Raw genomic sequence first — 72,089 nt, 5'->3', positions numbered from 1 at the left:
ATGTCATAGAAGTCATGTAGGAGGTAGGAAGATCAAGTCTTCCATTTAGGCACCTCTATGTGTTCACCACTACACTTGATGTAAAAAAAACAACCAAGGAGGGTCATGAACATACAATGAAGAATAAGAAATTTACACACTAACTAAGAGAAATCATCAAATCATGTGAGGATTGTATGTTTGGACAACCCAAGTTGTTCCATAATCACTCATGTATCAAAGACAAAGTTTGACATGACTTGTGGGTTAAAAACCCTAAACAAAACACCAAGTTTATGAGGTTTAATCCTCTGATTTTAAATGTCTCATCCTTGTTTTTAAGCTTAACCAACCATGGGATAAGTTGTAAGCATTAGGACATAGGTATGAGATGTGTTAGACACAAGTTGCATAGGTTTAAACAAGTTTTTGATGAACATAAAAACAAACAGAAAGTTTATGGACTATTTCGGGGCATTTCCAGGTCTGATTTCTCCAAGGAGAAGTGTAGGAATCGAACCCCATGATTATACAAGCAAATAGGAAAAAGAATCGAGTGAATCGGATAAGAATTGAGTGAGTTATGCTCATTTTCGTGAAGGGGTGTCAATCTACTCGAACCCTTGCTTTCAGCTACGGTTTGGTGGATGTTTTGTGAGTTTTTAGGGTTGCAAAAGTGGTAGGGAGGCTGGTTATAAATGGTATTTATAGGGGGAAGGATTAGGGTTTCAATGGGTTGGGCTTTGGAAGTGTTTAGAAGGGGTTACACCTTGAAACTAGCCCACAAAACCCAACTATATGGGGCTGAATTTTGCTGAATTGGGCTGTCATATTTCTTTATTTTTTTTATTTTTTAAAACATTATAATGAGTAATTTTGTTAATTAAGTTGTGTAATAATATGCAACAATGTTTCCCCTAACTTGTAACAAGGTGAAATATGAAATAAAACATGATTTAACTAGGTAAAAAGTGTAATGTACAAGTTTTATTTACGAAGCAAGTTCCGTATTTTACAACGATTACGATGAAAGAATGGTTATAAGAACACAAGATTTCCAAAGATAGAATTTCACGTAAGGTTTCTAAATGTAGGATGTTTGAAAACGCAGGGCGTTACAGTCTCCCCTCCTTTAGGAAATTTCGTCCCGAAATTTATTCAAGAGGAAGGCTTGAAAGAGTTTTTGGCATAAAGGTGATCATTAAGAATTGAAACTTGGGAAGTTTGAAAGTTTTGAAAAGTACCAAATTTTGGAGAACGTCAAGGTAGATTTGCAAGGGGAAGTTTTTAAGGATAGTATAAAAAAATCATACTTTCGTAAAACCTGTTTATTGAGAGGAACGAAAAGGTTTGTTACTTTAAATAAAGCAATAGAGGTATACTAAGTATAGTTTCACAAGAATCAAGAATAGGGAGGCTATTTTATAGGTAACGAGGTAAGTTAGGACTCAAATGTTTAAACAAGCTGGATTGCGAACGAGTTTTGTATAAAATAATACGAGTATAGAATGAACGAATGACTCTTAAAGAGTACAAGTATGTGAATAGCATAAGTGTTGGATAGATGAACGTAGTGTGTTAAGGATGAAGTCTCGTCATGAATAATCGGATATAATGCGTTTGTGAGTTGCGTGAAGTTGTATTAGGTCCAAAAGGTCTGCAACACACGGAATTTCTCATGGCACGTTTTACGAAAGTTTGGTAACATGGTGAAAACACTTATATATAGGAAGTACCAGCGGCGTATCCACCATGTTTTAACCACATTACGTCCGTTTCGTTACTTGGGGTCATGTTACGTTCCGTGTCTTACCATACACAGTAGTACACTCTATGGTTCTCATACGCCTATCACTATAATCCCGTGTGCACCCGCGATTACACTGATTGTCGCATGATCCACATAGCTTGTACTAGTTATGTATGAATCAAGGTATACATGAATTTGAAAATAAGAATGTGTACGTAGAAGAATGTCGTATGTAAGCATGTTTATGTTTAAGCATGTATGGGACCCACGTAAGCGAATCCCTCGGATTACGCTCGCGTATAGGTACGAATGTACGAATCATGAGTAAGGATGAAAGTATGAGCATAAGTTTAAGTATGAATACGCATGTATGTATGAGCATAAAAATAAAACGTGTAAGTAGTATGTGTACAAGCAGAAGCGTAAAACGTATAAGTAGTATGTGTATGAGTACAAGCATAAAACGTATGAACATAGGTGTAGGTATGAAAAATAAATATTGCGTAACGTTGAGACATTGTAGAGAAAAAAAAGGTTAAGTATGTAGATACGAACGATATAAATGATGTTATCGCGAGATATCGACTAAAATGTGTATGATGATGTGCATGTATAGTTGTTTAAACAAAATGTTGAGTTTGTCGAATCAAAATTAGATTGAGCTTGGTTTGAAAGGTAGAATATAGTTTGTATATGTAAAGGAACATAAAGTACTCATTGGTCATGCTTAACGTATTTTGTAATGATTGAAATGCTACTTTTGTTTAGAAAAAAGGAGTTCACGTATGTTGAAAATTGTCGGTCCCCATGAAGTCTTCTAGCCCACGTGTTTTGAAATTTGGATGACGAGTTAAGCGTTGTAGAGAAGGTTTTTTTTTTATAACGGGTTTGTTTCATTTGCATCAAAACATGAAAATTTTGGACTTTGAAAGTTCTGTGAAAACGTCGACCCTTAGAAAAGAAATTTAGTAAAAGAACTTAGTGATTGTTTAAAAATAATTTTAACAAAGGATTTATTGATGTTGGAAAGAGTATTTGGTAAACGGTCATATAACATCTATGAGGTCTTATAAGTAATTGAGAAAGGTTAGTTTGATTTCGATTAAGAGTGGAAGTCTCTAGTATGATGATATAATGTGAACGTGTTTCAGTTAATAAATCAGATGTGAAGTTCATGGGCAAGAGATTCATTAGACCGATTAAATTGATAGGTAGCATTTCGTAAGGTTTGGAAATTCGTGTAGTAAAACGGTAAAGACATGATTAAGAATCTCGTGTATATGATTTGAGTGAAAATGGATGGTAGAATAAGAAGTACGTTTGATAAACAATGTATTTTGAAATCGGTATAAGTAGGTATTTTGAATAATGATAAATGATTTAGGTATAAAACATGATCGGGTTTGCATAATAAAATATTTTGAAAGATAAGTTTTGGGTAACGGTCACCTAAGTAAGGGAATCACCCCTAACTCGTTGGTGAAGTCGTTTTAAGGGAAGAGGGGTGGAGTCAATCGTCAAGGTAAGGAAGTCACTCCAATCTCGATGATACATCTCCACTAGTTGTTACAAGGAATATGAATTTAAATTATATGAAAATCATGCGTATATAAGTGCATCGAAAAGGTTCGATATGTTGTGCGTGTGAAAAGAGAAATCAAAGGTAAACTCGAGGTTGAAAGATTGCATCGTATAAAATGAACAATAGAAACACATGTTTGACCAAAGTTTGGAGTGTTCCAAAACGGAACTTTGACTAACCAAAGTGGTCGAAAAGTCTTTTGAATTTGAGGAGCATGTTTTGGCCTAATAGGTAAAATACTCTCGCCGACAAGTCGGTTAACGGTATTTACCCTTCCGGTTACTACATGTCCCAAATCAATCGAAATTTCGAGACTTGGCGGGATTTATGAAAAAAATGCCAAGGAGTGGAACTAGTCGACAAGGTGCGGGTTTCACCCCTAACTTGACGATTTCGTATCCTAAGTGTGGTTGGTACTCGTTGGGTCAAAATTTAATTTCGACGTGTTGACGAGGGTCCACTAGAACTTGAAATTTGAGATTTACCATTAAGATGTGGATTTCATGTTGATGCAGATTTTGTGTCCGATGCTTGTCGAATAGATTAGTTTTATTTTATGCTGAATTTGTAATAGTTAGTGAAACGGTCAAACGAACGTGTATAGACCCGCTCGTTTGAAGTGGTCAAACGAGAGGGTTGTTGGTTTGACTGTGTGTGTGTGTTGCTAGACAAAGTTGCTGTGTTGTTATTGGTGTCGAAGGATAAGGCATCGAAGGATTATGAATATCCTTCGATGAGCTCGAAAGATACCCATCGAAGGATGGACCTCGAAGGATATCATTCGAGGTATGTGTGTATCTTTCGAAGACTGTCTGATCGAAGGATGATGTTTCGACCAGTCAGTCTGATCCTTCGACCTGCAGCCTGTGTTTTGGTATAAATACCAACACTTTGTCATTTGCAACATAAGAGTGAGAGCACAAGTGTGTGCAAGAGAGTGTGAGGAGGTCTGGGACCTCACCGGGAGAAATCACCACTTGGTTTCTCCCCGGATGTATACTTCTTTGGTATTAGTTCGGTTGTCATGTAACCGGGCCGACTTGTAATGTTTACTACCGGATTAATACAAAGTTTGTTTGTTATCATCTCTCTTATCTCTTCCATCTTTGAACATAAACATAAAATCACAGTTTCGGTCCCGAAACCTGGACCTACAATTGGTATCAGAGCCATGGTGCCCGATTTAGTAAAACTAACCGTTTACTAAGTCACATGTGCTCTAGATCTGTGATTTTTGTGGGTTTTTGTTCAAGATGTAAAAAGGTGAAAATGAGAAAAACCCAGATCTGGACCCGGAAATCCAGATCTGTGCTAAACCGGGTGTTGGGTTTTATGTTTTTCTCCTAAATCTTCAAGTTTCCATCATCAAAAACTGTATACAAAGTGTTTTCGTCAGATCTGCAGATGAACAGTCCTCCGTGTTCTTGATGTTCTTGACAGCTTCAAATTTCGAAAGATGCTGTTTGTCCATCGAAAGATTGAGCAGCTTTCGAAGGATCAAACAAAATTCAAAGTTCAAATTTTCATGCTTCGAAATTTGCGAAAGTTGGTCACCTACCACATCAACTTTTCACCAACCTGTCGTACTTTCTGTCCTTGTGTCAGAACCATCGAAAGATAACTTTCGATCTCGAAAGATCATCCTTCGATCAAGTAGATTCGAAAGATGAACAGGAGTGCTCGAAAGATCATCAGTTCTTCGAAGGATCAAAAAGACTTCGAAGGATCAACTCTGAAGTGTACGAAGGATCAGCCATGTCCAACTTCGAAAGGTGTTCGAAAGATCTGTGACATGTGCTCGAAAGATGCTCGAAAGATCTGTGACATGTGCTCGAAAGATGCTCGAAAGATATGTGACATGCGCTCGAAAGACTTACGAAAGATCATCTTTCGAAGCTGTCTTGGTGTTTATCTTTCATTTGATGCAGATGTTTCGAAGGATCCAGATGTTGTGGAATTTTATGAGCTCAGACAGTGTGTTGGGGTTAATCATTTAATTCACTTGGAGTCGGGTCGGGTGTTCGCAAGGATTATTCAAACCGGGCTTCAAAGTTTCAACATCAAAATTCGTACGGGCTTTGGGAACACGCGGGGTGATGCAGCATGATGAACACAAGAGATGATGAAAACTTGATGTTTGAAAAATTGTGGGGTAGTCACGGTTACCAATGCAATGGGAAAAATGGTAACGTGACTATTATGGGCCAAACACAACAGTTCCGCTTGGTGGAGGGAATTGGTGAATATTTGACGACAGTTTCTTTGAAGTGGAAAGAATCTGTTAAGGTTTAGAGATTTTGCCAAAGAAATGGGGGATAAAAATTTTCATTTGTTGAATTTCTTCGGTAAAATTCTAAACGCAATCACAGGTGGTAGAGTTTGTGATTTTCTGGTGTTACAAACGGTTCTGCGTGGAATGTTTTGCACAGACGCTTGAAGATCAAGACTTGATGCAGTTGTTTATGAATGGAACCTTTATCATATGCCGGTTGGAGTATTGGAAGATCAGCGGAAGATCGGTCAATTGATCCTTTTGAGGAAATTGCACAACACTCAACACGGATACGCGTACTTTGAGGGGGAAATCTTATACAATGAGCATCAGGATACTACTTACCTGGATCATCGGTCAAGGGGGAATTTGTCTACACAGAGAAGATGAATACTTGGCTGAAGATTGATTGCAATTGCATTTTCAGCATTCGACAGCAACGGACAAGGGGGAATTTGTTGATGCAGATTTTGTGTCCGATGCTTGTCGAATAGATTAGTTTTATTTTATGCTGAATTTGTAATAGTTAGTGAAACGGTCAAACGAACGTGTATAGACCCGCTCGTTTGAAGTGGTCAAACGAGAGGGTTGTTGGTTTGACTGTGTGTGTGTGTTGCTAGACAAAGTTGCTGTGTTGTTATTGGTGTCGAAGGATAAGGCATCGAAGGATTATGAATATCCTTCGATGAGATCGAAAGATACCCATCGAAGGATGGACCTCGAAGGATATCATTCGAGGTATGTGTGTATCTTTCGAAGACTGTCTGATCGAAGGATGATGTTTCGACCAGTCAGTCTGATCCTTCGACCTGCAGCCTGTGTTTTGGTATAAATACCAACACTTTGTCATTTGCAACATAAGAGTGAGAGCACAAGTGTGTGCAAGAGAGTGTGAGGAGGTCTGGGACCTCACCGGGAGAAATCACCACTTGGTTTCTCCCCGGATGTATACTTCTTTGGTATTAGTTCGGTTGTCATGTAACCGGGCCGACTTGTAATGTTTACTACCGGATTAATACAAAGTTTGTTTGTTATCATCTCTCTTATCTCTTCCATCTTTGAACATAAACATAAAATCACAGTTTCGGTCCCGAAACCTGGACCTACATTTCACTCCTAGCTTAATCGCGATATCTCGTGTAAAAAAAAAAGAATAGGTAGATTGAGAGTCGTTCACCAAATTGTGGGTTTCACGCCTATTTTGGTGAATTCGTCTCATTTGTACAATATGAGTGTTGTCGGATTTAGAATAATCGAGTAAAATGCATGAGGGAAGTGTATGTCGAAGGAGATACACAAACAAGTATAAACACATAAGAAAGCATATCAAGGATGATACTTAAATAATGAAATAAAACAAGTATTAACACATAGAGAAATATGTCAAGAATAACACATAAAGAATCGAACAACGAAACAAGTGTTAACACATAATAATACAAGCATTAATGCGTAAGAATAACATGTCGAATATTACACATGAGTAACATACATGTTTAAAAGAGCATAAATAAGTAACAAATAAAGTATCATGTAGTAGTCCAAGCAAAGCATACGAATAAGGTTCTAAAACTATAGACTAGGCTAAAGCATTCGTACTTTTCCTAATTCCCTATAGTTATGGCTCTGATACCAATCTGTCACACCCCAACCAATGGCGGAAACATCGGGATGAGACGAAGTGTGAAGATTGCTAGAGACATCATAACGCTATTTGTGACAATATTTAGAAAATCCAAATTTCATTTCATTTCATAACTTCAAATAGTCAACATTACAAGAAATTCAAATACGACAAGTTTAACAAAACAACATGATAACATAACAAAATTTTGATACAACATTTTAAACCCTAACGTCTATATGTGTATCTAGGCATCAACGCTATCTCTTTTCTTAGCATCGTCCTCATCAACCTGTAACATGTTTAAAATAATTCAATGCAAAAGCAAAGGCGAGTATACAAGTTTGATACGTACATAGCAAAAGATAAGTTTGAACAATTCCTCATAGCAAGCATGTGATTCAAGATAAACATTTAAACATGGCATGTGTCTAACATATCAAACCAAGAAAACGCAACTTGCTCATGACATAACCAAAGTTTCAGTAGAGGCGGGTCGTTAATCCTATAGCGCTACATATGTCAAGGTTTGGCTCGTACGAAGTTAATGATAAGTTCAACACATAAGAATCACCCAAATTTAAAGTATCAAGCCATCACATATACAAGCATTGTTATAGGAATGTTCGTGTGTTTAGACAAAAGTTCATGTGTAAGTTTCAATAGGTAAACATGTTACACCCCAAAAGTGGTAAAAGTAAAAGGGGAAAAGTACGAGTATACTCACAAAGTTTGCATATGTTTCCCGATTATCCAATTGTTGACGAGTAGAGATTTAGAGTCCGAATGTATAAGGGTTAAGGTTCAAGTATGTTTAGAGTCGAGATTCGGTGTTTAAAACAACATAAAAATAAGATATGAGAATAACATGGAAAATAATCATTTAGTACATATGATGCTTGTTCTTGACACTAGGAAACTCGAAGGAGTTTAGATGTTTTCATGGAACAAGGTTCCATTAGAATCGTGACAAGTTATCATAGTCTAGGATGATGTAATCTAGTACCCCCGACATATGAACACTAGTTCATCATCAAAGATTCGATTATTCGAATAATATATTTAGGTTATATAATATATGTCCAATAGTTCAAGCATGAGGTAGAAGATTAAAATCTTCATTTTGGTACCTCTAAATGTCATAGAAGTCATGTAGGAGGTAGGAAGATCAAGTCTTCCATTTAGGCACCTCTATGTGTTCACCACTACACTTGATGTAAAAAAAACAACCAAGGAGGGTCATGAACATACAATGAAGAATAAGAAATTTACACACTAACTAAGAGAAATCATCAAATCATGTGAGGATTGTATGTTTGGACAACCCAAGTTGTTCCATAATCACTCATGTATCAAAGACAAAGTTTGACATGACTTGTGGGTTAAAAACCCTAAACAAAACACCAAGTTTATGAGGTTTAATCCTCTGATTTTAAATGTCTCATCCTTGTTTTTAAGCTTAACCAACCATGGGATAAGTTGTAAGCATTAGGACATAGGTATGAGATGTGTTAGACACAAGTTGCATAGGTTTAAACAAGTTTTTGATGAACATAAAAACAAACAGAAAGTTTATGGACTATTTCGGGGCATTTCCAGGTCTGATTTCTCCAAGGAGAAGTGTAGGAATCGAACCCCATGATTATACAAGCAAATAGGAAAAAGAATCGAGTGAATCGGATAAGAATTGAGTGAGTTATGCTCATTTTCGTGAAGGGGTGTCAATCTACTCGAACCCTTGCTTTCAGCTACGGTTTGGTGGATGTTTTGTGAGTTTTTAGGGTTGCAAAAGTGGTAGGGAGGCTGGTTATAAATGGTATTTATAGGGGGAAGGATTAGGGTTTCAATGGGTTGGGCTTTGGAAGTGTTTAGAAGGGGTTACACCTTGAAACTAGCCCACAAAACCCAACTATATGGGGCTGAATTTTGCTGAATTGGGCTGTCATATTTCTTTATTTTTTTTATTTTTTAAAACATTATAATGAGTAATTTTGTTAATTAAGTTGTGTAATAATATGCAACAATGTTTCCCCTAACTTGTAACAAGGTGAAATATGAAATAAAACATGATTTAACTAGGTAAAAAGTGTAATGTACAAGTTTTATTTACGAAGCAAGTTCCGTATTTTACAACGATTACGATGAAAGAATGGTTATAAGAACACAAGATTTCCAAAGATAGAATTTCACGTAAGGTTTCTAAATGTAGGATGTTTGAAAACGCAGGGCGTTACAGTCTCCCCTCCTTTAGGAAATTTCGTCCCGAAATTTATTCAAGAGGAAGGCTTGAAAGAGTTTTTGGCATAAAGGTGATCATTAAGAATTGAAACTTGGGAAGTTTGAAAGTTTTGAAAAGTACCAAATTTTGGAGAACGTCAAGGTAGATTTGCAAGGGGAAGTTTTTAAGGATAGTATAAAAAAATCATACTTTCGTAAAACCTGTTTATTGAGAGGAACGAAAAGGTTTGTTACTTTAAATAAAGCAATAGAGGTATACTAAGTATAGTTTCACAAGAATCAAGAATAGGGAGGCTATTTTATAGGTAACGAGGTAAGTTAGGACTCAAATGTTTAAACAAGCTGGATTGCGAACGAGTTTTGTATAAAATAATACGAGTATAGAATGAACGAATGACTCTTAAAGAGTACAAGTATGTGAATAGCATAAGTGTTGGATAGATGAACGTAGTGTGTTAAGGATGAAGTCTCGTCATGAATAATCGGATATAATGCGTTTGTGAGTTGCGTGAAGTTGTATTAGGTCCAAAAGGTCTGCAACACACGGAATTTCTCATGGCACGTTTTTACGAAAGTTTGGTAACATGGTGAAAACACTTATATATAGGAAGTACCAGCGGCGTATCCACCATGTTTTAACCACATTACGTCCGTTTCGTTACTTGGGGTCATGTTACGTTCCGTGTCTTACCATACACAGTAGTACACTCTATGGTTCTCATACGCCTATCACTATAATCCCGTGTGCACCCGCGATTACACTGATTGTCGCATGATCCACATAGCTTGTACTAGTTATGTATGAATCAAGGTATACATGAATTTGAAAATAAGAATGTGTACGTAGAAGAATGTCGTATGTAAGCATGTTTATGTTTAAGCATGTATGGGACCCACGTAAGCGAATCCCTCGGATTACGCTCGCGTATAGGTACGAATGTACGAATCATGAGTAAGGATGAAAGTATGAGCATAAGTTTAAGTATGAATACGCATGTATGTATGAGCATAAAAATAAAACGTGTAAGTAGTATGTGTACAAGCAGAAGCGTAAAACGTATAAGTAGTATGTGTATGAGTACAAGCATAAAACGTATGAACATAGGTGTAGGTATGAAAAATAAATATTGCGTAACGTTGAGACATTGTAGAGAAAAAAAAGGTTAAGTATGTAGATACGAACGATATAAATGATGTTATCGCGAGATATCGACTAAAATGTGTATGATGATGTGCATGTATAGTTGTTTAAACAAAATGTTGAGTTTGTCGAATCAAAATTAGATTGAGCTTGGTTTGAAAGGTAGAATATAGTTTGTATATGTAAAGGAACATAAAGTACTCATTGGTCATGCTTAACGTATTTTGTAATGATTGAAATGCTACTTTTGTTTAGAAAAAAGGAGTTCACGTATGTTGAAAATTGTCGGTCCCCATGAAGTCTTCTAGCCCACGTGTTTTGAAATTTGGATGACGAGTTAAGCGTTGTAGAGAAGGTTTTTTTTTTATAACGGGTTTGTTTCATTTGCATCAAAACATGAAAATTTTGGACTTTGAAAGTTCTGTGAAAACGTCGACCCTTAGAAAAGAAATTTAGTAAAAGAACTTAGTGATTGTTTAAAAATAATTTTAACAAAGGATTTATTGATGTTGGAAAGAGTATTTGGTAAACGGTCATATAACATCTATGAGGTCTTATAAGTAATTGAGAAAGGTTAGTTTGATTTCGATTAAGAGTGGAAGTCTCTAGTATGATGATATAATGTGAACGTGTTTCAGTTAATAAATCAGATGTGAAGTTCATGGGCAAGAGATTCATTAGACCGATTAAATTGATAGGTAGCATTTCGTAAGGTTTGGAAATTCGTGTAGTAAAACGGTAAAGACATGATTAAGAATCTCGTGTATATGATTTGAGTGAAAATGGATGGTAGAATAAGAAGTACGTTTGATAAACAATGTATTTTGAAATCGGTATAAGTAGGTATTTTGAATAATGATAAATGATTTAGGTATAAAACATGATCGGGTTTGCATAATAAAATATTTTGAAAGATAAGTTTTGGGTAACGGTCACCTAAGTAAGGGAATCACCCCTAACTCGTTGGTGAAGTCGTTTTAAGGGAAGAGGGGTGGAGTCAATCGTCAAGGTAAGGAAGTCACTCCAATCTCGATGATACATCTCCACTAGTTGTTACAAGGAATATGAATTTAAATTATATGAAAATCATGCGTATATAAGTGCATCGAAAAGGTTCGATATGTTGTGCGTGTGAAAAGAGAAATCAAAGGTAAACTCGAGGTTGAAAGATTGCATCGTATAAAATGAACAATAGAAACACATGTTTGACCAAAGTTTGGAGTGTTCCAAAACGGAACTTTGACTAACCAAAGTGGTCGAAAAGTCTTTTGAATTTGAGGAGCATGTTTTGGCCTAATAGGTAAAATACTCTCGCCGACAAGTCGGTTAACGGTATTTACCCTTCCGGTTACTACATGTCCCAAATCAATCGAAATTTCGAGACTTGGCGGGATTTATGAAAAAAATGCCAAGGAGTGGAACTAGTCGACAAGGTGCGGGTTTCACCCCTAACTTGACGATTTCGTATCCTAAGTGTGGTTGGTACTCGTTGGGTCAAAATTTAATTTCGACGTGTTGACGAGGGTCCACTAGAACTTGAAATTTGAGATTTACCATTAAGATGTGGATTTCATGTTGATGCAGATTTTGTGTCCGATGCTTGTCGAATAGATTAGTTTTATTTTATGCTGAATTTGTAATAGTTAGTGAAACGGTCAAACGAACGTGTATAGACCCGCTCGTTTGAAGTGGTCAAACGAGAGGGTTGTTGGTTTGACTGTGTGTGTGTGTTGCTAGACAAAGTTGCTGTGTTGTTATTGGTGTCGAAGGATAAGGCATCGAAGGATTATGAATATCCTTCGATGAGCTCGAAAGATACCCATCGAAGGATGGACCTCGAAGGATATCATTCGAGGTATGTGTGTATCTTTCGAAGACTGTCTGATCGAAGGATGATGTTTCGACCAGTCAGTCTGATCCTTCGACCTGCAGCCTGTGTTTTGGTATAAATACCAACACTTTGTCATTTGCAACATAAGAGTGAGAGCACAAGTGTGTGCAAGAGAGTGTGAGGAGGTCTGGGACCTCACCGGGAGAAATCACCACTTGGTTTCTCCCCGGATGTATACTTCTTTGGTATTAGTTCGGTTGTCATGTAACCGGGCCGACTTGTAATGTTTACTACCGGATTAATACAAAGTTTGTTTGTTATCATCTCTCTTATCTCTTCCATCTTTGAACATAAACATAAAATCACAGTTTCGGTCCCGAAACCTGGACCTACAATTGGTATCAGAGCCATGGTGCCCGATTTAGTAAAACTAACCGTTTACTAAGTCACATGTGCTCTAGATCTGTGATTTTTGTGGGTTTTTGTTCAAGATGTAAAAAGGTGAAAATGAGAAAAACCCAGATCTGGACCCGGAAATCCAGATCTGTGCTAAACCGGGTGTTGGGTTTTATGTTTTTCTCCTAAATCTTCAAGTTTCCATCATCAAAAACTGTATACAAAGTGTTTTCGTCAGATCTGCAGATGAACAGTCCTCCGTGTTCTTGATGTTCTTGACAGCTTCAAATTTCGAAAGATGCTGTTTGTCCATCGAAAGATTGAGCAGCTTTCGAAGGATCAAACAAAATTCAAAGTTCAAATTTTCATGCTTCGAAATTTGCGAAAGTTGGTCACCTACCACATCAACTTTTCACCAACCTGTCGTACTTTCTGTCCTTGTGTCAGAACCATCGAAAGATAACTTTCGATCTCGAAAGATCATCCTTCGATCAAGTAGATTCGAAAGATGAACAGGAGTGCTCGAAAGATCATCAGTTCTTCGAAGGATCAAAAAGACTTCGAAGGATCAACTCTGAAGTGTACGAAGGATCAGCCATGTCCAACTTCGAAAGGTGTTCGAAAGATCTGTGACATGTGCTCGAAAGATGCTCGAAAGATCTGTGACATGTGCTCGAAAGATGCTCGAAAGATATGTGACATGCGCTCGAAAGACTTACGAAAGATCATCTTTCGAAGCTGTCTTGGTGTTTATCTTTCATTTGATGCAGATGTTTCGAAGGATCCAGATGTTGTGGAATTTTATGAGCTCAGACAGTGTGTTGGGGTTAATCATTTAATTCACTTGGAGTCGGGTCGGGTGTTCGCAAGGATTATTCAAACCGGGCTTCAAAGTTTCAACATCAAAATTCGTACGGGCTTTGGGAACACGCGGGGTGATGCAGCATGATGAACACAAGAGATGATGAAAACTTGATGTTTGAAAAATTGTGGGGTAGTCACGGTTACCAATGCAATGGGAAAAATGGTAACGTGACTATTATGGGCCAAACACAACAGTTCCGCTTGGTGGAGGGAATTGGTGAATATTTGACGACAGTTTCTTTGAAGTGGAAAGAATCTGTTAAGGTTTAGAGATTTTGCCAAAGAAATGGGGGGATAAAAATTTTCATTTGTTGAATTTCTTCGGTAAAATTCTAAACGCAATCACAGGTGGTAGAGTTTGTGATTTTCTGGTGTTACAAACGGTTCTGCGTGGAATGTTTTGCACAGACGCTTGAAGATCAAGACTTGATGCAGTTGTTTATGAATGGAACCTTTATCATATGCCGGTTGGAGTATTGGAAGATCAGCGGAAGATCGGTCAATTGATCCTTTTGAGGAAATTGCACAACACTCAACACGGATACGCGTACTTTGAGGGGGAAATCTTATACAATGAGCATCAGGATACTACTTACCTGGATCATCGGTCAAGGGGGAATTTGTCTACACAGAGAAGATGAATACTTGGCTGAAGATTGATTGCAATTGCATTTTCAGCATTCGACAGCAACGGACAAGGGGGAATTTGTTGATGCAGATTTTGTGTCCGATGCTTGTCGAATAGATTAGTTTTATTTTATGCTGAATTTGTAATAGTTAGTGAAACGGTCAAACGAACGTGTATAGACCCGCTCGTTTGAAGTGGTCAAACGAGAGGGTTGTTGGTTTGACTGTGTGTGTGTGTTGCTAGACAAAGTTGCTGTGTTGTTATTGGTGTCGAAGGATAAGGCATCGAAGGATTATGAATATCCTTCGATGAGATCGAAAGATACCCATCGAAGGATGGACCTCGAAGGATATCATTCGAGGTATGTGTGTATCTTTCGAAGACTGTCTGATCGAAGGATGATGTTTCGACCAGTCAGTCTGATCCTTCGACCTGCAGCCTGTGTTTTGGTATAAATACCAACACTTTGTCATTTGCAACATAAGAGTGAGAGCACAAGTGTGTGCAAGAGAGTGTGAGGAGGTCTGGGACCTCACCGGGAGAAATCACCACTTGGTTTCTCCCCGGATGTATACTTCTTTGGTATTAGTTCGGTTGTCATGTAACCGGGCCGACTTGTAATGTTTACTACCGGATTAATACAAAGTTTGTTTGTTATCATCTCTCTTATCTCTTCCATCTTTGAACATAAACATAAAATCACAGTTTCGGTCCCGAAACCTGGACCTACATTTCACTCCTAGCTTAATCGCGATATCTCGTGTAAAAAAAAAAGAATAGGTAGATTGAGAGTCGTTCACCAAATTGTGGGTTTCACGCCTATTTTGGTGAATTCGTCTCATTTGTACAATATGAGTGTTGTCGGATTTAGAATAATCGAGTAAAATGCATGAGGGAAGTGTATGTCGAAGGAGATACACAAACAAGTATAAACACATAAGAAAGCATATCAAGGATGATACTTAAATAATGAAATAAAACAAGTATTAACACATAGAGAAATATGTCAAGAATAACACATAAAGAATCGAACAACGAAACAAGTGTTAACACATAATAATACAAGCATTAATGCGTAAGAATAACATGTCGAATATTACACATGAGTAACATACATGTTTAAAAGAGCATAAATAAGTAACAAATAAAGTATCATGTAGTAGTCCAAGCAAAGCATACGAATAAGGTTCTAAAACTATAGACTAGGCTAAAGCATTCGTACTTTTCCTAATTCCCTATAGTTATGGCTCTGATACCAATCTGTCACACCCCAACCAATGGCGGAAACATCGGGATGAGACGAAGTGTGAAGATTGCTAGAGACATCATAACGCTATTTGTGACAATATTTAGAAAATCCAAATTTCATTTCATTTCATAACTTCAAATAGTCAACATTACAAGAAATTCAAATACGACAAGTTTAACAAAACAACATGATAACATAACAAAATTTTGATACAACATTTTAAACCCTAACGTCTATATGTGTATCTAGGCATCAACGCTATCTCTTTTCTTAGCATCGTCCTCATCAACCTGTAACATGTTTAAAATAATTCAATGCAAAAGCAAAGGCGAGTATACAAGTTTGATACGTACATAGCAAAAGATAAGTTTGAACAATTCCTCATAGCAAGCATGTGATTCAAGATAAACATTTAAACATGGCATGTGTCTAACATATCAAACCAAGAAAACGCAACTTGCTCATGACATAACCAAAGTTTCAGTAGAGGCGGGTCGTTAATCCTATAGCGCTACATATGTCAAGGTTTGGCTCGTACGAAGTTAATGATAAGTTCAACACATAAGAATCACCCAAATTTAAAGTATCAAGCCATCACATATACAAGCATTGTTATAGGAATGTTCGTGTGTTTAGACAAAAGTTCATGTGTAAGTTTCAATAGGTAAACATGTTACACCCCAAAAGTGGTAAAAGTAAAAGGGGAAAAGTACGAGTATACTCACAAAGTTTGCATATGTTTCCCGATTATCCAATTGTTGACGAGTAGAGATTTAGAGTCCGAATGTATAAGGGTTAAGGTTCAAGTATGTTTAGAGTCGAGATTCGGTGTTTAAAACAACATAAAAATAAGATATGAGAATAACATGGAAAATAATCATTTAGTACATATGATGCTTGTTCTTGACACTAGGAAACTCGAAGGAGTTTAGATGTTTTCATGGAACAAGGTTCCATTAGAATCGTGACAAGTTATCATAGTCTAGGATGATGTAATCTAGTACCCCGACATATGAACACTAGTTCATCATCAAAGATTCGATTATTCGAATAATATATTTAGGTTATATAATATATGTCCAATAGTTCAAGCATGAGGTAGAAGATTAAAATCTTCATTTTGGTACCTCTAAATGTCATAGAAGTCATGTAGGAGGTAGGAAGATCAAGTCTTCCATTTAGGCACCTCTATGTGTTCACCACTACACTTGATGTAAAAAAAACAACCAAGGAGGGTCATGAACATACAATGAAGAATAAGAAATTTACACACTAACTAAGAGAAATCATCAAATCATGTGAGGATTGTATGTTTGGACAACCCAAGTTGTTCCATAATCACTCATGTATCAAAGACAAAGTTTGACATGACTTGTGGGTTAAAAACCCTAAACAAAACACCAAGTTTATGAGGTTTAATCCTCTGATTTTAAATGTCTCATCCTTGTTTTTAAGCTTAACCAACCATGGGATAAGTTGTAAGCATTAGGACATAGGTATGAGATGTGTTAGACACAAGTTGCATAGGTTTAAACAAGTTTTTGATGAACATAAAAACAAACAGAAAGTTTATGGACTATTTCGGGGCATTTCCAGGTCTGATTTCTCCAAGGAGAAGTGTAGGAATCGAACCCCATGATTATACAAGCAAATAGGAAAAAGAATCGAGTGAATCGGATAAGAATTGAGTGAGTTATGCTCATTTTCGTGAAGGGGTGTCAATCTACTCGAACCCTTGCTTTCAGCTACGGTTTGGTGGATGTTTTGTGAGTTTTTAGGGTTGCAAAAGTGGTAGGGAGGCTGGTTATAAATGGTATTTATAGGGGGAAGGATTAGGGTTTCAATGGGTTGGGCTTTGGAAGTGTTTAGAAGGGGTTACACCTTGAAACTAGCCCACAAAACCCAACTATATGGGGCTGAATTTTGCTGAATTGGGCTGTCATATTTCTTTATTTTTTTTATTTTTTAAAACATTATAATGAGTAATTTTGTTAATTAAGTTGTGTAATAATATGCAACAATGTTTCCCCTAACTTGTAACAAGGTGAAATATGAAATAAAACATGATTTAACTAGGTAAAAAGTGTAATGTACAAGTTTTATTTACGAAGCAAGTTCCGTATTTTACAACGATTACGATGAAAGAATGGTTATAAGAACACAAGATTTCCAAAGATAGAATTTCACGTAAGGTTTCTAAATGTAGGATGTTTGAAAACGCAGGGCGTTACAGTCTCCCCTCCTTTAGGAAATTTCGTCCCGAAATTTATTCAAGAGGAAGGCTTGAAAGAGTTTTTGGCATAAAGGTGATCATTAAGAATTGAAACTTGGGAAGTTTGAAAGTTTTGAAAAGTACCAAATTTTGGAGAACGTCAAGGTAGATTTGCAAGGGGAAGTTTTTAAGGATAGTATAAAAAAATCATACTTTCGTAAAACCTGTTTATTGAGAGGAACGAAAAGGTTTGTTACTTTAAATAAAGCAATAGAGGTATACTAAGTATAGTTTCACAAGAATCAAGAATAGGGAGGCTATTTTATAGGTAACGAGGTAAGTTAGGACTCAAATGTTTAAACAAGCTGGATTGCGAACGAGTTTTGTATAAAATAATACGAGTATAGAATGAACGAATGACTCTTAAAGAGTACAAGTATGTGAATAGCATAAGTGTTGGATAGATGAACGTAGTGTGTTAAGGATGAAGTCTCGTCATGAATAATCGGATATAATGCGTTTGTGAGTTGCGTGAAGTTGTATTAGGTCCAAAAGGTCTGCAACACACGGAATTTCTCATGGCACGTTTTACGAAAGTTTGGTAACATGGTGAAAACACTTATATATAGGAAGTACCAGCGGCGTATCCACCATGTTTTAACCACATTACGTCCGTTTCGTTACTTGGGGTCATGTTACGTTCCGTGTCTTACCATACACAGTAGTACACTCTATGGTTCTCATACGCCTATCACTATAATCCCGTGTGCACCCGCGATTACACTGATTGTCGCATGATCCACATAGCTTGTACTAGTTATGTATGAATCAAGGTATACATGAATTTGAAAATAAGAATGTGTACGTAGAAGAATGTCGTATGTAAGCATGTTTATGTTTAAGCATGTATGGGACCCACGTAAGCGAATCCCTCGGATTACGCTCGCGTATAGGTACGAATGTACGAATCATGAGTAAGGATGAAAGTATGAGCATAAGTTTAAGTATGAATACGCATGTATGTATGAGCATAAAAATAAAACGTGTAAGTAGTATGTGTACAAGCAGAAGCGTAAAACGTATAAGTAGTATGTGTATGAGTACAAGCATAAAACGTATGAACATAGGTGTAGGTATGAAAAATAAATATTGCGTAACGTTGAGACATTGTAGAGAAAAAAAAGGTTAAGTATGTAGATACGAACGATATAAATGATGTTATCGCGAGATATCGACTAAAATGTGTATGATGATGTGCATGTATAGTTGTTTAAACAAAATGTTGAGTTTGTCGAATCAAAATTAGATTGAGCTTGGTTTGAAAGGTAGAATATAGTTTGTATATGTAAAGGAACATAAAGTACTCATTGGTCATGCTTAACGTATTTTGTAATGATTGAAATGCTACTTTTGTTTAGAAAAAAGGAGTTCACGTATGTTGAAAATTGTCGGTCCCCATGAAGTCTTCTAGCCCACGTGTTTTGAAATTTGGATGACGAGTTAAGCGTTGTAGAGAAGGTTTTTTTTTTATAACGGGTTTGTTTCATTTGCATCAAAACATGAAAATTTTGGACTTTGAAAGTTCTGTGAAAACGTCGACCCTTAGAAAAGAAATTTAGTAAAAGAACTTAGTGATTGTTTAAAAATAATTTTAACAAAGGATTTATTGATGTTGGAAAGAGTATTTGGTAAACGGTCATATAACATCTATGAGGTCTTATAAGTAATTGAGAAAGGTTAGTTTGATTTCGATTAAGAGTGGAAGTCTCTAGTATGATGATATAATGTGAACGTGTTTCAGTTAATAAATCAGATGTGAAGTTCATGGGCAAGAGATTCATTAGACCGATTAAATTGATAGGTAGCATTTCGTAAGGTTTGGAAATTCGTGTAGTAAAACGGTAAAGACATGATTAAGAATCTCGTGTATATGATTTGAGTGAAAATGGATGGTAGAATAAGAAGTACGTTTGATAAACAATGTATTTTGAAATCGGTATAAGTAGGTATTTTGAATAATGATAAATGATTTAGGTATAAAACATGATCGGGTTTGCATAATAAAATATTTTGAAAGATAAGTTTTGGGTAACGGTCACCTAAGTAAGGGAATCACCCCTAACTCGTTGGTGAAGTCGTTTTAAGGGAAGAGGGGTGGAGTCAATCGTCAAGGTAAGGAAGTCACTCCAATCTCGATGATACATCTCCACTAGTTGTTACAAGGAATATGAATTTAAATTATATGAAAATCATGCGTATATAAGTGCATCGAAAAGGTTCGATATGTTGTGCGTGTGAAAAGAGAAATCAAAGGTAAACTCGAGGTTGAAAGATTGCATCGTATAAAATGAACAATAGAAACACATGTTTGACCAAAGTTTGGAGTGTTCCAAAACGGAACTTTGACTAACCAAAGTGGTCGAAAAGTCTTTTGAATTTGAGGAGCATGTTTTGGCCTAATAGGTAAAATACTCTCGCCGACAAGTCGGTTAACGGTATTTACCCTTCCGGTTACTACATGTCCCAAATCAATCGAAATTTCGAGACTTGGCGGGATTTATGAAAAAAATGCCAAGGAGTGGAACTAGTCGACAAGGTGCGGGTTTCACCCCTAACTTGACGATTTCGTATCCTAAGTGTGGTTGGTACTCGTTGGGTCAAAATTTAATTTCGACGTGTTGACGAGGGTCCACTAGAACTTGAAATTTGAGATTTACCATTAAGATGTGGATTTCATGTTGATGCAGATTTTGTGTCCGATGCTTGTCGAATAGATTAGTTTTATTTTATGCTGAATTTGTAATAGTTAGTGAAACGGTCAAACGAACGTGTATAGACCCGCTCGTTTGAAGTGGTCAAACGAGAGGGTTGTTGGTTTGACTGTGTGTGTGTGTTGCTAGACAAAGTTGCTGTGTTGTTATTGGTGTCGAAGGATAAGGCATCGAAGGATTATGAATATCCTTCGATGAGCTCGAAAGATACCCATCGAAGGATGGACCTCGAAGGATATCATTCGAGGTATGTGTGTATCTTTCGAAGACTGTCTGATCGAAGGATGATGTTTCGACCAGTCAGTCTGATCCTTCGACCTGCAGCCTGTGTTTTGGTATAAATACCAACACTTTGTCATTTGCAACATAAGAGTGAGAGCACAAGTGTGTGCAAGAGAGTGTGAGGAGGTCTGGGACCTCACCGGGAGAAATCACCACTTGGTTTCTCCCCGGATGTATACTTCTTTGGTATTAGTTCGGTTGTCATGTAACCGGGCCGACTTGTAATGTTTACTACCGGATTAATACAAAGTTTGTTTGTTATCATCTCTCTTATCTCTTCCATCTTTGAACATAAACATAAAATCACAGTTTCGGTCCCGAAACCTGGACCTACAATTGGTATCAGAGCCATGGTGCCCGATTTAGTAAAACTAACCGTTTACTAAGTCACATGTGCTCTAGATCTGTGATTTTTGTGGGTTTTTGTTCAAGATGTAAAAAGGTGAAAATGAGAAAAACCCAGATCTGGACCCGGAAATCCAGATCTGTGCTAAACCGGGTGTTGGGTTTTATGTTTTTCTCCTAAATCTTCAAGTTTCCATCATCAAAAACTGTATACAAAGTGTTTTCGTCAGATCTGCAGATGAACAGTCCTCCGTGTTCTTGATGTTCTTGACAGCTTCAAATTTCGAAAGATGCTGTTTGTCCATCGAAAGATTGAGCAGCTTTCGAAGGATCAAACAAAATTCAAAGTTCAAATTTTCATGCTTCGAAATTTGCGAAAGTTGGTCACCTACCACATCAACTTTTCACCAACCTGTCGTACTTTCTGTCCTTGTGTCAGAACCATCGAAAGATAACTTTCGATCTCGAAAGATCATCCTTCGATCAAGTAGATTCGAAAGATGAACAGGAGTGCTCGAAAGATCATCAGTTCTTCGAAGGATCAAAAAGACTTCGAAGGATCAACTCTGAAGTGTACGAAGGATCAGCCATGTCCAACTTCGAAAGGTGTTCGAAAGATCTGTGACATGTGCTCGAAAGATGCTCGAAAGATCTGTGACATGTGCTCGAAAGATGCTCGAAAGATATGTGACATGCGCTCGAAAGACTTACGAAAGATCATCTTTCGAAGCTGTCTTGGTGTTTATCTTTCATTTGATGCAGATGTTTCGAAGGATCCAGATGTTGTGGAATTTTATGAGCTCAGACAGTGTGTTGGGGTTAATCATTTAATTCACTTGGAGTCGGGTCGGGTGTTCGCAAGGATTATTCAAACCGGGCTTCAAAGTTTCAACATCAAAATTCGTACGGGCTTTGGGAACACGCGGGGTGATGCAGCATGATGAACACAAGAGATGATGAAAACTTGATGTTTGAAAAATTGTGGGGTAGTCACGGTTACCAATGCAATGGGAAAAATGGTAACGTGACTATTATGGGCCAAACACAACAGTTCCGCTTGGTGGAGGGAATTGGTGAATATTTGACGACAGTTTCTTTGAAGTGGAAAGAATCTGTTAAGGTTTAGAGATTTTGCCAAAGAAATGGGGGGATAAAAATTTTCATTTGTTGAATTTCTTCGGTAAAATTCTAAACGCAATCACAGGTGGTAGAGTTTGTGATTTTCTGGTGTTACAAACGGTTCTGCGTGGAATGTTTTGCACAGACGCTTGAAGATCAAGACTTGATGCAGTTGTTTATGAATGGAACCTTTATCATATGCCGGTTGGAGTATTGGAAGATCAGCGGAAGATCGGTCAATTGATCCTTTTGAGGAAATTGCACAACACTCAACACGGATACGCGTACTTTGAGGGGGAAATCTTATACAATGAGCATCAGGATACTACTTACCTGGATCATCGGTCAAGGGGGAATTTGTCTACACAGAGAAGATGAATACTTGGCTGAAGATTGATTGCAATTGCATTTTCAGCATTCGACAGCAACGGACAAGGGGGAATTTGTTGATGCAGATTTTGTGTCCGATGCTTGTCGAATAGATTAGTTTTATTTTATGCTGAATTTGTAATAGTTAGTGAAACGGTCAAACGAACGTGTATAGACCCGCTCGTTTGAAGTGGTCAAACGAGAGGGTTGTTGGTTTGACTGTGTGTGTGTGTTGCTAGACAAAGTTGCTGTGTTGTTATTGGTGTCGAAGGATAAGGCATCGAAGGATTATGAATATCCTTCGATGAGATCGAAAGATACCCATCGAAGGATGGACCTCGAAGGATATCATTCGAGGTATGTGTGTATCTTTCGAAGACTGTCTGATCGAAGGATGATGTTTCGACCAGTCAGTCTGATCCTTCGACCTGCAGCCTGTGTTTTGGTATAAATACCAACACTTTGTCATTTGCAACATAAGAGTGAGAGCACAAGTGTGTGCAAGAGAGTGTGAGGAGGTCTGGGACCTCACCGGGAGAAATCACCACTTGGTTTCTCCCCGGATGTATACTTCTTTGGTATTAGTTCGGTTGTCATGTAACCGGGCCGACTTGTAATGTTTACTACCGGATTAATACAAAGTTTGTTTGTTATCATCTCTCTTATCTCTTCCATCTTTGAACATAAACATAAAATCACAGTTTCGGTCCCGAAACCTGGACCTACATTTCACTCCTAGCTTAATCGCGATATCTCGTGTAAAAAAAAAAGAATAGGTAGATTGAGAGTCGTTCACCAAATTGTGGGTTTCACGCCTATTTTGGTGAATTCGTCTCATTTGTACAATATGAGTGTTGTCGGATTTAGAATAATCGAGTAAAATGCATGAGGGAAGTGTATGTCGAAGGAGATACACAAACAAGTATAAACACATAAGAAAGCATATCAAGGATGATACTTAAATAATGAAATAAAACAAGTATTAACACATAGAGAAATATGTCAAGAATAACACATAAAGAATCGAACAACGAAACAAGTGTTAACACATAATAATACAAGCATTAATGCGTAAGAATAACATGTCGAATATTACACATGAGTAACATACATGTTTAAAAGAGCATAAATAAGTAACAAATAAAGTATCATGTAGTAGTCCAAGCAAAGCATACGAATAAGGTTCTAAAACTATAGACTAGGCTAAAGCATTCGTACTTTTCCTAATTCCCTATAGTTATGGCTCTGATACCAATCTGTCACACCCCAACCAATGGCGGAAACATCGGGATGAGACGAAGTGTGAAGATTGCTAGAGACATCATAACGCTATTTGTGACAATATTTAGAAAATCCAAATTTCATTTCATTTCATAACTTCAAATAGTCAACATTACAAGAAATTCAAATACGACAAGTTTAACAAAACAACATGATAACATAACAAAATTTTGATACAACATTTTAAACCCTAACGTCTATATGTGTATCTAGGCATCAACGCTATCTCTTTTCTTAGCATCGTCCTCATCAACCTGTAACATGTTTAAAATAATTCAATGCAAAAGCAAAGGCGAGTATACAAGTTTGATACGTACATAGCAAAAGATAAGTTTGAACAATTCCTCATAGCAAGCATGTGATTCAAGATAAACATTTAAACATGGCATGTGTCTAACATATCAAACCAAGAAAACGCAACTTGCTCATGACATAACCAAAGTTTCAGTAGAGGCGGGTCGTTAATCCTATAGCGCTACATATGTCAAGGTTTGGCTCGTACGAAGTTAATGATAAGTTCAACACATAAGAATCACCCAAATTTAAAGTATCAAGCCATCACATATACAAGCATTGTTATAGGAATGTTCGTGTGTTTAGACAAAAGTTCATGTGTAAGTTTCAATAGGTAAACATGTTACACCCCAAAAGTGGTAAAAGTAAAAGGGGAAAAGTACGAGTATACTCACAAAGTTTGCATATGTTTCCCGATTATCCAATTGTTGACGAGTAGAGATTTAGAGTCCGAATGTATAAGGGTTAAGGTTCAAGTATGTTTAGAGTCGAGATTCGGTGTTTAAAACAACATAAAAATAAGATATGAGAATAACATGGAAAATAATCATTTAGTACATATGATGCTTGTTCTTGACACTAGGAAACTCGAAGGAGTTTAGATGTTTTCATGGAACAAGGTTCCATTAGAATCGTGACAAGTTATCATAGTCTAGGATGATGTAATCTAGTACCCCGACATATGAACACTAGTTCATCATCAAAGATTCGATTATTCGAATAATATATTTAGGTTATATAATATATGTCCAATAGTTCAAGCATGAGGTAGAAGATTAAAATCTTCATTTTGGTACCTCTAAATGTCATAGAAGTCATCTAGGAGGTAGGAAGATCAAGTCTTCCATTTAGGCACCTCTATGTGTTCACCACTACACTTGATGTAAAAAAAACAACCAAGGAGGGTCATGAACATACAATGAAGAATAAGAAATATACACACTAACTAAGAGAAATCATCAAATCATGTGAGGATTGTATGTTTGGACAACCTAAGTTGTTCCATAATCACTCATGTATCAAAGACAAAGTTTGACATGACTTGTGGGTTAAAAACCCTAAACAAAACACCAAGTTTATGAGGTTTAATCCTCTGATTTTAAATGTCTCATCCTTGTTTTTAAGCTTAACCAACCATGGGATAAGTCGTAAGCATTAGGACATAGGTATGAGATGTGTTAGACACAAGTTGCATAGGTTTAAACAAGTTTTTGATGAACATAAAAACAAACAGAAAGTTTATGGACTATTTCGGGGCATTTCCAGGTCTGATTTCTCCAAGGAGAAGTCTAGGAATCGAACCCCATGATTATACAAGCAAGTAGGAAAAAGAATCGAGTGAATCGGATAAGAATTGAGTGAGTTATGCTCATTTTCGTGAAGGGGTGTCAATCTATTCGAACCCTTGCTTTCAGCTACGGTTTGGTGGATGTTTTGTGAGTTTTTAGGGTTGCAAAAGTGGTAGGGAGGCTGGTTATAAGTGGTATTTATAGGGGGAAGGATTAGGGCTTCAATGGGTTGGGCTTTGGAAGTGTTTAGAAGGGGTTACACCTTGAAACTAGCCCACAAAACCCAACTATATGGGGCTGAATTTTGCTGAATTGGGCTGCCATATTTCTTTATTTTTTTATTTTTTAAAACATTATAATGAGTAATTTTGTTAATTAAGTTGTGTAATAATATGCAACAATGTTTCCCCTAACTTGTAACAAGGTGAAATATGAAATAAAACATGATTTAACTAGGTAAAAAGTGTAATGTACAAGTTTTATTTACGAAGCAAGTTCCGTATTTTACAACGATTACGATGAAAGAATAGTTATAAGAACACAAGATTTCCAAAGATAGAATTTCACATAAGGTTTCTAAATGTAGGATGTTTGAAAACGCAGGGCGTTACACATAATAATGTACGTTTACATAAAATAAAGTGCATTGTTACACTTTTTTAGATTATTGTAAAAATAAAGTGTGTTGTTACATGCAACTTTTTTCTAGATATGTTTTTTTTTTTGTTTTTTGTTCAAGAAGATGAATGTTTTTAATTTCTTGATTTATCAATTTTTGTGTAAAATTTGGTCAAGAAAAAATGCATGTTACATTTTTCCGTGTCACATAAATAATGTACGTTTATATAAAATAAAGTGCATTGTTACACTTTTTTAGATTATTGTAAAAATAAAGTGTGTTGTTATATGCAACTTTTTTCTGGATATGTTGTTTTTTTTTATTCAAGAAGATGAATGTTTTTAATTTCTTGATTTATCAATTTTTTTGTGTAAAATTTGTTCAAGAAAAAATGCATGTTACATTTGTCCGTGTCACATAAATAATGTACGTTTACATAAAATAAAGTGCATTGTTACACTTTTTTAGATTATTGTAAAAATAAAGTGTGTTGTTACATTTTTTTTATGTTACAATATGACAATCAGTTTCAGAGTTAAAAAAATCATACATGTGTAACATGTTTTTATGTTTTGATTAATCTTCCATTTTTGTCTTTTTTTTTTACAGTTCAAGTGGATGCCTGTTTATAAGGTGGGTCGACCAACCCATGTGCCCTTGATTTGCTATGATTATTCCGGGACTATTGTGAACTATTAACAGGCTACAAGTTAAGGTTATAGCTCGTGAAGATGAAATTAGAAAGAAGAAAACCATTACTTGATTTATGATTTTCGTTGTTGTAACTTCCACAATGTTTGTTTGTACTCTTGGATTGATTTCAAAGTTTTTATATTTAATGTGTAACTTTCCTTTGGCCCACTTCCTTCACGTTTTACAAAGTACATTGGACCTGCAAATTATATAACACAATGCAACATCATTCGTAGCATTTAATTCAAAAGTATAAGACAAAAACATAAAAAAATGAAATAAAAACAATCTAAAAATCATCAGAGAAAAAGAGAGAATACATAAAATAATGAAAGAAAAGTACATGTGAGTTTCTAGAAAATTAATGAGTGACATAAATTTACTGCACTTTCTTTGTTCCAATATTACCCTTCATCACATGAAATACATTAAAAAATTGAGATAAAATACACAAAAGCAACTGATGGGGCAAAAGTGAATCCTAACCATCCATCAAGTATGATCAATGGTTGTTATTGGGTTTTCAGGGTTTATTCAACTCAAGTGGGTTTTCAATTTATTCTCGCCCTATATATATATATATATATATATATATATATATATATATATATATATATATATATATATATATATATATAGGATAAAGATCCGTTAGGAACCACCCTTTATTGCGAGAATCGCGAGAACCAATGTAAACACATGGCAAATTTGTAATTAAGTGACATTTAATAAAAAAACACGCGCTCCTCTTATTTCAGCCCCTGTTCACCATCGTCATTCACAATCTAGGGTTTCATCAGAGATCTTGCATCCATCGACTACGACGATCTTACAGCGACGACTGATATCCAAAGAATAGCATAATCTTCAATTGAGTTTTCCTGTTTCTATCTTTCGCCAATCCTCACACATTTCTTCAATCGGTTTTGGATTTATATGATATCATTCAAACGTAGGAATACCTAATTTTCATCCGATTTTGGATTCTGCTTCGATTATCTTCATTATTCACTGATTTGTTCGGTTTTCTTCATAATCTGCAGGTTTTAGTTTTCGAATCCAATTTAGATGTTTATGCTATGATTTCAATTTATGATTTGCCCTTGATTCGAATCTCGTTTTGAAAGATTATTTGGTTGTTCTGGAATCGAAACAAGTTGCAATGACAGGACGATGGCTGCTGTAAGTAATTCAATTTTACATATAGCATACTCCAGCAGGTTTTATTCTATTCGAATCCCAAATAAATTAGGCATTCTTGTTTGGTGTTTGGTGGTAGTTGCAGGTCAGAAGTGATGGTGAATTTTTAGCCAAGTGGTATCTTCTCAGGTAAAAGGTTCATATATAAATCTTTAATTGGTCAATAGATGGTATTTTATATCCATTTTATGTAAATTGTGACTCGTTCAATGATATACTCCTTTGCAGCATGTTCACAATTGTTTTATGATGTAAAATATGATTACTCAATATTATATGCACATGTGCATTGTGTCAATTTCATCATGTTTTATGTTGTACATTATGGTTACTCAATATTATATGCACATGTGCATTGTGTCAATTGCATCATGTTTTATGTTGTACATTATGGTTACTCAATATTATATGCACATATATTATCTCCACTTTGGGGTTTCGGTAGTTCACCAGCACTAGCTCATGGTCTTCTCACTCGGCCGAGAGGCATTAACGGCAGTTCACGGCGGCGGAGAGCCGTGCACGGTGGTTTTCATGGCATATAGATATTCGTGTTCATGTACTTCATGGCGGTTGCAGTCAGCACGATGTTTACAGTTGCATATGGCGTCTTCGTGTCGATCCTCGTTTATCCGATGAACCTCCTCATATATTATCTGAATATCATCATCATACAACATCTGATGCCGACTTTGGTGGTACATCTGTTGTCAATCCCGTTGATAGTCACAGAATTATGTCTAAAACTGTTGAAAGTCGACATACCCTTCATAGGTTTGAAATTCAGACTCTTGACTCTATGTCTACATCATTTTGACAGCACCTACAAATACAAATCATCAAGAGTTACAATTCATTTGATTTGTGACTAAAGGTATTATGTTGACTGTAAATGATGTTTATACTTTTGTAAATGATATTGTAATAAATGATGTGCACATGTGCATTATATTGACTGTAAATGATGTTGTATTAAATTATATGCACATGTGCATCATGTTGATTGTAAATGATATTGTATTAACTTATATGCACATGTGCATTATGTTGAAAATTATACCATGTCGTTGATGTATGGATTCTGTTTATGTATGGATTCTGAACAGGTGTCTTATGGATGACTATCCAATTATGTACAGAATGGCATTAAACAAAGGGTCTTGGGTGGCGGACAACTACAAAAAAATGGAAGAACAAGCCGACAACCGGGGAGGCATGGTAGAGTTTATGCATCTTATGGCGTGCTGAGAAACACCAGAGTGAAGACGGGTCAAGATGGGTGGGGTTGGCACTGATGTTGATGCTGAATTCCCTACTCTAAATAGGATGTTTAATCTCTAGGAGGACATTGTGATGATGTACAACACTTATGATACAACAACTGGATTTTCCACACGCAACTACTTATATATTGGTTATCACTTGTTTTTTGTTTACATTCATTGTTTATACTTATTGTTTATCTACTTAACGGTGTAATATTCATGTCCATTTAACATAAATTACCAATATGTCCACTGTTTCAACACATGCACATGTGCATTACCCAACGCGTGCATTTTCAACATTGAAACCGTAGCATCTAAACTTGTTGATTTGTTGTTTCTAATGTCATTATGTTTTAAGTGCATGTACTCCATTTTCAATCCACCTATTATACATTGCAACATATACATTATGCACATGTGCATTGCCACCATATACTATGTCAAACAACATTAAACATTACTACCTTTACGTTATGCACATGTGCATTGCCAACATAATTTATGCCACATTATATCACATCAATATGTGTCTGGGTATTTCCAACATATATTATACCATACACCATACAACATTGTAAACTACATATCCTATACCAAACACCATCATGAAAATTAAAGATAAGCGAAAGAAGGCCGCACGTTTATGCAACAAATGTAACAAATATGTTTTCGGCCATGATTCACGCAACTGCGAAAAAATCAAGGCTGCCAAACTTGCTGCACGAGCAGATAAACGTGCTGTTGCTATTGCTGCTGTACTACCTGCTCCGTCTGAATCCGGTTCTGATGATGTTGATCCTGATGACACCGATGAGTATTCTGATGAGAATTCTTCTTCTGATGATGATAATCTTGATGATACCCCTGAAGTCCCTACATATGTGCAAGAACCCGAGCAAACTCTTAGACGTTCGACCAGACGTCGTAAATCAACCAACCCGACTCGTGATTCTTGATTGATCTATTACCTATTACAACTTATTATCGAACTTAACTACTTATGACTATCAATATTTGTTTTGATTATGTTTCTTAATGGACTATTTATGCGTTTTTTAATATATTCATCATTGGCATCATCCTAATTTGTTATCAATTATGTATTACATGTAATTATTTGTGATTTTATTATTACCCACTTAACATAATGTAATTTTATTACTACCCATTTAACTTACAATATTAATATTAATGCCTAACTTATAATATGCACATGTGCATACATATCGACCAGTTGTATCTAATAGTTGAATCATCTTGTTTATTGAAATACCATTGTTTATTATTATACATGTTACTAATATTAATATAAAACCGTTTGTTATGCCTTACATATAACTATACCCATTTGTAATACCTTACATACTACAATGTACGTTATATAACTTTATGCACATGTGCATACCCATCATTTAATTTATTAACCAACATAATATAACATATTTTAACAATCGTGTACATCTATAACACATTATATATTACTAACACACATTTAATCATTACTAACATTCATTACCAAGCATCTTGTTAGTTTAACCATTTTAATGCACATGTGCATAAACAGCAACAACCAATACGAACTCCAAACATCGATTACTATATCAGCTAAAATACCAACTGATTATTATATCAACTACTATACCAGCTGTTGTCAACCAAAAGTATTAGTGTCATAATAGACCACTTCCAACCACATTAAACCAAAACTATAAACGACATCATAACAAAGTACCATCTTAAGTGTTAAAACAAACAAAACAAAACAAAGTACTAGTTTCATTAACATAAATCACCAACAAAACAGAAATACTATATGTTCCTAAAGTTAATAACCTGCTGTGTTAACTCATACCCTCAAACTTATCCTCATTCTTCCATTTGTCAAGCATATTCCAGCATTTTTCTTGTTTCATCGCCTCTTTGTCTAACGTTTTCCGCATATTTTCATCTCTCAAACCACGTGTTTTCTCTTTTGCAAGTTCCATGACAGTTTCCTTGTACATGTTTGCCTCTGATAATAACAGTTTTGTTGATATCTTCATCCTCAAGTTTTTCAGTTGCATGTCTTGAATATCTTTCCGCGTACTAAAACCGCTTTCAAACTTGACATCGCTCCATTTGTACATCTCCACGTGTCGCATAGCGAACACACCGCAATCGTTGAAATTATCACTCGTTGCCCATTCCAATTTTTTATGTTTAACCTATGTGCAAACACATTAATACATGTATGAAATGTTTGTACACACTAATGCACATGTGCATTTTGAATATTGATTAAAAATTCAAAATAACACATACCATCAACAACATTGTCATCTTTATCACCAACTTTAGATGTTGATAACCTTCTGTTCTTTACCATGCGCACCTCACCAACACCTTTGTTTGGTGTTTCCACCTGTTTCCGTTCATTATTCCTCACCTTCATGTCCTTTTTTACAACTTTTTTCACATCTGCATTCATAAACTCAATATGTTTATACAAATTATATTAATACAAAACAACATTAATGTAATGATGCACATGTGCATGAAATAACTTTTAATTAATGAACATCCAAAATATTAATTACTACAATGATGACCTTTCGTCCCTCGACTTTAATACCAATATCTATGTTAAACCGCATACGTAACAATGATGACCCCTTTTGTTTACCATGCATATAATTTTCCGTTGTGACTGCGTCTTACAATGATGACCCTTCGTCCCTCGACTTTAATACCAATATAACTTTTTTCATTTTCTTTTCCAACTTTCTTTCCATTGCAATTCTGCAATGAACGTGTGCATATACGTTAAATACCTTAATAACCTAGGATGACAAATTATGCGCATGCGCATAGTAACATATGTTGTCAGTTTATGCACATGTGCATATATGTATATATCACACATCAATATCTTGTTGCCACATTCTAACATAAAATACATTTGTGCATAACTATTCACATGTTATTACAAAATATGCACACGTGCATATTAAATTAATATGATAATCTTTGCACATGTTCATAACTATATATCACACAAACTTACCTTAATAACATATTCTGTTAAACATCTGATGTAAACATATGCATATGTGCATGACAATATTTCTCATAATACACACCAAAGTTTGAATTAACAAATTATATGTAATATAAAGAAGTACGAACGAATTGTGTAAACTTGCAAACTGTCACGCGAACTATGCACATGTGCATATTGAACTATTATGAATATATGCACATGTGCATAACTATATATCACATATACTTACCTTAATAACATATTCTATTAAACCTAGTTAAACCTATGATGTAAACATATGCACATGTGCATAACAAAATATACCACAATACAGAATGAAGTTTGAATCGCCAAATTATATATCATATAATGAAGTACGAACGAATTGTATAAACTTGCAAAGTGACTCGAGTTATATGACAGAGTTCTATGACAATATCTATATTACATTGCACAATATCTATGTTAAACCTCATACGTAACAGTGATTATGACGACGATTTCCGACTATACTGACATATTGACTATTATTATAATCACGTTGCCCTAATTACGAACGAAATAGAGATCCACAATGTTTTTAATCATGTTGCTATAATTACAAATTGATGAAGAATATATGATCGATGATTATGTTCCTAATATAAGTTATACGACTCATTATGGACGAATTTTAGGAACTAACCTCAATTATATGATGAAATCTGAAATATATGCTTGTAAAATATCAAATCTCCAATAAAATGTCACTCCAAATGCTTCAAAACGGTGAACTGATGATCGCGAATGTGATTATGTATTTGAGTCGATGATGTAATTGTTTGTAACAGAAGAACTGATTCAATATGATGGTGAAATGTTGAGATAATCGTGAAAGAGAATCAGATTCAGATTGGGGAGATAGATTGGGGATATTTCTTGGACGTGAATGATATTATTGGATATAGTTAATTTTCTAATTAAAGTCCGATCATATGCGCGTGTTTTAAAAGTTGCTTGGGTATTTACAAAATTGCCCCCTGTTCACATTGGTTCTCGCGGTTCTCGCAATAAAGGTGGTTCTCGCATGAACCCTACCCTATATACATACATACATATATATATATATATATATATATATATATATATATATATCTGACATGTTTTTTTTGTGACAGATTACTAAATTGAACGCTAGAGGGTGTTCCCATGCTTCGGCATTGGTCATCTTCTAAGCCAAGGAGTTTCTTCATGCGTTATAGATCATGAGCTCTAGGCACGACTTAATTTCACAACCAAAACTGACCTGGATTTTAGTGTAGCTAACACTTGCCACTGATGATAGTTGTTAAAAAAATATTTAATTAGAGGTGTCGCGTAATGTTATAACAATACGCATTCGGGTGAATATTTTGTGTCAAATGAGTATTTTTACGAAATAATAATGTAGTTTTTCTTAAGTACCTGATTAGACATAAAGACAAACGGGATCACTAACAATGAGCCATCGTAGTCTAACAAGACAGTAGTAGGGTGTTTGGCATTAAAACTCTCAACCAAGTTGTTCCCATCGTAATATGTAGAAGATGGGACCAGAGAGCATTTTCAATAAATAGGGAGATGTAAGACTAATAAAAGACGCATCACTAACACCAAGTGGGGTACATCACGTACATCTTAATGTTATTTCTTTTTGTACACATTCACTTTACAATCCCAGAAAGTAGAAATTAAAGGTTGAAATTGAAAATAGCTGATTAGATAACAGGCAAACAAATAGTTGTTTTGGTGTAGGTTAAATGGGCATCACTTTCAAAATGACATAAGGGATTAATGTGCCGATATTTGTGTTTAGCATAAACTGATACGTATATATGTATGAAAGATAAATTTAAATTTTAGTCGTTTGAGAAATGATATTTGGTCCCTGATCTACTAATAAATTGTCATATTTTCGTGGGTTTGGGCATTGTATATTGATACGATATTAAGTTAGTAATGAATTGTTGTTTGTGTCCAATACAAGAGATAAAATTACTAATTTTGTTTGTTATTAAAATAAATTTACATAAAATAACTAATTTCATATATTATTTTAAAATAAAGTTATGTAAAATAACACTATTATAAAATTGTCTTGTATGTTCCGACAATATTATGTAGATCTTATGTGGACACGGTGATATTTTTTACAAGAAAAATCAACTTTTAAAAAATAATATATTATGAGGGATGGGGTATGACAATTAAGAGAAGAGTGTACGTTTAGCCACAAATAAAGTGGGATGAGATTTTGGGATGGAATATTTGGTTGGCGACCCTATTTCGGTTCAAAGAGTGGGAAGTTGGAGAAATAATGTGGCACTCTGTCATTGGTACAAAGAGAGGAACGTTCAAAATTTTGGTTATAATTTTGATTCACTTTGAAATTTGAATCATTTGGTTCAAAATGAGGTAACACTCTCTTGTTGGTATAAAGGAGTACAAGTAAAACATACAGGGAGAGGTTATGTTTAACATCACCTCTATCTATCTGGTTTTGATCAAATCCTCGTGCCAAAATTTCCGATAATGTAGATTAAAAATAATATATATTCTTTTAAGTTATGTGTACTGGTTTAACTAAAAAAATGAAAAAGTTTTTGTTACGTTACTGTCATGTAGGCTATGAGACTTTAACTAATAAAACCCTTAAAAGTGTGTAGTAGTTTTGCAAACCACTTTATCAAAATAATGTTTCAATTAATAAATAAAAGATATTAAACTAAAAGTGGATGAAGTGTAATTTTATGATTAATTTTGGAAATTAAATGGAATATGAAAGCGGGGCAGGGTTCGTAAGTGGGCTCACGCCCTTCAAATGTAAGTGGGTAGTGGTTTGGCGGATGTTATAATGGTGATGTGATCAGGGCTTAGCCCACTACGGGTAGTCTTACATTCTCTGCTAGTGTATGAAGAGAAAATATATCTAAAATCATCTTTCTATCCAAGTTAAAAGATGTAATTTGTATAACTACACAAATTCAATAATCAATCACCTCGATCATCTGGTTTCTCTTTTCATATTTTTTACTTGTTTGTATTGATTAATTTTTCTGAAATGTTTACCTCAAATATGGATTCTTTTGTAATCTAAATTATAAAATTAATCACATATGTGAGATTAAATATATTATTATTATAATATTTAATCTTGTAGCCATTATAATCATTTATATTATATAGATCAAAATATATTAATAACCTATTAATAATTAGTTGGTAATTGTTGATGGACCATATTACCCTTATTAACTAATTAGGTTTCCTATTGGATGTATATATAAGGAGATTATTAGAGAGTTTAAGGGTTACACAAGTTAGACAATTACACAAACCCTCATAACATCATTCACGGCTCTCTCTCCCTAACCGATTCTCTCCCTAGTTTCGGTTTCATCACCATCATAACTTTACACCCTAAGGAGGAACCAGATCATCCTGACAAGTATGTCAAACTCAATGGCTGCATCTCTGACAAGATTCTCTGCTGGCCTGTCTGCCGTAACAGGTATGTTATTCATGTTTTCCATTATATTTAAACAGAACTGATCAACAACATATAAATACAATAAATGGTCATTGTTAATTTCTGAGCATATGATAAGATGATCATGGTTCATAATCGAATAATTGAGGCCGCCTGGTCCGTCAAAGCATCGATCATGTCAATATCTTCGGGATCTTGCTATCAATAGCGTTCGGTCTTAGGGTCCCAACTGTAAGATCCTCGTCGCCATCTCGAGGCATAGTGTTGAGAGCAGTATATACCATTAGAATGAATGAGACCAATACTGAGAGTCCAGACAGAATTATCATGAGCAAATGAGCAACACCAGTCTTCATTTCCTGTGCATATTCAGTTGATGCCAATGCCAATACTGTTAGTGGATACGAATATGCCCACCATACCACATTGAATTTTTTCATTGATTTCTTGAATAAATTCGGCCTTGACACCTGAATATTAATTCAACACCAAATTAACAAAACGTAGTTTAGCTCACATGGAAATTATTGTTTGAAAAAGTATATCGCAATTTTTAAAATATTAACAATTAATTTAATATAATAATTTTATATTCTTTAAAATTTTTATGGATGATAAATTGCAAAGGGTTGTAGACCGATTACTTTCATCGACAAAGTGTACCAACTCATGTTATTAGGGATAATACTACATTAGTAAATGTTTTTATTAAAAAATATTAAAGCTATTTAATATACTTAAACATTACACGGGTTTGGTAATGAATGTATTATTGATTTCTTTTAGAAAAAAAAAAAAAAAAAAAAAAAAACATTCTTATTGTTAGTTTTTAAATTCTTTTTCAAAGTTAAGTAGAAATTAAAATTTGCTTACTTGATTTGGACTAATTTATTACAACCTTGTTAATAACGGGATGAATCGGCTGGTGAGACCAACCTTAACCGATAATGATCAACTACATTTGTTTGAATGATTTATAAATAAATTAGACTAGTAGATGTAAATCGCAAGTTGCCGGTGGTGTTTTGATGTCACCGAAAATTTGTAAGGCTACGTTTTAAAAAAATGTAGAAAAGTAGTTAAAAAGAAACACGTGCAATACTATATTTTAATTTGAATAAAACTTGCATCGAAGACTTGAAAACTTTTAACACTTCGCATGGTTTTGAACAAAAATTTACTTTGAGGAAAAAACTGTTAAAAAAAATCTAAACCTCGGTACTGATGTTGTTCTGTTCGTTATCGTCAACGATATAAAAGAAAATACTTTAATTTGAATACAAGTTTTTAGTGAAATTTATGCCGAAATATTAAGAAAAAACTACAACTACGTATTTAATTTTTTTCTAAAAAGTCCATGAGCGTAAATTTTTAAAGTAATATAAATTATTAAAAAATTAAATGGGTTAATATTTGTAGTATAAAAAGTAAAATTAAAACTTGAAAACGGTACTACTTTTATATGTATAGAAAAATAAATTGCACGTTTTAATAGAAACTTATTTGTTTCTTTTGGAGTTCTTGGGTTTAAATCTAGGCAAATGGAGATTTTAATACTAATTTGGTGATACTAAGATACTAACTATTAACCCGGTTACTCGGTTAGCGATCTCCTAACTGTACGGTGGGTAAAAAAAAGTTCCACATACCAGAGATAGAAAAAGAAACAGAGAAAGATAAAATAGCATCTTGGAACAACAATCAAAACTCCCAGAAATGGAGTCCCAAGCTAAGCTCCCCATGCTCGGAGCAGCAATAAACAAGAACATAACCGGCCTGAGCATCACCGGCATGCAACTATTTCCTGATAATCTCTGATACAACGTCACAAACACCACCAAATAATGCACAATTCCTAACGTAAACATAACCATTGCACTCTCTCGCCACCCCATTTCCGCCGCAGCCCACGCTCCCACGAAGTTCCCGATCACCGAAAGCTGGCTAGCCGGGTTCGCCGCCCTCGATAAGCACCTCTTCCCTTTGGTGAGCCATTGTCCGTATATTATAACATCAAGTATGAATATTGGTAGAACAAATACCCACCAGAGAATAACATAATAAATAGTTTTTGGAGGAAAAAACGGCGTCGTTTGGAGCAAAAGGAGCCATGAAATCCAAGGGGCAAAAAGGTAATTTACGCTGATAGGGTTTTGGTATTCTTGTTTAACCATGTTGGATAGTAAGGCACATTTTAAAATGTATAAGATGGAAAGTGATATGAGGATGAACAAAGATAAGGCCCACATGAGGATGAATGCGGCGGAGGGTAACGCTCCGAGCATTCTCCGGTAAGCGTGCGCGTTTTCGGGTGGTTCGCTAAGTGTTTTCCAAAGTAGGGTTTGCCAGCAGAGGGAAAGAGGTATACGAAAGTAGCCAGCATGGAACCTTGCAATGACTGGAATAATAATGGATTTCATTAGGGGTGGTAATTTCTGACACAACGTGGTCTGAGAGGTGATAGTCGGATTGATTGTTAGTTGCACATGCGGCGGTGCTGATGGTGTTTGTTGGGTGGGTTTATCCGGCATTGTCGTGGTGGTGGGAATGGAAATGGAAAAGGTGGTGGTTTGTGAGTGTTTTTTACACATAGTTACTAGGTGATGATACTTGCTTATTGATTTTGTTGTTTGGACTTGGGAGCACGCGTGTTTTTGTGTATATATAGAGAAGGAAATTGACAAATTATTAAGAAGAAAAAATTTCTTTTTTTAATTAACCCTTTTTTTATTGTGATAATACAAAAACAACTACACAATATCATCGAGAAAAATGTTTGAAAAAAAAAAGAAAAGAAATAGGATTTATGAATTCTGATATCTTGGCTCACCCAACTCACCTGGTTGCTATATCGTTATTCAAAATCGTATTAACGATCCAAGTAAATTATTATACCAAAATTAGGCGAATCAGACACTAAACACCTCACATAAACCTTAACTCAATATTTTATACTTTCTTATTGACTTTTATGATCTTTCATATTTATAAGAGTTAAATATGATTTTAGTACTTTTGGTTTGAGTCATTTTGTCAGTTTGGTCTAAAGGTTTGAAACGTTGTCATTTTAGTCCAAATAGTTTTAAACGTTGCCATTTTAGTCCACTAAATTAACTACATCCCTTTATTTGTTAACTAGAAGGGCATTTTGGTCATTTTAAATGTAATTCTGTTAACTAGAAGTACAATTCGATCATATAAAATGATCGAATTCCCTTCTAGCTAACATAAAACATGGACGGTGTTTACTCAGTGGACTAAAATGGCAATGCTTGAAACTATTTGGACTAAAATAGCAGCGTTTTAAACCTTTGGACTAAACTGATAAAATAGCCCAAACCATAAAAACTAAATTGGCATTTAACTCTGTTTAAAAGTTAATGTTTAGGATATTTCATATTTATAAAGTTAATTTTTTTTAAAAACGACATAACTTATTCAACTTTGATTATACATCCTTTATTCATCACAAGTCTCATCAACAAACTGGAAATTTAGCTGAAAATGAGACAACCAAAGAATCGGTCATATAAAGTGGTACCAAGTACGTACAAACTCTTACAAAACTATATTTAGAGAAAAAAAAAGATATTTTAAAGATATTTAACAATTTCATTATTTAGGAACTTCATATCTTGAAATTATTGCTTTAAATATGTACTAAAAACGGTTAGGTCTTTCCTTTTGTTATATTTAATTGATTTATATTGCATTTAAGGAAATAAAATGGTGTGAAAATGGATTCGAGATGTTCTTGGAAGTTTACGTGGGACTAAAGGCGGCTGACCGACTCGGCTAACCCTTTTGGACCAAACCGGCTAGATGTCTAGTTTCAGCTCTTTTCTTTGAGCTACATGTCATGTCATGAGGGTGGGCCCATAAATAGTGCTTGGCTTAACGGCTTGACTAATGAGTCAAGTGGGCACACAATTAAGCGAAAGCGTTTAGTTCACATTCCACTTTTTAAGGCTATGCGCTCAGTGGTGGCCCAGGAATTTTTTTATGTGAGTGCGGAACATTTTTAAAAATTTTAGGCCCCTAGGTATATAAGTAAAAAAATCGGTTCGTATCAGGTCGGGTCGGGTCATGTAAAACAAACGAACATCAAACTAAATTTATATAATCATCAAAAAACATGTCAAACCTTATTACAAACATAATTAAAACGTCGACGCCCTACGGGTTTTCATTTTTTGAAATCTATCCAAAACATCATCTAAAGTTAATTTCTTAAGCAATTCTTTCTTTATATAACATAAGTTCATCACTCCATAATATAATGTTTCAATTTTAATTTTAATTTTCAACTATTCAAGCCCTAGAAATCATAACGTAAGTTGAAATCACCTTAAAAATATATAAACAACATAATCACCCTAAAAATCATCTAAACAACCATAAACAACGTCAAAACACACAAAATTTCAAACCTATTTAACAACTTTATTACCATTTTTTCTCCTATAATATCAACCAAAATCATCAAAATAACAAAGAAACTTACCCGTGTTCGGATTCCGGTTAGATTTGGTGTCAAACAACGGTGGTATGGTGGCTGATTATGGTGGTCGCCGGCTGCTGGACTGTTGTCGCTGGGTGATGTTGTTCGTTGGCAGTGCAAGGACGCAAGAGAAAGAGAGAGAGCGGGAGAGAATTTCTAAAGGTTTTGCGCTTTAATTATTTTATTATAGTTTGAAATATTGTAGGGTTTGGTTAATGGGCTAAGACTTAGTGGGCTAGCTAGTTAGGAATTATAAGTGGGTAAAGGTATGAGTATTTGGGTTTAGTTAGGTATTAAAAGTTATATAATTTAGGTAGTATTTTTTAAAAAAATAAGAGTTTACTAAAAAAATTAAAATATAAATTGATAACACTTTTTACCTAAGGGGTGGGGGCGAAAAATTTCAAGTGTGCGGTCGAAAAATTCCAAGGGGTGCGGACGAAAAATTTCAAGGGGTGCGGACGAGATTTTCGACGGAATTTAGCACTAATTTTTTTTTCCCCGGGGGTGCGCCCGCCCACCTTGGTGTGTGCTTGAGTCCGCCCTTGTATGCGGTATGGGGACGTTCCCATACCGTCAAGGTCCGGCGCCGCCATCAACACCATCCCGCCCCCCACGTCCCCGTCCTCACCGGCAAGATCACGACGTTGGCGACGATCCAATATGGTGGGCTCCCCTTTGTTTGTGTTTGTGTTTGATTTGTACATTGGGCGTTACTACTTGTACATAGTGCATAGAGATGGACCATCCTCCCATACCCTCTACTTTTGTGGGATGAACCATCCTTAAGAGGACTATGACGTGGCGCCTACGTGGCGTATCATCCTCCCTTGGAGGACCATCACCATACCCTCTAGCCTAAGTATTCATCCCCTATTTTATAAAAGGTAAATTATCATAGATAAAATGCGTTAGTAAATATTATTTGTTTAAAGCTATTATATGGGTTGAGTTATAACATACAAAGCCGTAAGAAAATAAGAAAGGTAAGAGACCATGATGGAGTCACAAATATCTAATGAGAAATCAAGTGAGAAGACATTTTGTTTAAGGAAAGAAAAATTATGCACATACAAGTCATATGCTTAGAAACATGCACATGCAAGACATATGCTCCCCCCTTCCCCCTCCACCCTTTCCATTTTTTAAACGTCCGTAACTTTTGTATATGTCATTTGTTTTTTAAATGTGTATATATATACCATAAAATCGAGCGTTTTTTTATCTTTAAAATAAGTACCCTAATGTTATACTTTTGGAAAAAAATGAAATCCCAATTGCGTAAAACACAATGGACATAACATAAAACACGACCATACCCAATAAATCCCACACCTAGCAAAAGCTATTTGTAGGATCTGGGGAAGGTGGGATGTAGGAACACACTACTACTAGAAAATACACATTTCTTGACGCACATTTTGCGTCATAAAACGGTAATTATGACACGCAAAAACGTGTCGTTGATTGAGGAGTCATAAAATTAACATGACATGCATTTGCGTGTCATGTTTTAATGACACGCATTCATGACACTCATTTTATAACACATTTTAATGACACTCATTTTATTACACTTTTTAATGACACATGTTCATAACAAGCATTTATGACACATATGTATGACATTCATTTACGCGTGTCATGTTTTTAATTGTTAAATTTTTTTATATAATTACTAGTTTACCCTGGATACATGTATAATAACAAAATAAACAAAACTTTTTTAATAAAACAAACACACACACACACACATATATATACCAAAACAATCCATGACATAATCGTTTGTCAAGTATAAATACGACTTGTCACTTAAAAATTGAGGTACCCGCATAAGTCGACCAATCTTCGCGAATGTCATCCATATCCGCAGCCGAGTATTCCTCTACTCCTTTCCCAACCTGAGACAACAATTAAATAAAATAAATCTTAAAAATCAAAATTTAATCCTAATATATGTATTTAAGCATTTGTTTTGATATATAAGTACATATTTCTCTAATATACGGACTAAAATATGCCTAAACTTACATTATCATTGTCAAGTATTTCAACTCCTTCGTAAGCTATCTCCTTTATGAACTTCGTCACATAGTAGCGGCATTCAGTACCTCCTGGCTGACGTGGACACTACACAATTAAAAATTAAAAATTAGAAATATCACGAAATGTGAAACCATTGCGATTTAAGTTTAAACTAAAGGGTTTCAATATTTACAATATCATTACAACCACAATTTAAATAAGGGATTAAGTGCTTACCCTAGCGTTAATCCAGATGAGTTTAACCCTTATGTTGGCACCACTTCGTGAAGCATACACAACCATTGCCCTATAAAAAATCAAAATTATATCAAAGTATATTCCAACTCTTTTATCATCTATTATGATAATTTGTATTACTTACCTATCAATAATTTGCCTCAACTACTCATCGACACTTCTAGGCCGTAAGGAATCAAGATAAAAGCAAGTAGTTGTTTTCAGGTTTAGTACTGCCAACACCCAATGGTTTCTTCAAAATCCAAAATTCAATCAAAATAAATTAAGATAATAGGTCTTTACGAATGCTTATGTAAAAGGAGATCAAACCCGGGATTGTAGTTAAATAGTAAGAGTTAAAAGAATTTTATAAACTAAAACAAGAAAAAAAACAAGATTCACCTATGATCTGCGTCGGGCATTTGTTCGATTTGGTTTGTCATGGAATTGCAACCAAAAGTGAAACACAAAGGTTGTGCGCCTCTGATGTGCGTGAAGTGTGTTATATTTTTAGATATATAATTAAGCCCTTTTTACACTTTTAGCCAAGTTTTAAATTTATAAAACACGATATTTACTAACACTAAACACACATATGGGCAAGTGCACCCATCGTGGACGTAGTATAGTGTTGGTAAGATACCGAGGTCGTCCAAGGACACAAGAGCTTTTAATACCGGTTTATCCTCAACGTCTAATCAAATCAAAAAGTTAGAAAAATGTTTTAAAACTAAGAAAAATAAAAACTAACTAAATGCTAAAAAATAAAATAAAATAAAAACAGATAGACAAGATGAATCACTTGGATCCGACACGTGTATTAGTATAACCTTTGATTATTTTCGCACTTTTGCACTTATTTAAGAGATTATCTTAGTTATTGTAGTAGGCCCCTTTTTCGGAGGTGACGTTACCCTCAACCCAGTAGTTTGAGTCAGCAAGGATACAATCCTAAAGGGCTGGATTATTGAAAGATAATGAATTAAGTTATTAATGCAAATTATGGTAGGCCCCGCTTTTGGCGGCGACGTTACCCTCGGCTAAGTAGTCTGAGTCAGCAGGGATACAGTCCTAAATAGCCGGGTTATAGTATTAATAGTAGTTAGCTTATGAGGGGGTCAAAGAGTTTGGATCCCCGCCATCCAATACCTATGGGCATTGAAGGAGATCCTACTAAATTTGACCCAGGTCCCAAGCAGGACCTCTAAACGCTGAACAAGGGCAAGACCTTTACCAAACCATTCCCTTAACCCCCGATCAGGTAGCCAACATACCTCCATATAGACCGTGGAGATATGAATGGTGAAAATCTTTTATTTTATATAGACAGTAAAATAATGCCAAGACACCACGGACAAACGATAAGGAAAGATCACCTTCAACATAAGTAACTAGTTATTAAAGTCATTAATACAAAACCAAATAAAAAGTGCAAAAGATTAAAAATAAAAAGTATTATACTAAACACTTGTCTTCACCAAGTGATGTAAGAGACTTAGGCAAACATGGCCTTGATTGTCAAGAACTCTTACGATCAATCTTGGATCCCGAGACGACTCACACACTCTATGATGGACAATGGATGATGGTGGTGGATGATGGTGTTATGGTGGTGATGGGTGGTGGATGAAGTGTGAGAGAGGTGGTGTGCCAAGGGATGAGAGAGAATGAAGCCAAGCTCCTCTATTTATAGGCTGAACAGAACGCTGGACACGGCCCCGTGTTCGCTGAACACGGCCCCGTGCCCGTCTGACATTCTCTCTCTTCATTAATTGTAATTGCGAATTACAATTAATGCGCCTGCTGTACTTTCAACACGCCCCCGTGTCCGCTGGGCACGGCCCCGTGGTGAGCAATGGAAGCTTCTACTGGTTTGTCTTTTCTGCTGCTTCCTGGGCACGCCCCCGTGTTCACTGGACACGGGGCGTGTTCAGGCTCTGTTTCTCTTCTCTTTGTCTTGGGAGGTGCCGTTGAGGGTCCGGGCAGTTCACCTTTGTTCCTTTTCTTGTATTTATGGTAGATTTAGTAGTCTTTTTGCTTCTTTCGTGATTTTGAGCTCATTTCATCCTGAAAATACAAAAGGAAGACAAAAACACTCTTTTTCCAACATTAGTACTTAAAAAGGGTTAGTTTTATGCCTTAATTGATGTGTTTTATATGTTGCATTTTACACACATCAAATACCCCCACACTTGAACTTTTGCTTGTCCTCAAGCAAAACTCTTTTAATGTGGCTTACACTCCCAAATGGAATAGGTAGAAGAGAAGTTTTTCAACTTGTCCTAGAGTGTCGGGAATCCAAGGTTTAGATAGGTTCTATTTTTATCTTATTTACAATCTTATTCGTCATGGTTTATTTTGAACTTTTCATAAGATAAACTACTTAATTTGGCATAGCATGCCTTATTAAAATTCCATTTATATACAAGTTCACATACCTCACGGGAGATCACTCAATCACTCGGCCGAAGGTGTATATTTAAGTGAATCGCTCGAGAGCGGCACGGATTTACATTTTCCATATGCTTGCCAAGCGATCAATCCTCCTCCTTTTTAACTTTTTACCTTTGTAAATATCAAGAGGACTTTTGGGGTGAAGGCTTGGGTTTAAAGGTGGGTGGTTGGTTAGTGGTTAGTAAAAAGGGCGAAAATTGTAACAAGTGTCGGTTTTTCGTGAAATACCTTATTTTTGGTGACATTTATTTATGAAGTATTTCTCCAAACAAGCTTTTTGTAGCTTATGTTTGTTTTTGACTTCATATATATATATATATATATATATATATATATATATATATATATATATTTTTTTTTTTCGTCACGTAAAGGGTATGTTTATGAAAAACCGAGTATGTTACTAAAATAAAAGGTAAAAAAAAAATGAAAAAGGTTTTTGGTGGGTAGAAAATTGTTTTGGGGGTAATGAAATGAAAGGTTTAGGCTCAAAGGGGTTTTCTAGGGGGATTTTGGGTAGGTAAAAAAAAATGAAAAATAATGGTTTTGAAAGAAAAATGGTTAGTCCTAATGCCTCTATCATTTACTTACTTGGGTTTAAGTTGGTAAGGACCGGGAATGTATCGTCGTGGCAAGTTCTAGATTTGTAAAGACCGAGCGGCTATTCACACAAGAAACGAAAAATGAGCATTTAATCTAAATATGTGTATTTTTATGCTCAATAAAGGCTCAAAACTCACTTTTTTGTGGGAATGGGTTTTTAATGTGACCAAGCATATATAATCGAATTTTAGCTAGACTTGTTATACCGTTTCATAGTTTTCTTATGTTAGTTCTTTTTATCACGACGCTATCGGTTGTAAGTTTGTAAAAATATAACCCTTTTATAACTTGTTATTCCCAACTTAAACTAAGACAAGTAAATAATAAAAAAAAAATGAAAAAGTTTTTTGAAAAAAATTTGGGGTGTTTAGCGGTTCCAATAGAGTTTTGTGTAAGGCTTGTTTTAGGATTTTGCAAAATTCCAAGGTTCTAGCATCCCCCCCACACTTAAATTACACATTGTCCTCAATGTGTCCAAAAATATAGTTTTTGGTTGATTAGAATATGTAAAAGTGTGTTTAAAAACAAAGATTTGTGTTACTGGCACTCTGGACACGGCCCCGTGTTGACCGGGCACGGCCCCGTGGTCAAGTGCCAGTAACAAAAATTATAGAATTGAAACAGAAGCCTGGACACGGGGGCGTGTTCGCTGAACACGGCCCGTGTCCAGTTACCTGAACTGGGTGATTTCTTGCAGGGGGCTCAGCACGGGGTCGTGTTGGTTGGGCACGGCCCGTGTGGAGCCTTCTGTTTTGGAGATTTTTGTCGGTTTGTTCTGCATGGTTCCATTTTTTCTCGTTCCCTTTTTCATCCATTACCACCATGAGTGTGTTTTATTCTGCAAAAACTAAGAGATTAAACTAAATTAAGGATAGGTCCGCGGAATGCCTCCGTGGTGCGCCACGTTTATAAGGGTCCTTGGCTAGACCCAATTCCCGGTCACACGTCATTTGATTGGGGTGCCTTGCCTCCCAAGTTACACCGTCGGAGAGCGGCATCCAAGCTTGAGTCGATAACCTTCATGTAGTGGACCGGGTCGTCATCCTCTATTCTTTTCCCAACTCCGAACTTTACCTCATCGTCCCCATACCTCAATGTTAGTGTCCCTTCATTCATGTCCACTACTGCTTGTGCGGTGGCAAGGAAAGGCCTCCCTAGAATAAGGGGGACCTCGTTGTCTTCCTCCATGTCGAGTATGACAAAGTCAACAGGATAAACAAACCTGCTTACCCTTACCAAGACATTCTCGATGACACCTTGCGGGAACTTGACCGATCGATCCGCGAGTTGTATGCTTATTTTTGTGGGGCTTGTGGTTCCCAAGCCAAGCCTTTTAAACATTGAAGAGGGCATGAGGTTAATGCTTGCCCCTAAGTCGGCCAAGGCATTGCGAATGGGAGATTCCCCTATTGAGCACGGAATCGTGAAGCTTCCGGGATCGATCTTCTTTTGGGGTAGTTTATTGAGTACGAGGGCAGAGCATTCTTCGCCTAAATTCACTAATTGCAAATTCTCAATTTTCTTTTTATGTGTAAGGAAGTCCCTCATAAATTTAGAGTATTTGGGCATTTGGGTTAGGACTTCGATAAAAGGAATATTGACATGCAATTGTTTTAGCAAACTTTCGAACTTTGCGAATTGCTCGTTGGTTTTTTGACGAATTAACCTACCTGGGTACGGAACTCGAGGAGCCTTGGTAGGCTCTGTTGATGGGGGAGGGTCCTTTTCCTGCAGATGTGTTGGCGTTGATTCTTCTGCGGTTGGAGGTACTTCTGCAGGCCTTATGGTTCGGTTTCGTAGCGTGATGAGGTGAACTTGTGCCTTCGGGTTGGTTTCGGTATTGCTAGGTAACGCGCCTTGTGGTCTTTCGGAAAAATTTTGAGCTAGTTGATTTATTTGTTTTTCTATATTTTGAATGCTAGCTTGTTGATTCCTAAAGTTTGATTCTAATTGTAGGAATCTTTCCGAATTTTTCTTGTCAGTGTCAGAGACGAGGCGAGATATAGTATCTTCGAGCCTTTCTCTCCCACTTTGTTGAGTGAAATTTTGTGACTCATTTCTTGATTGCTGAAAGTTTGTTCGTTGTGGTTGTTGGTTACTACTATTGCCGGGCTCCCTCCAACCAAGGTTTGGGTGGTTTCGCCATCCTTGGTTGTAGGTCCCCGTTGGAGGACCCGACGGCCTAGGTCTATTGTCAATGTAGTTTACCATTTCTTGTTGATCGTCCGTTTCTTTCATGCAACTCCAATTTTCATGTGACCCACCACACCCTTCACAAGCCATAACCGAGACTGTTTTTGTCATTTCTAGTTTTTTTATTTTTGAAGAAAGGGCCTCGATTTGGGCTTGTAGAGAGGTGCTTTCGTCCACCTTATGGGCGCCCGGGGCGATAGTTTTATTTCCCCGGGGAGTGTGCCATTGAAAATTGGTTTGAGCAATTTCCTCAATTTGATTATATATTTCGTGTGGGCGTCGATTACCTAAAAGTCCCCCGGAGCTAGAATCAAGTGTCTGCCTAGTATGTGGCAACAACCCATTGTAGAAAGTGGATACTTGTTGCCATATTGCGAGGCCGTGATGGGGACACTTGCGTAATAGCTCCTTGAACCTTTCCCAAGTTTCATATAAGGATTCCCCGTCCTCTTGTGAGTATGTGTTAATTTCAGCCATTAATTTAGCAGTTTTAGAAGGAGGGAAATACTTATATAGAAATTTTTGGGCTAGTTCATCCCAGGTGTTTACCGATCCAGCTGGGAGGGTGTTGAGCCAAGCTTTTGCTCGGTCTTTTAGTGAGAATGGAAACATACGAAGGCGGATGGCGTCGTTTGATGCTCCATTGATCCGAAATGTATCACATATTTCTAAGAAATTAGTTATATGTAGATGGGGATCCTCGTCCGCAAGCCCGTGAAAGGTTGCGGAGTTTTGGAGCATTTGTATCAAGTGCGGTCGAAGTTCGAAGTTATTGGCTTCGACATTCGGGGCATTGATAGCGGCGCCGAGATTACCTACGGTGGGCCGTAAGTAATCCATGAGGGTACGTTGGTCCGCCATTGGGGTTGGGTCACCCGAAACTTTCTCTTGGTTTTTGGCTTTTAACCTTTTTCTGAGAAAGCGTTCGGGTTCTTCTAATGGTTCCTTTATGTCTTTATTGGAACTGGAGCTCATACACTATGCGAGGTTGGCGTCGGGTTTCAAGTCCTGCAATAAAAACAGAAAAGAATGTTGGTCAGAAGGTTCACCACGGCCCCGTGTCGAGCGAACACGGCCCCGTGGTCGGAGATACAGTGGTTGTTTTTCAGATCCCAGTTACTGGAAGTTGGACACGACCCCGTGTTGCACCCACACGGCCCCGTGGTCAGCCTCCTGTTAACTTGAAAAACAAAAACTGCCAGTGATGTTGCTGGGCACGGCCCGTGTCCGACCAGGCACGGCCCCGTGCTGAGCTCTGCAGAAGCTGAAAAATTTAAAAAAAAATCCTAAAAAATTAAAGAAAAATAAAAAGATGATTAGGCCGTTGATTCCTAACTTTCTTAAAATCCTTGTGTCCCCGGCAACGGCGCCAAAAACTTGATGTGCGTGAAGTGTGTTATATTTTTAGATATATAATTAAGCCCTTTTTACACTTTTAGCCAAGTTTTAAATTTATAAAACACGATATTTACTAACACTAAACACACATATGGGCAAGTGCACCCATCGTGGACGTAGTATAGTGTTGGTAAGATACCGAGGTCGTCCAAGGACACAAGAGCTTTTAATACCGGTTTATCCTCAACGTCTAATCAAATCAAAAAGTTAGAAAAATGTTTTAAAACTAAGAAAAATAAAAACTAACTAAATGCTAAAAAATAAAATAAAATAAAAACAGATAGACAAGATGAATCACTTGGATCCGACACGTGTATTAGTATAACCTTTGATTATTTTCGCACTTTTGCACTTATTTAAGAGATTATCTTAGTTATTGTAGTAGGCCCCTTTTTCGGAGGTGACGTTACCCTCAACCCAGTAGTTTGAGTCAGCAAGGATACAATCCTAAAGGGCTGGATTATTGAAAGATAATGAATTAAGTTATTAATGCAAATTATGGTAGGCCCCGCTTTTGGCGGCGACGTTACCCTCGGCTAAGTAGTCTGAGTCAGCAGGGATACAGTCCTAAATAGCCGGGTTATAGTATTAATAGTAGTTAGCTTATGAGGGGGTCAAAGAGTTTGGATCCCCGCCATCCAATACCTATGGGCATTGAAGGAGATCCTACTAAATTTGACCCAGGTCCCAAGCAGGACCTCTAAACGCTGAACAAGGGCAAGACCTTTACCAAACCATTCCCTTAACCCCCGATCAGGTAGCCAACATACCTCCATATAGACCGTGGAGATATGAATGGTGAAAATCTTTTATTTTATATAGACAGTAAAATAATGCCAAGACACCACGGACAAACGATAAGGAAAGATCACCTTCAACATAAGTAACTAGTTATTAAAGTCATTAATACAAAACCAAATAAAAAGTGCAAAAGATTAAAAATAAAAAGTATTATACTAAACACTTGTCTTCACCAAGTGATGTAAGAGACTTAGGCAAACATGGCCTTGATTGTCAAGAACTCTTACGATCAATCTTGGATCCCGAGACGACTCACACACTCTATGATGGACAATGGATGATGGTGGTGGATGATGGTGTTATGGTGGTGATGGGTGGTGGATGAAGTGTGAGAGAGGTGGTGTGCCAAGGGATGAGAGAGAATGAAGCCAAGCTCCTCTATTTATAGGCTGAACAGAACGCTGGACACGGCCCCGTGTTCGCTGAACACGGCCCCGTGCCCGTCTGACATTCTCTCTCTTCATTAATTGTAATTGCGAATTACAATTAATGCGCCTGCTGTACTTTCAACACGCCCCCGTGTCCGCTGGGCACGGCCCCGTGGTGAGCAATGGAAGCTTCTACTGGTTTGTCTTTTCTGCTGCTTCCTGGGCACGCCCCCGTGTTCACTGGACACGGGGCGTGTTCAGGCTCTGTTTCTCTTCTCTTTGTCTTGGGAGGTGCCGTTGAGGGTCCGGGCAGTTCACCTTTGTTCCTTTTCTTGTATTTATGGTAGATTTAGTAGTCTTTTTGCTTCTTTCGTGATTTTGAGCTCATTTCATCCTGAAAATACAAAAGGAAGACAAAAACACTCTTTTTCCAACATTAGTACTTAAAAAGGGTTAGTTTTATGCCTTAATTGATGTGTTTTATATGTTGCATTTTACACACATCAGCCTCCCGAAGTTCCAACTTCTGGACGATGGTACCACGTGAAACTATAGTTTCCAACAATTTCTTTGCCTCTCCGGTTAAGTGGACAACATCTCTAGTCATCACTCATATCTATTATTTACCACTTCCTTCAATCAGCAGGATCACCAACGATATCCCTAACTACCGCTGCGGATCCTTTGAGAGGCGACCGACAACCCTTTTCAGTTAAATATTTTTAATACTAAGAGCCTTTTCAATTCTATATGCAATTAAGGGTTCTTAGTCATTAAAATGTCAAAACAACAAATTACAAACATATGGCAAGTAAACAGGCAACAAGTTACACCGCAATCCCCTCTTGAATTACAAAACCGATCCTACTAAAGACAAAGTGACTTTTAAGGGTCGGGAAATTACTATTCACGACCCGTTGGACCCTGTTCAGCAATTCCACGACCTCTGAGGCTAGGGAACCAAAAGTATCAAAAGCAAATGAGATAAACACATATTACACAAAACTCGCATTGGAAAACCGCTAATCACCCAAAACTTTTTTTTGTCAAAAATTTTCGTTTTTTTTACTTATCTTGGTTTAGTTGGATAAGATAAGTTCTAAAATTATGTTTTTACTAATTTACACCTGATAGCGTCGTGGTAAAAAGAACCAATTAAGAAAATTATGAAAACGGGCATAACAAATCTTTGTAAAGTTTAATTATATATACATTTTTACACTACAGCGCTTTTCCCACAAAAGTGAGTTTTAAACCTTTACCGAGCATAAAAATACACATCTATACTAATTGCTCAATTTTTCATTTCTTGTGTGAATAGCCCGTTTGATTCTTACAAATCTAGAACTTGCCAAAGCGATACATTCCAAATCTTTACCGACATAAATCCAAGTAAGTAAATGATGGAGGCATTAGGACTAAACCCATTTTTCATTTTAAACCTTTATTTTTTTCTTTTCTCCAAAAACATCCCCTTAGAAACCCCCTTTGAGTCTCAACCTTTTCATTTCTAAACCCGCAAAAATATATACTTTTACAAAAACAACCACCCACATCCGCAAACCTTTTTATTTTCACCCTTTATTTTTGTAAAAAGTTCGGTTATAAAAATTACAACTATGGCTCAGTTTCAACTTTGGCTAAAAAGACTAAAGTCTTTTTTGTTAAGCCACAAAGCAATGGAAAAACCGATACTTTTTACGCTTTTCGCCATTTTTTACCAAACATAAGGATAATTAGGTCATTTTATACTTTAGGGACCAAGTACCTGCACCTGACGATCCCCAACATCAGCTACAATTTGAGGATATAGGCTGCGCCATAATGTCAATGGAGGTAATGATGATCAAATTTCTTCTTGTCAGAATAAAATTTACCTTCCTCCCGGTCAGAAGAATCTTCATCGTCTACAGCTAATGACACTCAATCGTCGATCAGTCGTGACCAACCCAACCCAAACCACAGCCTACCCTTTTAAATCCCTCTTGATATTTACAAATTGAAACGTCAAAAGGAGGAGGTTTGATTGTTTGTCAAGCCTATGGTAGGAGTAAGTTCCAAACCGTGACCGAGCATTTTCACTTATACATCTTCGGCCGAGTGTTGAGTGACCACTTGTGAGGTGTATAAATTTGTATATAACTAATAGAATTATAAAGGCATGTTATGCCCAAAACAAATAATTTTTCTTAATATGTGTTTTAAATAAATCATGATGAATAAGATTGTAAATAAAATAAAAACAAAATAAATTTAGAACTTAGATTCCCGACACTCTAAAGATAAGCCCAAAACTTCTCTTCTACCAATTTTGTTTGGGTGTGTAAGGCACATTATAGAGTTTTGCTTGAGGACAAACAAAGATTCAAGTGTGGGGGTATTTGATATGCGTAAAATACAACATATAAATTATATCAAATAAGGCGTAAACTTAGTGGTGGCAAAGTGGGCAAGTTGGATGGGTTTGGGTAATGGGTCAAGATGGGTTTGGGTTAGGATGGGTATAGGTCAGGATGGGTATTTTAAAAAATGGGTTGGGGGGGTAATGGGTCAAGATGGGTTTGAGTTAGAATGGGTTTGGGTTAAGATGGTTTCTAAAAAATTAAAAAAAAAAATCATAAAAAATCTAAAAAATTCTAAAAAATCAAAAAAATTCTAAAAAATAAAAAAAAATTCTAAAAAATTATAAAAATTCTAAAAAATTTTAAAAAATCATAAAAAAAGCCAAAAAATTCTAAAAAATCAAAAAAATTCTAAAAAGTCAAAAAAAAATCTAAAAAATAAAAAAAAATCTAAAAAATTATAAAAAGTCATAAAAATTATAAAAAAAAACCCAAAAAACTCTAAAAAATCAAAAACAAATTCTAAAAAATAAAAAAAAAATTTAAATCCAAAAAATTCTAAAAAATCAAAAAAATTATAAAAGTCATAAAAATTCTATAAAATCAAAAAATTTCTAAAAAATCAAAAAAAATCAAAAAAATCAAAAAAATTCTAAAAAATCTAAAAAATCAAAAAATTCTAAAAAATCATAAAAATCATAAAAATTCTAAAAAATAAAAAAATCTAAAAAATCAATTTTTTTTATTTTTTACGATTTTTTATTTTTTATATTTTTTGGATTTTTCTCGAATTTTTTTGATTTTTTAGAATTTTTGGATTTTTTAGAATTTTTTTTGATTGTTTGGAGTTTTTTTATTTTTTATGAGTTTTTTTTTTATTTTTTAGAATTTTTATGATTTTTTAGAATTTTTTGGATCTTTAAGAATTTTTAAGATATTTTATAATTTTTTTTATTTTTTAGAATTCTTTTGATTTTTTAGAGTTTTTGGATTTTTTAGAATTTTTTTTATTTTTTGGATTTATTTTGATTTTTTATGAGTTTTTTTTTTTATTTTTTTAAATTTTCTATGGTTTTTTAGATTTTTTTTTTGATTTTTTTGTAAGTCCCGTTTAACCGGATCTTTCAATGATATCAAACAACACCAAGTTTGTGCGGAATCCAAACTTGATGTGATTCAAGAACAAATCGAAAACAATGAAAATACGAACACAATACCGAATCACCTTTAAACTTGCACACGATTCTATTACTATCAAGCAAAATCGTCTGGTACAAGTTCACCACCAATTGCCTCTCTCTCTAGAGGAAATCTGTAACTATGAAAGTCCAACACTAAAACAAGTAGAAAACTTGTTTATATACATACCTAAGCCCAAGTCCCTACATGGGCTCCCCTTGGGCCTGCTTGGCCCACATGGCCTAAAGCTTGGCCCAAGTGACCTATAAAGGTCCAAAACCTAATATCAACTAACCCGGTAAAGCCCAGTTTGCAACCGTAGTCCGTTGTGTTAATTTGATGCGTCAGTCTCACACTTTAGGGCCTAACAATCTCCCCCTAGACTGATGCCATCAAATTGTCTTCATGACTTGAATTCAGCAACGTCTTCAACGAAATCTATGGTTGTCGCTAAGCTGCAGATGTTGTGGAAGTTCTTGACTTCTGAACTCTCAGCACTGGGTCTCTTTCTTCAGCTCTTGTGGTTAGCTTCATATCAGGATCACGATCAGCTTTGCTTGAAAATCTTTGTCAAAAAGAATGTGAGAGGAGGATTCTCAGCAGCTCTTTTCTTCTTCAGTCTTTGTCTTTCAAGCAGGTTCACGGTACTTCTTCGAATGTACTTTCACTGTCAGACGGCGTCTCGTATCCGGTTCTTCTGACTCAGGTACATCTTGTTGTTGTGCTGCTTCAGACTTCTTCAGCAACTAACAGCATCTCAGTCTTCATCAACCCCTGTTCTTGATTGAAATCAAGTTCTGCACATGCTCACAAACTCATAAGCAAACATTTCTTATGCAACAGGGAGAGTACCACATGAACACTAGGTACATGAAATTTCACAACGGTTACATTTTTAATTTTTAAGAGAAACAAATAAACACACTATTTTTTTTTTTGGATTTTTGAAATTTTTCTATTTTTTTTAATTTTTAATTTTTTTTTTAAGAACTAAAACAAATAAAAACTCAAAATATAAACAACTACCATAATATACAATTACAATTGCAAATGGGATCAAAATTCGTTTTCAGGCAGACTAAGGAACACTTTTCAGTACGAGCCTAATCAAACTGGTCTATGCGATTGCCAATATGTTTGTCCACTTAAACTTTAACGCTCAACTTTCAATTTTTCAACTTCGTGATATGATTAAGGTAATATTATACTATTATACCCGTGTATCCCATTCCAAGGCATACCCTCGCGATCAAGGTAAGCACAACAATTCATCGTAGCAGGTGAGTATACTGATGTCATCCTTTAAGATATCCTGACTGTGCAGTCTGCATATAACCTGTTTTATCATGTTTTGATTTCTTAACAATGAACACCCAAATAATACTAATCAAATCCCGGAAATATAAACAGCACACTCTATCATGCAAGTATCTTCCCTACCACATATTTCACAAGTCCAATCCAGATTTCTGAAATCTTAACTGGGAGTAGGTTGAGAAAAGAACATAATAGATCTTAAGCAGAGATGGTATAATATACAGATCAAATGAGTTTTTCTCAATTTGATATAGGTTTATTGGGGTTTCTTTTGGGCACTAGAGGGCCTCTTTCGGGTGTTAATTGATCTACAGATCGACAACGTACAGCTAGGTCAGCATGTATCTGGATGCAGCAGAAGCTGACGTTGCCTAGCACCTCCAGGTCAGCATGTATCTGGATGCAGCAGAGGAGGTACACGACTTTTTCAGATAAGATTTCAGAATCAGACCAAAATTGTGTGTATCGGGAAAACATACAGACATTCAAATAGAAATGAGCTAATTCCAAGTGACTTTCTTTCATGGGGTCATGTACAATTTTAGTTCTAAGCATAAGGACAACCAAGATATCCCCGGATGATTCAACAATATAAAGACCCGGAACCTCAGATGTTGGCTATCTATCAACGCAAGATTTAAGACCATAAAATCATACGCCGTTGGTATGTTACCCACATGATACATAGTTCGTTATGTTTATATCACTTAGTATCTTTTTCATGTTGAGCGTCAAGCCTATCGACATATCGTAGTAGATCCTAGTCTTTTCAGCTATGGCACCTTACATGTGTTAGTTAAACCCTTTAACACGAACATTTATTTCACTTCCCATATCATGCAATTTTTCTTTTTGACTTTTTCATTTTTCTAATGTTTTTATGTTTTTCTCATTTTCTCCCCCTAAAGCAATACATATATATACATCAAACTCTTTTTGTATTTTTTTTTTCTGAGTTTTCTCCCCCTAAACTCTATATCTATCTATATGTTCCTCTCCCCCCCTAAATTTGTGCATAAATCTTGGATTTTTGCGCAAATTTACCATTTACTAGAGAAAGGACACTTTATATACAAAGTTATAAACTAAGAAAAAGAAAGAAAAATATTTTTGCGTTACCGTTCTGTCATCAGATTGAAGACTAATCAAATTCAAATCAAAGTACTGAATTTAAACGGTACCTTTTGCTGATGATTACTTACTTCTCTAATCTCCTCCAAAGGAAACATATCATCTGTAAAAAAAATTTGAACTTTTTGCAACAGTGAAATGTTACCCGTTTTATCTCTGGAACAACCGCTATCAACATTCCAGAGATTGTCAACAGCTCCTCCTTGGTTGTTCCTGAAAAGTAAGGAGGTTAGTAAGACATGGGTACCCAGGCCATCGTGGTCCTGGGATTTCCTGAAGCATCAAAGTAAGACACTTCCTTCAAACACAAGTCCCCTTTTGTTTCAAAGATTAGGGACGTAGCTGCTTTTTGTTTTGCTCTCCAAATTTGTTTTGGCTTTTCTAGTTTCTTAGATGCCTTTGGCAAAACATTTGGCTTATCAACCTTGTTATTTTTCGAAATTTGTATAGATTTCAAAGCTTGTTTTCTTTTTGCTTTAGCAGCATTCCAATCCCCATCAGAAGGTTTAACCGTGGGATTCACATTCTTCATTGCCTTAGGTGAAGATACCTTCATTGGCTTAGAATGGTAGTTGTCCTTTGGTGTAACCCTCTGATTTTGCATATAGTAGGGTACGTAGGGACGCCTTGTGCAGTTTCTAGCAATGTGACCCGCAATGCCACAATTGTAGCAAGTTTGTCTTTTCACCGGAAAGACGTTTTGAGCCGCTTGATTCGCTCTAGCAGGTCCTGAAGGACAAACCGGTCCTTTTTGCGTTGGATGTGACTGCACATTTCTCTTAGACGAAGACGAATTTGGGTGCTTGTATTTGTTGTTTGCAGAAGTCTTGTTGCTCTGAGCACCATTCTTCATCTTTCCTTCCTTATTGGAGCTTTCGATCACCTTGTCACGAGCCTTATGAGATCGTGATTGTCCTGGATGAGCAGACTTCTTATATCCCTGATTTTGATCTACTCGTTTTGGCTCCTTCTGTGTGTTGTGAACCGGCTCACAAACATCAGCACAAGAACGAGTATTAACCTTTTGCTGCACGTTTGGGCGATGAACACAATTTCGAGCAATGTGTCCAGGAATTCCACAGTTGAAACAAGTCTGTCGCTTCAATGTATGGAGATTCAGAGTGCTAGCAACAGTTGCTGATTTGATGGGTCTAGATAACTGAGCTTGCTTAGGTTGCTTTGCTTGTGTCCCATGTGCCTTTTCTGATTCTTTCTGTACCTGTTGATCAGAACTAGTAGAGGCATGAGATTCAGATAGATGATGTTTTTCGTCTTTTATAATTTTATCAGGATCATTTTGAAAAGACGATTCAGTTTCTGTTTTAATTCCCTTATCAGAAACATTTTCTTGTGACTTTTCATTTATTTCAACTCCTTTTTCTTCTTTTACAAAATCAGGTTCAGTTTTAATTTCAGAAGATGAAGAAGATGAAGTTTCATCAACACATGTTTCGTCAACACATGTATCATGTGAATCTACTTGAGGTCTGCTTTCAGTCACGGTTTCCAATGTGGTCCCACTAGATTCAACATTAGGAACATCCACTGAGGCCGATTCAGAAGAAGAATCAGGACATTCTTGATTTTCTTGGGAAGAGGTTTCAGTGGTTTCACTGAATGTATCCTGAGGGACCTCACCTGTGACAGTTTCATCAACCAAAGGGTTAGAAACATCAGATACACAAGATGAAACATAAGCAGAAAACGACGCAAACAAAGAACTAGTAAAAGCAATGTCAGACTCAGTTGGTTCAGAATAATGTTCAAAATAAGGTTCAGAAACGTTTGAAATAATAACTGGTTCACTCCCATGAACATCACCACACTTTACTTCAGAGCTATCATCTGCACATGACGATGAAACATTAGGATCAATTGTGCCTTTGGGAACAAAATTTAATGGAGTAGACTTTTGTGGCTCAACATGTCTGTCATGAACAGACGATTTGTTATTTTTCGAACCATAAGTCATTTTACTCTCGTTCAGCATCTCCTCCTCAGTCATTGGTAAATACGTGTAATTATCATTGTACGGAGGAGGAGTCTGATTATAACCCAATCCCGACCCTTTCTTTTTAGAATATGCTAATTGTTGATCACACAGATTTTTGACTAACTTACTGGAGGAATCGAATTTCTTAATGTTTAATTGATTTATTTGGTATTTTTTCCTAACATTCTCCAGTTCTTTAGTCACCTCACACAATTTTTCTTTGACTATCATGAGTTGGGCCGTAGCTACACTGACATCGTCCTTTAGTTGAACGATGTCCTTACGCTGAGCTTCGATTTTCTCTTTGAAAAGTTTTTCATTTTTCGTTAAAGTGAAATTTTTCCTTTTAATTTCATTGTAGTCTTCGATTAACTCAGCGTTTTGTATCCTATAAGCCTCAACCCTTCCTCGGCACTCAGGAGTGCAAAAGACAGAAAGTATGTCTTCTTTAGTGATGAATGTCATAATTTCGGAGGGTAGTTGACACTTTTGATCTTCTCCTCAAAACACAAACCAACGAGAACCCGTGTACTCGCTAAATCAAACACTTTGCACGCAATCGAACCCGCTTTCTGAAACCGCACCTTAAACTTGCCAAACCCCACTTTCCGAACTAAACGAACCCTCTTTCTGAATCGCACCTCGAAAATCTGTCAAAACCTGCCACAACCGAACAAACAAACCTTTTTTTTTATATATATATATATTTTTTTAATTAATGATAACCCCCTTTTTTTTTAAATAATTAATTAATCAATTTTTTTTATTATTATAAACGAATACTTATTATTATTATTATTATTATTATTATAAACGAATACTTATTTTAATTATTATTATTATTATTATATTAAACTAATGATTAGGTAAATGATTACCCAATGATTATTAATATTATATTATTATTATTAATAAAATCCTATCACATATATATGTCGTCTTCTACAATATGAAACCCTAATTCAAAAACCCAGCCGCCAACAACAGAATTGTCAAAACTGTTCCGAAGATGGAGGAGTGAATAGTGATCGGAGAAATGATGAACGGAGGATTGATGATGATTGGAAAAGTGATAAGTGTTTGATGAACAGAACTGATATGCTACGGAACCGTGATAAGTGTTGGGACGAGGGGTGCGACTCGAACAGATTGCGACTCAAACTGATATGCTACGGTGTTCGGTCAAAGGCCAGAAGGGACAAACGAGATGGTGGACGATGGAGGTAGAAACACGGTGGTCCAGGTGACGTCGGAGATGATAACCGGAGACCAGAGGTGGTTACCGGAGATGGATGTGAAGGATGACGGTGAACGGCGGGTGTCGGAGATTTGTTATGATATGATGTCCGATGAAGTAGTTGTTTCAAGGTGAAAGATGATGATGTTCAGTGACTGTTGAACTCGAAACCCGGTTGCGACTCGGAACCGTGGTTGCGAGTCGGAGATTACGAGTCGGAATGAAACCGTGAAGAGCCGAAACGGTGGTTGCGACTCAAACAGATTACGACTCCGAACGTGTAGGTGGTTGCTGGTTGCGACTGAAAACGTGATTTGTCGAAACCGTGATTTCGACTTATGATGAAAGGATGATGGTTGCGAGTGGATGTTGAGTCGAAATGGTGGTTTCGGCTGATGCTGATTTGATTGCGACTGAGTTGATTCCTTCCAAAAAGATGGGACTCGAGACTGAGTCGAAATGGAGATTGTTTTATATTTTGAGAAGATTTTCGAAACAACCGTGTTGCGACTTCGGAATTCTTTTGTGGATAAGAATTGTAAACCAAAAATCACGTGAACTTTCCAAAAGTCAAATATCAATTTCGAAATATTTGGATTTTGATAAGCTTGGAAATTATAATACAGAATATTTAAGAAATTTAAAAACAATCAATTATCTATTAACAATTTTCAAAACAAATCAAAATCCAAAATATAGGAATTTTCACCAAAATCCGGATGAACACAATGAAGAACACCGAAGAACGTGAAGAACACCAAACCAAAAACAACGAATATCTTGAATATTTTGATATCAAACCGAGCCTAGAAATAGGTTCTAAAGGCTCTGATACCACTTGTAAGTCCCGTTTAACCGGATCTTTCAATGATATCAAACAACACCAAGTTTGTGCGGAATCCAAACTTGATGTGATTCAAGAACAAATCGAAAACAATGAAAATACGAACACAATACCGAATCACCTTTAAACTTGCACACGATTCTATTACTATCAAGCAAAATCGTCTGGTACAAGTTCACCACCAATTGCCTCTCTCTCTAGAGGAAATCTGTAACTATGAAAGTCCAACACTAAAACAAGTAGAAAACTTGTTTATATACATACCTAAGCCCAAGTCCCTACATGGGCTCCCCTTGGGCCTGCTTGGCCCACATGGCCTAAAGCTTGGCCCAAGTGACCTATAAAGGTCCAAAACCTAATATCAACTAACCCGGTAAAGCCCAGTTTGCAACCGTAGTCCGTTGTGTTAATTTGATGCGTCAGTCTCACACTTTAGGGCCTAACATTTTTAGAATTTTTTGGATTTTTTAGAATTTTTTTTTGATTTTTTGCAACTTTTTTGATTTTTATGAGTTTTTTTATTTTTTAGAATTTTTATGATTTTTTAGAATTTTTTAGAATTTTTTTGACTTTTTAGATTTTTTTTGATTTTTTGAAATTTTTTGATTTTTTATGAGTTTTTTTATTTTTTTAGAATTTTTTTGATGTTTTAGAAATTTTTGGATTTTTTAGATATTTTTTGATTTTTTTAATTTTGTAGAATTTTTTTTTATTTTTTTATTTTTTTTATTTTTTTGATTTTTTAGTTTTTAGAATTTTTATCATTTTTTATAAATTCTTTTTTGATTTTTTTGATTTTTTAGATTTTTTTTGAGTTTTTAGAAATTTTTTGATTTTCTAGATTTTTTTATATTTAGGATTTTTTTTTATATTTTTTCGAAATTTTTAGAATTTTTGGATTTTTTATGATTTTTTAGAATTTTTTTGTTTTTTTTTATTTTTTTTATTTTTACAATTTTTTTGATTTTTTTTATTATTTTTAAACGGAGAACAACGAGAGAGTACTACGGGAGATAGCTACGAGTAGTAATTAGTTTAGTGATTTTATCTTATACCCATGCTGACCCGTTTGGGTTTTATCTCATACCCATCATGACCTACTCTTTTTTCTTATCCACCACTTTATAACTCATCCTAACCTAGTGACTAATTTTGTTTGACCCATCTTAAAATTTAAAATACCCATATCAAGTTATCAACCCAAAATAGAATGGATGGGCTTGTTTTGCCAGGTCTACGTAAAATCAACCATTTTTCGGTACTAATGTTGGAAAAAACATGTTTCTTTGTTTCTTTTTAATTTACAAGATCAAAAGAGCTTAAACGCACAAAAAGAACAAATTAACAACAGAAACCAACATAAATGCAAAGAAGAAGGATTGACATGACTCGCCAAGCCCTCATCCACGTCCAAACCAACAAAATAACAAAAATAGAAGCTCAGGAACGGGGCCGTGCCAAGCAGGCGTGGGGCCGTGGCCAGTCAAGATTCCCTGTAGAAAAAGACAGGAAGAAAAGATAAACCAACACGGGGACATGCTAACTCAACACGTGGCGTGGTCAACTCTAATATTCGTAGAATCTGAGATAGTACAGCAAGTACAATTGCCACGGGCCGTGCCATTGACACACGGGGCTGTGTTAGTACAAGTACTAACACTGCAGTTAATGAAGAGGAAAAAGAATGAAGGCCACGGGGCCGTGCCAGGTGGGCACGGGCCGTGTTGATGCTCTGTATCCAGCTATAAATAGGGGTGCTTTGTTTCATTCCAACTCATCCCTTGGCAAACCACTTCTCTCACACTAGCCACCACTCCACCACCACTACAACACCAACACCCACCACCATCATCCATCTTTCATCTTTTAGAGTGTGTAGTAGTCTCGGGATCCAAGATCGATTGTAAATGTTCTTGTCAAACAAAGGCCATGCTTGGCTAAACTCTTACATCACTTGGTGAAGACAAATCTTTTATGTATTACTTTTGATTTCCAATCTTTGGCTACTTTTTATTTGGGTATGTATTAATGACTTTAATAACTAGTTTTTTATATTGAAGGCGAATTTATCTAACCATTCTTCATATGTTGTTGATTCACATATTCGTGTCTTTACTTGAAGGTGAATTTTACTTAATTGTTTCTTCATGTTTTGTTGATTCACTCATTCGTGTCTTTACGGTCTATATAAAGCGCGTTAAATGCCTGGAAAGGGGTTAGAAGGGTGTTTAGGTAAAATTCTCGCCTCGTTCAGTGTATGGATCCTGCGAGGACCTGATTCAAGCTTAGTAGGACTTTCCTGAGAGGCAGATCTTAATCACCTCAGGGGAAGTAAGAACCGCTTGTAATCCCTTATCTATAAACTACTATTAAAACATTAAACCGACCATGCGGGACTGTATCCTTGCTAACTCAAACCAATAGGTTGAGGGTAACACTGCCTGGAAGTGGGCCTACCACTTTTCACATTAATAACTTACCTAATTATCTTTCAATAATCCGACCTTGCTGGACTGTATCCCTGCTGACTCAGACCAATAAGTTGAGGGTAACGCTGCCTGGAAAGGGGCCTACTACTATAACTTAAAGATAATCTCTTAAAAAGCCTAAAGTGCGGAAATCATCAAATGATACATAAAAGAGGAGTTGGAACCAAGTGATTCCTTCTTGTCTATTTGTTTTCCTTATATTTTTACTTTCATTTTCTAGTTTATCTTTTAATACTTCCAAAAACTTTTCATCAAAATTTGGTTAGATTAGACACTAAAAGCTCTCGTGTCCTTAAACGACCTCGGTATCTTGTCATCACTATTATAACAACTCTCCTAAAACCCTTAACATGTCCTATACGTCCTAAAATACACCTCGTACACAAGAAATAAGCCCAAAATACCTTTATGTTTACAAAAATCAAATAAAACAAATAACAATGGTCTCTCACGGGGCGCGACACCCTTAGGTGTGTCCGTCGCGGGCCGCGAGCAATGACACTGGGCCGAACCTCCGTTACGCGTCGAACCTACACCGTTGATTCATCAGGGCTAGAGCCTACCCTATGTCGCCCGCGGGCCGCGAAGGCCGAAGCAAACTGGGTCGCGGGCCGCGACCCGCTGTTCGATCTGCATTATAAATTGGGCCTTTGGCTTCAATTCACAAATCGTTCAGAAATTTCTTTCTCTCTCGAATCTCTAATAAGCTAAAATTTTCGGGTATAATACCCCCTAAAAATCAAAGCTCTACCTCGTTGTAAGTATTATAACCCCCGGTTACGTATTAGTTACTCTGCCCAATTGATCTAGAGTTTCGTAACGCATGCCAAGGCTCTGCCTGACTCAGTCGTTGGAGTTCTGTCTCAGGGGGTATAGCTAATGTAAATTGGGTTATCTTACTAACATGTGTGCATTGTTTATTTTAATAGATTATAACCAGGAAGTCACCAGAAAGCAATAGTAGTATCTAAAATAGCAATGTGAGTACATCTTATTTTTGTAAATCTTTTTGTGAGTACATTCACTTTTTGTAAACTATTTTTACAATACCTCAATTGTTTTCAAGTATATTTAGCAGTGAGTGAGTCTATGTATTCTACAATTACTGTCGGTATGTTGGGGTTTTGTATACATTACTTGTTACTACACTGTGAGTAGTAGCATTACCACAAGTCAGGATTGACAGTACCGTGGGTGGTAATTGGGTAGATATAAACATTGTAATCGCTCTCAATACTGTAAAGATATAAAATTCTGTTTTGATTAATCTGGGATGCACTCGCTGGTATTTCTTGCTGATAAAAATTTTTAAAACGCGTTTCAGGTAACAAAATGTGAAAGCCAAATAGAAGCCAACTGGAGAGCACTGAAGGCTTGGAAAAGTGGCTATAAAAGTTACCTATACAAGAAAGAAGTTTTATTTCAATAAATTGGGATTTATCCCTATAAACATATTTGTAATGGAAACTTGGGTTTTTCCCATGTATTTATTATTTATAAAAGTATGGTGTTTTACTCTGATAAACTATTTCCTAACTACGGTCCTGATGTATTTTCCGCTGGCAAATTAATAAACACCGATACCACTAATACTGTCCTCGCGGCCGCCCGCTCTCGGGGTAGGGGTCGGGGTTGCGATAGAGAGTGGTGTCAGGGCTACAACCACTGATTTAAGTCACGGAAGTGTTCTGCTGAAACCAAAATTTTATCACTTATGTTAGGAAATAATCTATGTGATTATGTGTATATCTGTATATTATGGTTTTGTGTTATTTGACAATTTGTTAGTTTACAGTATGAGTGATCAAGGTACGTCTGACGCCTATCGTCACCTAGCTAGTTCTCCCAAAAGTGAAGGAACTTCATTACAGCCTATTCCTTCGGGGTATTTTGCTGACACTGAAGAAGGAATCTTCATCTTTAAGGCGCAATCCAAGGAACCATTCCCTTCGAAAAAGAGAGGATGGTTCAGTCGGGGAGCACATGAGAGGAGAAAGCTAATGAGAAAGTTACAACAACAAAGGGCATTAGCAGCAGCCAATAGGGAAATGAACACCCAGATTCAAGAAGTAGTGAATAGGCGATTGGCAAACTTTCATATATTAGCCACCACTGCAGCCGATCCAAACCTAGACCAGATAATTGCACCACAACCACTGCCACTATTCCCAACCCGACCAATGGAAATAGAACTTACCCAAGGAAACCAAATTCCCATACCAGCATTTGACCCGAACGAGATACCTAGAATTCCAGCACCTAATCCCTTAGCATATGATCCATGGGAAGATGACCATAGGGGATATTAGGAACTTTATCCACAGGGGGAACCCTATGCTAGATCCCATAGCACAGTATACCAACCTTAATCCCACAGATCCATTTTGGAATAACGACCCGTATTTTCAGAGTATGTTAGGCGACCCATACCCATATGAAGAACCTATACCTCAGTACCCTGACCCAGTACCTGCACCACTGCCAACCATGAGTGAGGAAAATGTGCAGGAACTCCGTACATTTGGCGAGGAGTTAGTTGAGGAAGGAGAGAGGATAAAACAGATAGGAGAGAAGCTCGTGTGGAAATACGACGAGCGAGAGATGCAATTCTGGAACCACCCCTAGTAATAATATATATATATATATATGTGTGTGTGTGTGTGTGTGTGTGTGTGTGTGTGCGTATGTAGCTTGAAAAAACATCAAATCAATTAAGATAGATAACCGAATACCTATTGATGCATAACTAGTAGTGTGTTTCAATTCCAGTTGTAGATTGTAATATATATATATATATATATATATATATATATATGAAAAAGAGTAAATGTCGCAATGCTCGACGATTTTGATCAATGTGTTTGCGTGATTGTTTACATTAAATCTTGTTCTGCGATATTAATACCTGATAAATGTTTGTAATTCAGATGGACAACGAAGTAAATCAGGAAAACCAGAATAACGATAATAATGGGAACCAAATAGATAACAGTGTCATCCAACACATAGTAGCACAAGGGATTATAGACGCTATGCCATATATTATCAAGACTGTTAAGGAAGCAGAAAATAATAAAACTAATAGTGCAAGTAAACGACCACCTACTGAACCCAGTCAAAGTGTGAATAATGGACCGCTACTTCAATTTCCTATTCCAAAAAGAAGAAGAACCATGTCATATGGTTGTTCTTACAAAGAATTCTAGTCTTGCAAACCAATAGAATTCTCTGGCAATGAAGGAGCCATTGCAGCTCTACGTTGGATAGAAAATACAGAAGCAGTCTTAAAAATAAGCAAACGTGCAGAGGAAGATAGGATTATGTTTGCTTCTAATCTATTTAAGAATGCAGCCTTATAATATGGAATGGACTGACTTTAAGAACATTGTTGAAAGAAAATTTTGTCCTCCCAATGAAAAGGAACAAATTGCTAATAAATTCTTAAACCTTAGAATGACTGGAGTTGACTGCAAGGGTTACACTACTGTATTCTTCGAATATGCTAGAATAGTGCCAACCCTAGCCTCACCAGAACCAGTGTTAATCTCTCGTTACATTTGGGGATTAATTAGTGAGATCAGACACGTAGGCAAGGCAGCTAGACCACAAACCATAGAAGAAACAGTAGAATTAGCCAATACCTTGACTGATGAATTAGTGCGTACGCAAGAAGAAAACCAGAGAAGAACCTAGCCCAAAAGCTTACCCAGGAATTTTGCTACGGTAATTCCAGTCGTGGGAAAGGTACATGTTATACTTCTGCACCTTACTGTAAGTATTGCAAGAAGAAGCATTCAGGGTGATGTTCCATGTACTGCAACTTTTGCAAAATATCGGGACACAAGGAAGAAGACTGTAGGAAGAAACCCAGCAATAAGCCATGCTTCAACTGTGGAGAGACAGGGCATATCAAACCGAACTGTCCGAAACTAGCACCAACCACAAACAGCAAGACTACCAAGAATGCCAGAGCATTTGTTCTGACAGCTGAGGAAGCCAAAATGATTCCGGATGTGATTGCCGGTACGTTTTTAGTTAATGATATTTTTACTAAAGTATTATTTGACTCTGGTGCGAACCAAGGTTTTATTAGTACTTCGTTCTGCAAACTTTTCAATCAACCATTAACTAAACTTCCACAAGAATGTTTGGTAGAAATGGCAAACGGAGAATCCATTAAGATCACTGAAATCTTGCAGGGAACAAGAATAAAAATTTTAAACCATAAATTTATTGCTAACCTTTACCCAATGAATTTGGCTGGATTTGATATCGTATTAGGAATGGATTGGTTAGTAGCCAATCATGCCAGTATTCTATGTGATCAAAAGTCAATACAAGTAAGTTCACCAAAGGGTGAAAAGATCACAATTAAAGGAGACAAGCCAACCAGGTCCAAAAAATTAATCTCTGTGATGAAAACAGCAAGTTATGCAAGAAAAAGATCACTAGTGTATATGATTTCTATAATCATTAACACTAAAGAAAAAAAATTGAAAGATATTCCCGTAGTATCTCAATTCTCAGATGTTTTTTTCCAGAAGAGCTACCTGTACTACCGCCAGATAGAGAGGTCGAATTCAGAATTCACCTGCTACCAGGGACAGCACCGATTGCCAATGCACCTTATTGTTTAGCACCAGCGGAGATGCAAGAACTAAAGAAACAATTGGACGAACTTCTGGAGAAAGGGTTCATACAGCCTAGTTCATCGCCATAGGGAGCACCAATCTTGTTTGTCAAGAAAAAGGATGGATTAATGCGTATGTGCATTGATTGCCGAGAATTGAACAAGGTTACGATTAAAAATCGGTACCCACTACCGAGAATCGATGATCTGTTTGATCAACTTCAAGGAGCTCGATTCTTTTCTAAGATCGATTTACGCTCAGGATATCATCAACTGAAAGTACAGCAAGAGGACATTCCTAAAACTGCTTTCAGAACAAGGTATGGTCATTATGAATTTATAGTCATGCCATTTGGTTTAACCAACGCCCTAGCCGCATTTATGGACATGATGAACAGAATATGTAAACCATATCTGGATAATTTCATAATTGTCTTTATAGATGATATTCTAATTTACTCTAAGAGTAAAGAGGAATATGCAGCGCATCTGCATGCACTCCTTATATTGCTGAGAAAAGAAAAGCTTTATGCTAAATTCTCAAAATGTGAATTTTGGTTACAAGAAGTACAATTTCTTGGACATTTAGTTAATCATGAAGGAATTCATGTGGATCCCACAAAAATCAAGGCGATTACTAAATGGAAAGTCCCTGAATCACCGACGGAGGTGAGAAGTTTTCTTGGACTAGCAGGATATTATAGACGGTTTATCCGAGATCTTTCTAGAATAGCTATTCCTTTAACTAAATTGACCTGCAAATCAGTTAACTTTGAATGGGGACCAAAACAGGAAGAAGTTTTTAGAATTCTTAAGCAAAGATTAACCAACGCACCCATACTCGCGTTACCAGAAGGAACTGAAGACTTTATAGTCTATTGTGACGCTTCTAAGTTAGGTTATGGATGCGTATTGATGCAACGTCAAAAGGTTATAGCCTATGCTTCTAGACAACTTAAGAATCATGAAGAGAATTATACAACCCATGATCTGGAGTTAGGAGCCATAATTTTTGCCCTTAAAATTTGGAGACACTATCTTTACGGTAGCAAGTTTACTATTTTCACCGATCATAAGTGTCACACCCCGATTTCCAAGTGTCTCACCGGTGGGCCCGGTGGGGGATTACCGTGACGATGTTGGCAACCATATAGTCAAACCACACAATTATATAATGCACAGCGGAAGCATAAGATAAATATATAAATTTCAACCTCTGATTGTAATATCAAAATGTATTACAGGGGTTGGATATATCCACAGTGGATCGTAAATAAAAGTAAAGTATTGTTCCATTAGATACTGCAATCAAGCTTGCGAGGCTTATCCCGACGCTAGGGAGCTAATACCAGCCAATTACGTTTAGGTACCTGCACTTAATCTTTTTGGGGAAAATACGTCAGTTTACACTGGTAAATACGTTCAACTGACACACTTGAAAATGTTTATTAAAATTGATTTGAATGCACAAGGCACAAACTCTTTTATAACTTGGGAAAATTCATAATAATCTTGTGAACGTTTTACATGTTCTTTTATGCGTTCAGTAGCCCGGGTCGTGCCGGGTTAAAGATTTATAGACACACCACGTTTGCGTAAAACCGTAGTACAGAGACCAACGGCTACGTCTTTTAGTTTTAATGTCGACACTTTATACCGGGTGTACGCCTACACCGGGATGTCGATGGTCGTGGCCATTTCGTAAAATGATGCCAAGGATATCCGGGACAACGGTCATTAAACCCCCCAAAGGCTTATAAGCAACAAAACTGTTTAAATGAGCCGATCATATTTAATCAATTAACCACCTAAGCGATGGAAGTATATAATGCTCAATCAAGCGGTATTAATATACCGTAACCCAAGCCCATATAGGGGAAATAAGTCAAAAGTATTTACCTTTGCAAGTATTAATCCTTAATTTAGATCAAGTCACCGATAGCTTTTACTGGGGCTCCTAATCTGGAACGAAGGTTTTAATTAACCTCTTGGAATCCTAACGGTCCTTGTATTAGCCGTAGCTTAAACCGGTTGATTCCGATATATATGGATATGGTTAATTCGCACGAAAAGGCGAAAACCGAGAATGGAGTATGATTTGGACCCAACAAGTTCGGAGACTTGTTTTATATGGGTTTATAGTTCATACTCTGGATTTTGGGGTTCAAATACTATAATTTGACCCATATCGGCTATTGCACGAAAACTAGTTTCATGAGCCGCACCGTGTGCGCAAATAGGCGAAACGGTTAACTATGAGAGTCGTACGCTTATTTCCTAAGTCAATATGCCTTAAAAGTATTTTGGTATCAGTAGGGTACCTCCCGTAATGCCCGTAATGAGTTTAAGTTTATATTATGCCCCGTAGGGGCTTTTCGGTCATTTTAAAGATTTTAAAAGGGATTTTCGAGTTCTACAGGAAATCTGAGTTTCCCGACCAGCTTATAAAGCTTAAAATACTTTATTTATTATTTAAAACCAGTAGCAACTGGAATCGGGTCAAAAGACCTTGTAGAACTCCCGTTTTGGCCAAAAAGGGCGTATTCGGTATTTACCGAACCGTAGCCATAACCACAGGTTATGAGCAAGGTAAAAATTATTAAAAATCTTTAAAATTCCCAAAATATTATTTTACCACAGTGGGTAAAAGTTTTGGTGACGAAAACTTGGGTTAAATGGGCGTTATGCTAATTGCGCCGTTAATTACAAAACTTTCTTAAAAGTGCGCCTTTTAGCATAACTCTCATTCTAGACCTCGGATTGACGTGAAACTTTAAGGACATGCTTATAATTTAACAAGCAAGGTTTTGGTCCGTTCACGTGTCCGAAATACTCGTTTTAATTTTAAAAGGCCGTTACGGTCAACTTTTAGGCGAATGACGGAAATACGTAAAAGACTCGGATAACTCATGAACCGACCACAGAGGCGTATACCAACATGTGACCTGGTCCTAAGAGAGTCCTAAGGTATATTTATACCTCACTAAAACGGGTCAGAACTGAAGTCAAAGCAAAAGTCAAACTTTTGCGACTTTCGGTTCCGAACCGGTTCTATATAGTAAATGATCGATTCAAACGAGCGCAAACATGTTTATATACTTATTATCATGTTTTATGATTGTCAAAACAGGTTCCATAACATATATATTACAGATTATGCATAAATCGCCAAAATAGCTTTCTGTTGACTTTTTAACCGCACGTTTGACTCGATATTTGACATAGTTAGAGTGGTGATCAGGGGGAACCCTTTTTGAGGTTTAATACCCACATAATTACCAACTCAAAACTACTTTTGGTTCGTCATAAGACTGAACCATCACTGAGTTATTTTAAAGTCAAACCGTACTTACGACGGTTTGGTTTTTAGCTAAATACTAAGCATAAACTGAAGTATGAATGATCAAGGCAACTTACAGAAGTTAGGACTTGAATATGGAGCAAAGAAGAACACTTGGGAGCACTTAGAATAATCAGATGGAAGTTGTTTGAGTTGTGTGAATGATATGAGCTTAAGGTGGCTATTTATAGCCAATGCCAAGCATCTTTGATCATTACAACTCTTACAATCAGACCAGAGGTGATGGTAGGTGTCCCCTAAGTGTTATGGGTCGAGCATAGGGTGCCCATGCCCCATAATTATGTGCATGATCGTTCACAAGCTCCAAAAGTCAAGAAACTACAAAGTTTCTGCATCTGGGCACTTTACGCGGCCCGCATGGGAGTTCCCATGCTTTCTAATGCGGGTCGCCTAAAGGTTAAGAAATCAGGCGAGTTAGTGAGGAGGCTCGCGGCCCGCCTCGACTTATGTCTAAACCTTACGCGGGTCGCGTGGGGTTATATTTTCTGAATTTTTCAAATCTTTTATGATGATTACAGAATCGGGCCATTAATAACGAAATCTTTCGTAATGATTTGCCTGACCTTTCGGATTTGAAGGGGTAACTTTGCGGTTTGGCCCTCGGTTATTTACCGATAGGGGCCTCGTGTTAATTACCCGCATTATTAAGTCCCCGGTTTATTTATTAATTATTCTGAAAGCCTTAACTTTCACTATTGACGCTTTTAATCCTTCTTCTACGAATTCGATCGTAACTTTCTCGTTTCATATCGAAACTTCGCGAAATTTATATATATTATTTTAGTGAGGGTATAATACCGTTACAAAGTCTTTGGAACGTTAAAGGGTCACTCAGAGGTATTATTAAACATGTTGACACAGTTAACCCCTGTAGTTTGTAATCTCTCACTTTCTTCCGCGTTTTGTTTATGTACGATCTATAATTTATTCGTTTGAAGGTTTAAGCATTATTTAGGGATACTATACAGTATATTTACCCTTGTTGACATTTATAACCCTCGAATTTATATACTTTCAAGGTTTGTCAAAATTAGTCCTTTATTTATTATAGATGCCACGTGTAAACAAATGACACGTGTTAACACATCATTGGACACAAAAATTCGAGGTGTTACATCCTCACCCCCTTAAAATAAATCTCGACCCGAGATTTACTCAAA

At 36.3% G+C, this 72,089-nt stretch overlaps 2 protein-coding genes across 2 annotated transcripts; both read right to left on the bottom strand.

The window, feature by feature from the left end:
- Nucleotides 1-31,043: 31,043 nt before the first annotated feature.
- On the bottom strand, nt 31,044-31,726 carry LOC118484956. The gene is made up of 2 exons (XM_035981096.1): nt 31,598-31,726; nt 31,044-31,500 (listed from the first exon to the last, which is right to left on the bottom strand). The coding sequence occupies exons 1-2, from the start codon at nt 31,613-31,615 to the stop codon at nt 31,138-31,140; spliced, it is 381 nt and encodes a 126-aa protein (XP_035836989.1). The 5' UTR covers nt 31,616-31,726; the 3' UTR covers nt 31,044-31,137.
- A 3,927-nt stretch (nt 31,727-35,653) lies between these two features.
- Nucleotides 35,654-38,444, bottom strand: LOC110896797 (S-type anion channel SLAH4). The gene is made up of 2 exons (XM_022143914.2): nt 37,473-38,444; nt 35,654-36,293 (listed from the first exon to the last, which is right to left on the bottom strand). The coding sequence occupies exons 1-2, from the start codon at nt 38,412-38,414 to the stop codon at nt 35,997-35,999; spliced, it is 1,239 nt and encodes a 412-aa protein (XP_021999606.1). The 5' UTR covers nt 38,415-38,444; the 3' UTR covers nt 35,654-35,996.
- Between the last annotated feature and the right edge of the window lie 33,645 nt (nt 38,445-72,089).

Source organism: Helianthus annuus, chromosome 12, assembly GCF_002127325.2.
Source record: "Helianthus annuus cultivar XRQ/B chromosome 12, HanXRQr2.0-SUNRISE, whole genome shotgun sequence".
Classification (NCBI taxonomy): Eukaryota; Viridiplantae; Streptophyta; class Magnoliopsida; order Asterales; family Asteraceae; genus Helianthus; species Helianthus annuus.
Note: the sequence above shows the minus strand (reverse complement) of the source record. Positions and strands in the feature narration are given on the sequence as shown.

Bases quoted from the DNA above. Each gene is read 5' to 3' on its own strand.
- LOC110896797 (XM_022143914.2), bottom strand. From the start codon at position 38,414: ATGTGTAAAAAACACTCACAAACCACCACCTTTTCCATTTCCATTCCC. The intron at 36,294-37,472 runs GTATGTGGAACT...ATTAATATTCAG, and splicing joins TGTTTCTTTTTCTATCTCTG to GTGTCAAGGCCGAATTTATT.